General features: G+C 41.6%; 1 protein-coding gene across 1 annotated transcript; it reads right to left on the reverse strand.

Annotated features, from left to right (window-relative positions):
- Positions 1-3,136: 3,136 nt before the first annotated feature.
- Positions 3,137-51,344, reverse strand: pth1r (parathyroid hormone 1 receptor). Its single transcript, XM_062552512.1, has 13 exons — positions 51,270-51,344; positions 27,659-27,761; positions 18,538-18,648; positions 17,452-17,576; positions 12,390-12,484; positions 7,825-8,011; positions 7,575-7,728; positions 7,005-7,065; positions 6,624-6,690; positions 6,388-6,482; positions 6,147-6,288; positions 5,854-5,895; positions 3,137-3,499 (listed from the first exon to the last, which is right to left on the reverse strand). Exons 1-13 carry the CDS (start codon positions 51,342-51,344, stop codon positions 3,137-3,139), a joined length of 1,620 nt encoding a protein of 539 aa, XP_062408496.1.
- Between the last annotated feature and the right edge of the window lie 20,745 nt (positions 51,345-72,089).

Raw genomic sequence — 72,089 nt, forward strand, 5'->3', positions numbered from 1 at the left:
TGGCTATCTGTAAAATGTCCTGAACAATTCCACTCTTTTATCTGCAAGTTTTAGAGTTTAGAGCACAAAGTAAAGTGTAAGACATGAGACATTAGATGAACACGGTGCACAGAACACAGCAAAAGGTTTGGTTATGACCTTTGTATTTGGATATTGTTGTCCATGGCCTATTATAGCAGTTATATCGCCGTAACCTTTTGACTTTAGTCAAGCCATCTCTCTCTAGCCATCTTAGTACTGGCAGTAATTATGAACACTTCCAATGTTCCCTCTATGATCTCACATAATGCTGCAGTGGAATATATACTACCTCTGAGAATATCAACATTTTTCAATAAGCCACACAGAGAGAGAGAGAGAGAGAGAGAGAGAAATGGACATTTGTATAAATATCTTAAATATCGAAAAGTTTAAAGAACAAGGGAAATATTGTAAAGATGGTAAAGCAATGACAAAATAGGTTGAAGAAAACAAGATGCAGTAAAATGCCATTGATACTGAAATCAGGTTTCCAAAGAAGTACAGTGCCACACCCATCTGGTGCTGTCTCTTGCTTGATAATGGTTGTAGCACTATAAAAATTTCAAGAAACTGAATCAATAAATTGACCAGAAGCATGTTGAAGCACATCCCTGATTAAAAAAAAAGAAATACTGTCCCTTCATAGTTACATCACATTACATTATTTTTTTGCAGAACACTGATGCTCATTTAGCTCAAATCTAGCCTTTGTAAACATTGTGACTTCTGTGTACACATATATACTGAATATCTATACATACATACATAAGATAAGCAGCATAATACTGAACCATATTTAACAGTATGTGAGCTATAATACATCGTTTTAAAATTTATGAATAGTTTTAAATTATATTACATTAAATTATGACAAATTCTTCACACCAAACATCACAAGGGACTGTAATTTACACAATTCTGAACATGGAGAGATGTTTGCACACTGCATTTAAAAAGTGCAGCCTTGAGCTGCTTCATTAAGGCTCCTATGATTCATCTGGAACCTAAGCTTACATTTATGTTCCATTAGGAAAAAATCAATCAATTGTACAAAGTCTGTATTGAACATTTTTTGTACTATTTCCTACACTAATAGTGAAGGAATACCAAGACCCTTCACTTTCCATCATGTGTATTTAGAACGATTAAGAATATGTTTTGTTTTTTTTTTCAATCAAAATTTCTCCCACCCTATCGGTGTCAAAAAACACACTGCAATTCAATATGTCAGGCGCTGACATCTCTACACTGTAGACACTAAATCAGTTGGTCGTTGTAATTGGGGACTTGTAAAATAAGTACATTCATTTCAGCAACAGCTTAACCACCTGTGACAAATGACAAAAAAATACACACTGGGCCTCATGCAAGAGCCATTTATACAATCATACTTGATTTCAAGTGACAGGTGCTACTGTTTAACACACTGTCACCTTTAACACATACTGTACTGCACTGTGGTTCTCATATTCACAACTGTTTCCTCTAAAATCACCATCATTCAAAACTTTTAGTTACACACATACATTGCATGCCATCAATTGTAGAACTTGGAGGGGAGGACATTTTGGTTTTACTTTAGAAATTAAAAGGTGTGAGGTTAATATTTATTTAGCCTTTTCTTTTTCCCTTCTAAATTTCACTCAGCTTTGTCATGCCACGTTTCTGTTTATATTTTCCTGTCAGATTTGTGATGATTTCAGTGATACTACCATCAAGCGACAGTGTAAATGACCCTGGAAATATTTATCTATTGTTTGAATTTTGCACCTCAGTCAATTCCCACCTGAAACATTGTGATAGCAAATATGATCTTTCCCCACGTGCTGACAGGAACACAGAATATTCGGCTGCAACTTGTGAGATTCTTTGAGTGGAGTTTCAGTTTCCATAAACTGGACGAGACAGCTTAACATGGTATTTTTATAGCTTCAATTATTCTAATTTACAATTTCAATGAACATGCGTATATTTATAGATGTTCCAAGAACAATTTTTGGCAGCTTTCTTCAAGTCTCAAATGGTTTGCTGAATTTGAAATGCTACATGTGGATGAGTAGAGTTTACAAAAATAGGCAAAAAGAATAGGCAAAAGTCCTTGCATGAGACCCTTGGAATATGGCTGACACACATACAAAGATGCATTCACTTGAACAAAATAGTTGCCTTGGTGGAATGTGCAATCCCTGACAATACTGAATAACAAGTTGTTGTGTCAGCTTGCTTTTACACTGCTGAAATTATAAAGAAGAAAATGGTGACCTAATAAGGCAATGTAGAAATTAACTCTAGGAATATGTATCCTTGGTCAATATATCTACATGAGAAGAATGTATCAGACTGATTGTACTATAGCAAGTGTCCATATAATTAATAATACACAAATATGTTCTTATTGATAATGGAATATCTTCCAAAAGATAATGATGGCAATACAATTCAAGCCTTACGGTCAGTATGAACATAGTTAATCTCTTTTCACGACAGGCAACCAAAACAGGTAAATACCTCATTTAGCTAAGATGCATCTCTCTCATAGGGACTAAGACTGGTTCTCATTTCATGACATTTATATTCCAAATACCTGATACAAAATTACAGTAGATTCCCATTATGCGTATTTGAGTTCCGCTGTAGAGCAAGCAAGGCCATCACCTCACCTGACTGAGTGAGTGGGGATGGTCGTCCTCTGTGATGGAGCAAGACAGGGCTCGCAGTTCCTCTGAGGTCTTTCTAGTACCTCTCCTTTCATCTATATTCCCATATGCCAGGCTTTCAGAGTCCGACCCCGACATCCAGCTGTCACTACGCATTGTTTGTGACCTTTGAGGAACGCGCCCTCCATCCGAAACAGTCACAGAAGTCTGGGATCTCCAGGGGTGATACTAAGAACGTTCCACGTATAGCAATTTTGAGCTCTTGGCTTTGGTTTTTATACAAAGTATTTTGTGACTCACAGGATTTTCCGAAGCATGCCAGAAATACCGCAGGCATACTCCTGACAAAATGACCTTTGTGAATAAGACAAGTATCCTTCATTTATTTATTATTATTATTTTTTCTTAAAAAAAAGCTTCCTTCCTTCCTTCCTTGCGCACATGCTCAGTGCTGTCGGTCACATGACAGTCTCCCGCTCCTCCTCCACCACCGGCGGGGGTTTGTCCTCCATCGTGGGTCGGGTGCTGTTGGACGGCTCCTCCTCGGGGATGTGCAGCTCTTGCCCCGAAGACGGTATGGAGTTCTCCGAGACGGAACCGTTCTTCACGTAGCCAGGGAGGTTCCGGTGCCCGTTGACGGTGACCGGCCCAAGGCGCGTGGTGAGGTGCAGGGCCAAAGGGCCCCTGGCCGTCACGTTCGTGACGCTGGTGTGTGACACCATGGGTCCATAACTGTACGTATTGCTTCCACTCCTGGCTTTCCTTTTGAAGTCCAGGGCAAGTGTTCGCCTACTCCATGACTTCTTGATTTCAGCCTGGACCTGAGAGGATAGGAGAGAGTTTTAAAGCTTGATGTTCACACCCCAACAACAAATAACTATTATGCATTCAACTTCTTGGACTTTTTTATTTTACAGAATTTCAATTTAGCTTCAATATCTTTTTTTTCTAGGAGTGATAAAGTGGTACAATTATAGGGCTATTCTGCAAGGGTAAGCTACTAAGAGTAGTCATTTAAATAATAAAGTATTACTCAAACTGTGTATGAGGAAAAACGTGCTCATTACCAAGATATGTGAGAACACACATTTTGTGATTTGAAAATAAGCACAATATGTGGGTGCAACTGTTCTGAATTAAATTTTAATTGCTCTTTTTGCCGTTATTTATAGCCTATAGCTATATTAGTTTGGGTTGGTTCATTTGGCATTTCCTGCATTTTTGTGGTGCCTGGCCTTAATCATTAAGCATATTTTTATTTTAAAATTGTATGCTAATGCATAAGTGAACAGGTATTTTGCTTTTGGCTTAACATGTCAATACATCAATAAGGCAATCACCACCAAAATGGGCAAACAGGCCAACCATAAGTGAATCGCAGCATCTTCATAATGCAGCAATGCTTAAAAGATTGCGGGAGACCTGAAATTGCGTATCAGAAAACAGTCAAATAATGCAAAGCAAAACTAAAAATGTGAACGCTTCTATTTGGAATGCAGCGACAGAGGGTACATAATCAATAGCTTGTATTACTTTTTGTGTATTAGAAAATACACGGGCCATTTGGTACCTGCTCTCATTTCATCCCTCCAGCTTTCCAAGTTTGCTTGTCATTAGCATTCCACTCTCCTATCTAGCTTTAATACACTGCCCATATTGTCTGTTGCCCTCCTGTTCAATACAGTTGAGACAGCAACTGAATGGAGGGGCTCATCAGACATTTTATGTACATTGAAAATAGCATACTTTTTGATTATGCAGCACCGTGTTTAAAAGGTCTAATGTGTTCCGTCTCCGTTCTCTCACTGCTGCCTCACAGTAGTGTGTGTGCATGTGTGTGTGTGTGTGTGTGTGTGTGTCTGTGTCTGTCTGTGTGTTTGTGTGTGTGTTATTCACACAAGGACTGTCTCTGATGCGGGGCTGCTGAGGAACTGCTACTATCTTTCATCGTCTCCTTTCACAGGACCACTTCCGACACGCTCGCCTCTTGCATGAAAAATCTAGCCCACCCCACTCCTACGACTGTATCCTCTGGCTGCAGCGCGGCTCGAATCGCCCCCTGAGACGCATTCTCGTGCCACAGAGGCAGCGCGAAAGCTTTAACCACCGAATTTAAGATGGAGAGCTAACGCAGCCGCCATGTGTTCGCCACACATCTGGTGTGAATAAGGCGTCAGCTGACTGAGGCAGAACACTCCATCTATCTTCTGCCATTTCATCTGCATCAATATCGGTCAGCATCCGTATCAATATTGACACATATCCTCGTGTAATCCCTTAACTGCAGCTTGTGGACATGACTCACTCATCCATTCTGGCGTAAGATTTAGCCTACCACAGATGTTTTGACTGACTGGAATCAGGGCCGCCGTCTTGACCGATAGAGACACACTAGCGTTGAGGGCATGGCCTTCTCAAAAGACATCAGCCTTAAAAGCACTGTTAACCTTCAGTTTAGAGTAAGTTGGGCATGTCCACAGAGCCCTTCTGTCAGAGCGAGAGACAGCGGGAGTGGAACAGAAATGGACCCTAATGATTCAGCACACAGCACATTGTACATTTTAAATTCTATTACAACTAAATTGGTACTTTCTGTTAAATGGGTTGATTGCTTGACTGAATTTCCCTATTAAGTTTTCCATTCAAACTATGGCAAATACAACATACTTCAAATCACTGTCATGAAACTAATGTTTGGGGGTTTTCCCCATGTTAAAATTCCAGTGATTCACATTGTGCTTGTACGTTTCTGTAATGACTGGGAAAATATTTTGGTGAATTGTTGGTGGTTCCACTTCCACATGTTCCGAGTGTGTTCTTGAATAACAGAGTTAAGGATAAGCCGGATGGATGTTATCTTTTTCCCCAAGTGAATGGTGCCTTGGATTAATCTCTCACATAATATTTGCTACCCCAGCAAATCTGCTGATGACTTTTGTTTTGTGCTCTGTTGCTTCCACTGACCTGGGATCTGCAGAGGCAATTCTCTCCGCACACAAAGACAAATGTGTAGACCCTAATGACCCTACAGATGCGTTCACTCCATCTCATAGCCTGAGGCGTTGCTATCCACACACATACATACATACACATACATGAGCTTTCTGATACCACCTCACTAACACAGATCAGATCCACTGTGATGTTATTAAAATGCTATTGAAGAGATGCTCACCTCTCCATTGCAGAAGCAATATATTATTGCAACAAAGAATCCCTGTAAGAAAAGAAAAACACCTTTGTAAGTATCTCCTGAATGCACCTTTGCCAACAATTGAAGTAATTACTTTGACAAATCCCACACACACGCACACACGCATGCACAGACATGCACATGTACATGCACACGCACACGCACACGCACACGCACACGCACACGCACACACACACACACACACACACACACACACACACAGGAGGACGCAATGCGGATACGAAACAACAAGCTGATAAGGGCACAAGCATTACCTGGAATGAATTGACAAGCATCTCGTAGTGCATCTGTATCTGCCAGGGCACTCCTGATACCTCCGTGTAAGGCATCGCCATGAAGATGATGTAGTGAACTCCAAACAGAGGCATGAGAACCAGTGTGGATTTCAACAGCTTTCTGTGGGTAAAGCAACAGTTTTAAGACAAAAAACTTCTACATCTGCGGTTTATAGATTGTGTGACTGCAAAGAAAGATACAGTAGATGTACAATTTTACCTGTACTGCTGTCGGGTGTCACATCGTCCTGCATTCGTTTCTCTTAATTTTGTTGCCAGGACTCTGATTATGTTTAAAAACAACACAAAATTGATCTAGAAAAATAAAAGAAAGTTTAGGTTTGACTGCAAGTGTGAGTTAAGTGCAACCTAGACCTTACATTTAATTAAGAAAACCTAACTTAAATCATGTTTATAACCACAAGTAATTAAAGGCACTTTGTAGTTCTAACTTACCACAACAGCTGTTAATATAGGAATTTGTATAATCCATTTCACATTGCCTGCGCTTAAATCCCAACACCTGTTGGTTACAGATGAAAATAAATGTTTAATATGAGGAAACTCTCTTTTCATTAGGTTTCACCTAGATCTTAAGAACACTTAAAATTATTGCTTCTTTGGTGGTCATTTATTTTACTTCAGCTTGGCCAATAAGTCAGATCTCACTGACTCATTAGTTTGATCAATGCTATCGTATTTAAAACTGCCCTCTTAACGGATAACTCTATAAACCCTCTAATGAATGGCCTTAATGACCTATAAAGGCTTTAAATGAACCTATGTTTTACATATGACAGATTTTCAGTATTTGCTTTGCATGGCCCAGTGACTTACTCTGTATCTGCCAAAGTGGCTCTGACGCTCGCCCACACTGTCACAAACATGGCAGGGACACCTGAAAAGCAGCACAGCACTCATGACCCACTTCTGTCAGCTTGGCACTCACCCACAAGGCATAGGACAGCTCAAAGCAACACTCGTCCATATCATGTTTGTTATCTGCAGTATACCATATATAACACTATGAAGACGGATGCATACAATTCACAGATATAAAAAAATAATAAATATACAGTTTTTCAGATACAATATGTCTTTTGATGTATGTGGTGATATGGCAATACAGCATCCACATTGTATGCGCTGTGCATACAGAACAACTACACACAGTGTGTACAATGCAGGAACTGTAGGACCCAGGGTCGACGCTTAGAAGTTTAGAGTCTGGAGCCATCATTTCTTACAATAATATGGTTTGAGAAAGTCGAAAAACACAAACATTCTCAGCACACAAGAGACATAAACACAGCCCAATAACTCGCTAAAAACGTCAAAGGATAAACCACAGTAACCATTGTTCGATATATGGACTACAGCCAATGCAACAGTCTTCAAGAAACTTACCCCAGCCAATCAGAGTGAAACCCCAGAGGTACTTTCTGTCAGAGAAAAAGGTCATGAAGATGAGGCTGTGTAAGTAGAGGCCCTCCACCAGGATCCAGTAGTAATTTGTGGCCAGGAAGTACAAGAAGAGTGTCACAGCTACTTTACAGCCAATCTGTGTGAGCAAAAAAACAAAAACAGTTATCAGGAGGAGATCCTCAAAGGGGCACAGATAACAAGCCCAGGGAGTCTTCACGGCAGCTCTACTCACAAACTGGGTCTTGTTGCCTGGCGGTGCTTCCGTAATGGACTTCAGGTCCTCCACACTGACCCGCTCCATCTCCCCCAGAACGTCTCCGGAATACAGCGCCATGTCTTTCACGAAGATACTGATGGCTCTCAGCATGAAGGACACAAACAGGTGCATATGGATGTAGTTCCTGGTGCAATGCAATCGACTGCAGATGTGGAGAGAGAAGACAGGGGACAAAGTCAACTACAGTGTCATTTTTTTTATGTTATTTATTCCTACATTTAATTTAGAACTTAAAGGTATACTATGCAGGATTGGCGATTTCATCGCCGGTTTTGCTTTCACTTTTCGTTTTCACTCGTTTTATGCTTGCATATTTCTCTGCAGAGCTTCCCCTACAGCTTTAGCGTGTACTGTATATTTGACAAAACTCCTCAATTGGTCAGTCTGCCATGCCTTTTCATGAGACTTTACATGACACTTCCTGGAGTAGAGCATGGGTGCGTGCCCGAGGTCTCCTGAAGTTGCAAGTGTGGTTCTACCGCTACAGACCACAAGGGCGGCCGAAAAAAACACTGTTCGACCGGTAATGACTCATTTAATCATATATAACAGTATGGAACGAATTGATTAACTGAAAAACGTTGCATAGTTTACCTTTAAGTGTCAGGAAATAACATTTCCTCCCCTTAGAAGTTTGAACATTTTTGTCAAAATTAAGCTATTGGCAGTGACAAATTTCACAAGGTGATGTGAGGTGTTTCTTGAAGTTGTATGCATTTTTGGACATAGCTTGTTCCACCATCGAATTCTAAAACTTGCTATTGATATTTGATACTTGATATGTGAAGCTCAATATCACAGAACTACTGAATGGCAATAGAACCTTATAATTCCAAGGGGACGATTTTAACTGCAAACCAAACAAGTCTCATCACAGCATGATCGGCAACTGATCGGCGACTCTGTGTGAACTGAGGCTATTCCTCTGGAGGAGCACGTAGCGCCATTCTCACACGAGTCCACATGCCCTCTGCTCTGCTTTAAGAACAATACAGCTCCTAATTAAACCCACATGAGCAGCCTCTGACTGTAACACATTCTTCAGATTTAGGAGCTTGAAAAGCACAAATATTGAAATATAGGGCTCAGAGAGAGAGAAAGAAAGAGAGAGAGAGAGAGAAAGAGAGAGAGAGACAGAGAGAGAGAGAGAAAGAGAGAGAAAGAGTTGTAAAAACAAAATTGCAAGCATGTGTTGCCAAGAGCCAAAGGCATGTCAATTTCCTCCTCCAAGGCTTATTCTGTGCAGGGAGTGCTTGTTTTGTAAATAGCCTTTCTTATCGCCACTGAAGTTCTTACAAATGGACACACAACAGTCTAAATTTCCGGGCACTCCAGGCAAAATATGTTGACACAAAGAAGTCATTATCACAGCTGCACATATGTGAAGTAATTGCACGTCCATCTTTGCATTGAGAAGCTAGCAAACAAACAGAAAAACCCTGTTGCTTTATGAAATACAGACCGCAATGTGAAAAGTGACCACTTAGTCTAACACACTGGCATTTAGCAAATGGATGCACAAATCCACTCGCCCATTTGTCAACAGCCTCTGTGTGCTGTTTGTTTTGGGCTACAAGTTTTTCCTTCTGGATTGTCTTGGCAACAGGTGCTTATTCAAACACAAATGGGCCGGGGATAAAAGATGGTGAAAAGCTGTTTTTTTTTTTCTTTCTGTGATGTCCCCGTAAAGAAAGACATAGATGCTCATATGAATGTCAAGAGACTTCTGGTGTTTATTCGAATTGACCATAGCTCAGAGCACAGATAGCAGTCCTACATACTGTATCTCTTCAACAAGATATAGGGAAAACTATGACAGAATGGTGATAGTGCTGCTTTTTAAAAAAAAGGACATCATCCAGAGCTTTCCTATCGCGTGAACAGCAATGTCTTCGTCACATCATTGATCTGTCTGCTGAGAAAATAGCAATGAGAAAGAGTTTGAAGGCCTTTAATCCATCCCAGCCATAATGATTTAAACAAACACTGGGTGATACAGTGAAGGGATTATTTACGTTTGGAAATGTGCATGCCAGCTTTAGACTTAACTACCTCAAATTGGCCATCCACATGTGCAATCTCCTGCAATCAGCAGGTCTGTGTAGGCTTGCTGGCAGTTGATGGCTTTGATGCGAACCCCTATGCGCACGGGCTCATTAGTTTACCCAGCTATTTGACCATCAGGGGACATTGATTCGGATTCGACGTGTCAGAGGGCCAATACATGCATGCATGTGCGTCGTCGCTCCCTCGGCTCCCGGGGTCGCCCCCGGCCGCCCGCTCGCCCGCTCGCGCGCACGTCACGCGCCGCATGGCCAAACACTGCCGCTAATGTGTAAAAACTCCCTGGACATCCTTGGCCGACATCTCCGAGCCGCTGTTGCACCTGAGACTGCGAGCGCTTACATGTCGAACATGAGGCATGGCTAAAGTGGCCTGGAAAGGCCGTCGGAACATGGGGGGAAAGCCACGAGAGGCCTTATTAAACTCATTTCCCTCCGATGGGTTTCCTGGTGCCAGCTGAAGTGCCGCCTTAAAACGTCAGGCCGCGGCAGCGGCTGGACCCGAGTCAAGGCGAGTAAAGCGTTTGTCAACAAGTCTTTTTTAGCACGTCCTGACCCTCTATTTAAATAAGCCAGTTGAACAAATATCAGAGGACGTTCTCTGCATTAATTACCAAGGAAAATGAAACCATTCAGCTTGGTGCCAAACTCACCCAATCATACACATACGGCCAGAATCTTGAATTTCAGAGTGTCAATCCATAATGAAGAATATGGATTTTGGAGAATGTGGTAGCTTGTGCTTTTCTGGACAACAATTTAATGTCATAAAAAGAGAGACAGTTTTGTACTCGTCAGAGGCTTGTGGGAAATATATCTGAAACATATGATCGATTGATTGATTTTATCCATTCAATAAGTTATTTTGAAACAGGAGCTGAATAAATGAAACAACATACTGGGCATCAGACATCTGATGCAGAAAATGCCTTGGCTATTTTTTTTTTTTTAATTGGTCACAATACATGCCTCTTTCATTAATTTCATACATTCTATAATCTAACAAGTTTTATCAATGCCTGTGTGTGAACTATTGACTAAACACACACACACATACAAATAGATGAGGAACAATATCACATGCAGTCTTCTGACTACCAGACCAAATGTATCATTGAGCCTATTCCCTGCTGCTGCTATGAACAAGCACTCCACTGACACTGAATACATTTAATTCAATCCAACACGCCCTGATGCGGCCAGAGACATTAGGGGTTAGTACTGTAGCAAAGACAAAAACAACAGACAAAAGTGATGTATGGTACAAAAACAACACAGAAACAACATACAATACTGGTAAAACAAGGTTTTACATGAGGTTTCTGTTTTTAAAAAAAGCCATTATCAAGCCAATCAAATTTATAATATTATTTCTAAGGAAATATAATTCATGGCCAATTTTTATTTTAATTTAATTTGTCTCTCAAACTGCTTTGGAGCCAGGCTGACACTTTACTGAGAGAACTTGGGTAGGTAGGCACCATAGCTCTTCAAAGCCCACGCATCTCATGTCAAACCCCATCAAGTCAGTTTACTTGTTTCACTTTCAAAGCAGCGACATGAAACAGTGCGGAAAACAGGCATCTAAAGATACAATCAATATATTACATCAGTGGTTTTCTCAACCTGTGAACAACTGTACATAAAATAGATTGAAGTTGACTGAAGAGAAAGCGTTTATGCCGCATGTATCCCCATAATATACCGGCATGAAAGGAAGCGAAACATAAATGTCAACAAGAAGGAGCATGAATTACAATCTATCCTGAGGGTAGAACTTTCTAAAAGTCAAAGTGTAAAAGGCAACAGGCATGCATTGGACAGAAATATCCTTTTGACTTTGCCTCTTTACATGTTATGTGTTTGGTTGTGTGCCTGTTGGCATGCCAAAATAAGGCCGAATGGTTGTTAACTTGTTATCGACTACTTTTTTTCTGCTCAAATGTTTCATCACAATCTTCAAAATGATATGTTTGCATACACTATTCCCACATCCTCATATCACACTGCATACAAGTGAGGATTTGGCTAATTTTAACAGACCTATCATTGATCACCACCAGTGCAGACGCTATCTTATCATGTTCTTTTGTCATAATTGGAACAGGGACCACAACTGCTCTTATCTCTGACATATTTTTTTTCTGACACTAAAGTAAAACATCATGAGATAATATTTCCAGTGCTCTACATGCAATGCCTTAACAAAGTCTGTTAGTGTTTAAATTCTTCAGTTTCACACTGTCTTAACAGAGACATGTCATAAAAATCTGATGTTACTGTTGGTGAATTTTGATTCTTAATTTCTAACACAACAGTTCATCAGAAACATTGGATTTTGTGTTTATTTATCCGAAAAATCCCAGTTTGATTAATAATCCAGTGGAAAATCTTAATTAAAATACCCAGTCAGATTTAGATTAATTAGTCAAAGTCCAACAGAACTGGAGAACATACCGGAAATATCCCAGGATCACCACGGCCACCATTAGGGATCCCAGTGAGATTGAGTAGCCCACGGTGTAAATTAGGTAGAGTCGGTCAAACACCTCCTGTAGGTCAAGACAACAAAGACAGATAAGCATCACCAATGAAACGCTCTGAAACCATCACTTAATTGGCTGTGGTCAGCTTAAGGGTTTAACATGGACTTAGGTCCTCAATACTGCTGCAAAAAGTGCAATCAAATGCTCCAAAACAAACAACAAACACATAAACACAGAATTAGTTCAGAAGTTTGATTAGGAATTCGGTAATCTTTTCAAGCCTTTCGTGGTCAACTGGGAGAACACATCAAATACTGTCTCAGATGCTAGACGCGTGCGAATTGGAGGTTGACGTGTAAAATTCAATCTGTGGCGCTCTAGCACGGGAAACAGCCGGATTACGCCCATAAAAACTCTGTACACATCCACACAGTTTTAATTAGAGTTAGAATCTCAAACTTGCGCCGTGCTCCACAGAGAAACCTGAACGTTGCTTTGACAGCAAGCTGACACCCAGTGACTGAGGTGGTTTGAATAGCATTAGTTTCTTACGAAAACATTTTGCTTCAAGCGCCGAGGCCGAAGAAAAGAAACGAAAAAAAAATAAAATAAAATAAAAAAAAAAGTGGGGGAAAAATCAGGGTGGGGAATGCACCATTTCCAAAAGAGATTACTTCAAGTAACAGGCAGCCAGAGGACATTCTGTGCGGAGACCACACTAACCACGCTAGCTGGAGCAACGCTGTGTGCTGTAAGAGGCCCATCTCAGGCTGATGTAACCAGAACTCGGAGGGCTGTTATCATTTAGCCTGTGGTGCGGAGGCCCCGGCCAGCCCGGAGCTGTGGTGCGCACAGATTGCACTATAAAGATTTTCATTTGTGCGTATGAATTTTTCATCAATAGCTGCCATGGCTCGTGATGTGACGGGATCACATCAATGTAAATAGCCAGTGTCAGACTAAAGAGGCACAATATGTGAGATTTCTGCCCACTGGCTCTTGGTTTGGTCTGAATTTTTCGAAAAAAGGGAATGGAAATTGTGGGAGAAAAGAAGGGAAAGAACTTAAAGGAGAGGTCATACAATTTTACAAAATGTAGCAACTTGTTAAATGTTCTGCAAGTAAATTCTGGCTCATTGTTTCGGAATACATTTAACTATCATAACCATTCTCAAGCTATGTGGTGGAATCATCCCACTTTGAAGTTAGAAATACTTAAAAATGGGATGATTCAACCACATAGCAAAACTGGTTCATTTCACTAGTTCACCCATTGGAGCGCTTGATACTAAGCTGTGAATAAACATGTTTGGCTCGGTAGCTGGCCGTGGTCCTGGGATGCCAATAGCAGATATGACGTGCAGGCGTTGTCCACTGACACTCCTGTGGATAAGAGCCCATGTGAACTACTAGACTGTGTCCAATTGTCAAGGGCGCACACTGGATAGTACTGTTCCTTCCAGTAGCGTCTCAGTTAGCCCGCTCCTCAGTATGCGTCCCTACATTTGGACAGCACAAACTAGTTGGCGTCACGTGACTCAGGGAGGGGGTTGTGTTGCTTGACGATTTGCATGACGTGTGGAGACTGTCAATCATCCCTATGGGCTCCACCCAGCGATGTCCGAAAAGTGCAGTTATCCAGACTACCCAGTCCAATTTGTTTTCCAATGCCAGCACATACTGTAGGTGTTCACAGATACTGAATGAGCTTCAGACTAACATTGGCTAGCAGCCTACATATGGAGAACTTTTTTTTCTGTTCTCTGCTACCGGAATGCGCGGGTGCGAAGCAACGTTAGGTCACTCTGTGTGTATGGCACAAACCGATGGACAGGAGTACGCTCTAAGTTCTGTGTGCAGCCGTGAGATGGCCTGGTGGACTGATCGAGAGAGAGAGAGAGAGAGAGAGAGAGAGAGAGAGAGAGAGAGAGAGAGAGAGAAAGAAACAATCAGAGCCTAAACATCATAAACTATTTAATTAATCTGCATTTGACACCTGACAGTGATACCCTCAAAATAGTCGCCATTCCTCCTCACCTGTCTATCTCCATTTTTCTTTGCAGCATAATAATCAGTACGGACAAGCCATGTTGTTCCAGACTTTCCATTTAAAGAAAATCTTGTGAGTTCTACGAGCAAATTGATTCCCCTCCCTGTTGTCACACAGGGAAAAGGATTTCCATCCACTCATGTCAGGAGAACAGTTGCTCTGCCTCCCCTACTTAACCTCTGACAGAGAGAGGCTTTGATGAGGGCAGACTAGGAGCGCTTTGCCAGGCAGACGTCAGATGATGGAGCCAAACGTGCAGCGTGCACTTGCAGGTTGCCCAGACACCAGCAACTCCAAAAAGATCACTGCTTGGCTGACTCTCCGATTCTCTTTCTCCTCCCTAACAAAAATTCACTCTCCATAATTGTCGTGCTCTACACTAGAGTCAGCATGAGCTGTTTTGAAGAGCAAGACCGTGCAACTGTGGCTTAGCATGATATTGCTGATGCCCTTTTTCTTTAATTCAATTGTACAATCAAATGTGTGAGTAGTTCTAAAACATACTTAAGTCTTAATTGCATTCAGTTGGGCGGAGAGGTCATGTCTAGGTCAAGGCCAGTCTCTGGAGAAACTTGTTCCCAAATCTCATAATGTTCCACATGAACATGATTATCATTGTTTGAATAAATCCATTCCAAAGAATTATGATGATTGGCGATGAACTTTAATCCAGCCCAAATTCAGAATGAAAGCAGCCACAATTCATCACTAACTCATGCAGTCATTATGTCTCAGACTCTTGTTAAAATAATGATTTACTGCAACTAAACAATAAGACGTCTCTGGTCGGTTGAGGAGCGCTGGCTCCCTTTATTACTGAACAGAATTGCCCACCAAACATTCCCAGTATTCATGTGTTCAAATAAATAAGTATTTCCCAGACAAAACAAATGTTTCAATGTTTAGAAAAAAATATGCAAAAACATAACATTACGTCTGAAGAGAGTTTTAGAGATGTGTTTAGAGAAGTCTAAACACATCTATAAAAAAAACAAATATCAGCATGGATTTGTATCAGTGTATCAGTGTCAGTATCAGATCAAATTGTTGCTGTCTTTTTTGTATAGTGCAGTCTTTCTGTCCTTATAGGCTATGTAATCATGTGTTTCTAATTAATTCTCCTCAACTCAATCTATTATCTTCAACTCAATCAGAGATGTTTTAGCTGTTTTGTAAAACATGTGGGTCTATTATAAGAAATTCGCAAATGATGCTAATAAAAAAATAACAGCAGAGCTTAACTGTGAATGCTAATGCCACAACCCACAGCCTGGACGCTCTAACAGTGAGGGAAAAAAACAGACAGCTAAGTTTTGGTTTTAACAATCAAAAAATGCTGTCAGTCTGCTCCTCTGAATAGAACAGTCTCACTCTGGCCTATTTTGAAGAGAGGCCAAAATTTGCATTATGAAAATGACTGCTGAACTCCGCCTTCGCAAAAAAAAAAACAAAAAAAAAAACACTTATGAAGTGGTCAGCTAAAGCAGAGGCTTGTTAGCATGTCAAATGAACGCCCTCAGATGACTTGTTCGTCACACTGAGGAAAATGAACAGCCTATATGAAACTCACACCATTGAAGTTGAATTTATTTTTTGCCTACTGCACTGCACTGCACACATGTTTTCTAATACCACTTCAAGGAATTTGAAGAGAAGAGCGAAATCTGTATGATTTAAGCTTTGCTCGAATGAATGAAAAGGTTATGTGATTGTCCTGCATGCAGACAGTGAAATGAATGAGTTTCAGATTATCATCACCTTCTGGATTAGAATTAAAAATGTGTTTTTATGTACCACAGCATGACCAATTCTGTGAAGTGACTGATTTGATACACAATGCAACAGTTTCAAACACTGTTAAAATGCTTAAGTGTTCATAATGACATACAGTACTATCAAAAAAACAGTATGATTCCTACCATATTTTATTGTACCTCTGCTTCACATTATGCCTTTGCAAGTCTATCAGACATTTATGATTGGATGACCAAAGTGATTTCCGGGGAGCTTATCACATAATTCTAGGAATGGATTCTTTGTGCTTAATCATTCCAATGTGTCAAAGGCATGATGAAAAGCCTATTTAACCGAACAGAAGATAATGTGGGACATTCGCGGAAAGGCCTATGTATAAATTACATATTGCAGACTTCAAGGCAATAGGACTTCACAAAAAGATACCTACAGTAGATATATGTAGCAGTCCTATTCGACAGTCAAAAGTACTACTAACCACTCTGCGTAACATTTAAATCTGTCAACACTTAATTTTTTTTAATTTTAATTTTAACATTTAACATTTATACGACTGAAAACCAATGTCATCTTGTCAGAGAAACTAGACTTTGCTCCCATACTGTAATTTTCAGCAAATTTATCTGTGTGCCTCATGCCTGAGGATTGCTGGTAGAGCTGTGGTAACCTCACTGCCATTTTGGTTTCCATTTGAAGTGGGATCTTTGAGGGACATTATGGTGACATTCCACATCCAGAGCAGCTTTTTTCCACTGCGATGCGCTCCAAAGTCAATACAAGAACTAAGGGGGGGGGGGGGGGGGGGGGGGGGGAGCGGAACCAGTGTCAGGGCCTGACAAAAGAGTAAACACTCAATTAAAGTTCTCTATGGGCGGGGGTGAGGGTCAGGATCAGTCAGTCTTCCTACAGATTTGCGATTCTGGCAGAAACCGAATCCCTAGAGATGTACATCTTTGCCAGTGACGCACAAGACGCTGGTTCCTATCATCTCACACGCAGCCTATTCCATACATCCGTTGTGCACAATTCACTAAATCAGTTCACCACACTCAACATGCAATGATTATAGTAAATTCGCTTGACGCTCACAATTCATTCAATTCAACAGTAAAGAGTGCTGCTATATTACAGTAACATGAGTAAAAAAAGGTATGATTGATAAAAAATATGATCAAATCTCCTGAGCAAACTGATCACTGAAAGAAAATGAAAGAGTAAGAAATCTTACCCTCTCTTGGTTTTGGTTGTAATGGGAGAGGAATTTTGCACATTCGCTGTAATTAGCCCAGGTCTTATTGTTGGTGGTGGCCAGCTCCCATGTACCATTTAGGTCACAGCGGCGATATGCATAACCTGAAGAAAGAGAGAGATAGAGAAGGAAAGAGAGAGAGAGAGAGAGAGAGAGAGAGAGAGAGAAAGAGAGAGAGAGAGAGAGAGAAAGAGAAAGAGTGACCTCTGATGCCCACGCATCTAACTAGGGAATGCTCTCGTGTGCACAGTTACACCGATGCAATGTGCATCCAAAGACTGTAGGCTGGCCATCTCACACACATAAATGAATTTGAACCATGTGAAGGTCAAAGCCATGCTGCTGCTGAGTTATGCCCATGTGAGGTGACCATAACAAATGTACCTCGCTGTTCTTGGAATTATCATTTCCCAGCTTCAGCCGCAGAATGCGTGATGAGTGCAATTCAGTGGCATTGTTCATTAATCAATGGAGGTTCATACAGATAGCCTTTGGCAGTACACACACACACACACACACACACACACACACACACACACATATACAGTACACACACATTCAGCCATAAAGATAGCATTGACATTCATTTTTGATAACATTTTTGAAAAGCCACAATATACCGGAGAGTAATGCTTCTCATAAATAAAACAAGCTTTACCACTTTAGGTGAACATTTTGGAATCTCATAATGTTCCACATGAACATAGCTATTGTTATTTTTCCTCCCCGTGAAAAACATTGTTGTGAAAACAACACGGCCTCAATGAGAGACAATGGCAGAGATACATTGCATTGTCCTGGATGCATTGTCTCTATTGATTACATACAGTGTATTGATGGCCACCAAACACCAACATGAAACCATCTTTTTTGAGAGCTGAAAAGGTGTTGGATATGTCATTAATCAACCCAACCTAAAGTGCTGTTAAGAAACCAAAACATGACCTGTCCTACTTTACTGTGATCTTTAAATAGGTCTCTCTTGGGCCATTATGTCTGCAGCTGCAGGTTAGTCTATGAACAATGGCATTACAAGGACATCCAAGGACATGCCAGGTGAGTTACCTTTATGGTTGAAGTCGTAGACATACTCTGGGCAGGAAGTAGACACCAATCTCCCCGGAGGTCCCTCTGGCCAACACACAATTCCATCCCACTCTGGTAGACAGAAGCCCTCTAGGATTGGACAAGATTTGCATTTAGAACCGGCGTGTCTTGTGCAGCTCCTCAGGTCAATGTACCACATAACATTTACATTACAACACATTGCAGCACAAAGGAACGGGCCTCAGTGGGGCTCTTTGTTTCATTTCAAGCACATCGATACATACACATTATGTATACAGTACATTCTCAATGCAGGTGAACAGGCAAAAGATCAATGAATCTGTAGGGGTTCTGTCCATATATTCTTTTTTCAATCAGCCTTTGGCTTTCCAAAAAGAACAGAACAGAGAACATCACAAATAGAGGAGACCTAGGGCAGATCAGAGGTCTTGAAAGACAGTTCTTGGTGATATTTGGGCTTAACTTGGCTATTGTTTGCAATTATTTGAGTTGCCTAAAACAAGACAAATCAACATGATCTTATATCTATCCGATCATTAGATTTCAAATGTCTAGAGAACAGCTTGAGCCAACTAGGTCTCTCTAAGCGGTTGCACAAGTAATACATTTGTCTTATAATGACACGAAGGAAATATGAAAAGTCTGAGCCAAACAAAGGCTGAAGAGAAGAGGAAGGCTGAAACTGAAGAGAACAGCACTGTGATGATATGTACGTATGTCATGCCAAGGCAAAATAAATTACTTCCAGGGTATAAAAATACTGACGGTTTTTGAATGGCTTCATAGTCAATACAAAGTAACAGAAAAATGTGAGGTGCAACACTGCTTACTTTACACCTATGGCCAGTTCATTGATCAAGTGATGTTTCGGACACTTCATAGCCAAAATAAACAAAAAGCAGGATGTGCATACTGTAGCTTTAATATATGATAGCTTTAATATACTGTAACCTGACACCAAGTATTATACAGTAGAGCTTCCGGTGGCGCTGCTCTGCTAGTGACCCGGGTGTGAGTGCCTCCAGTATGTACAGTATCTGTTGTCCACAGCGAATGCACATTATAGCCAAAGACGAATTTCCCCTTAGAGGGACAATATAAGTTTGTCTTATCTAACATAGACCTCCTGAACCATATGTGACAGGCACACACATACATACACACACACACACACACACCTGTTGTGGCTCACGTCACAGTTGAATGTCTAAAATCAGACTGCTTCTCTCAATACCCGTATAATTAGCAGCCAATTCATACCAACTGTGTGGACTATCAGCTAAGAGACCTCTCTGCACCTCAGAGAAGCCTAGTGTAAGATGTAATTTCATAACACAGCAATGGGGCACTAAAAAACAGGAAACAGTATCCTTCTGCAGAAAGCATGAAACCATCAATACTTAAAGCTGCAATTTACAGACAATTTTCACTCAAGTGCTCCACAAAAGCCTCTTCAATGTATCATTTGGTCTCTGAAAGACACAACGGGTGAGGAATCCAGTCCTGCCACACAGGCATCTCCAAGTCTGGCTCAAAAAACAGAGGTAGAGAGACTATTGTAACCCTGTTAAAGGACCACAATGTCCATTTAACAATTCGAGTCTCTTTGTTTTCCGGACCTAATTTCTCCAGCAATCAAAATGGTAACATTCCATACAAACAACGAAGGCAACAAGAAAACACCATTGAAGTGTTTCTTCTTTCCAGATGGAAAAGCAAGTATCACAAAAACAGAGCTACAGGGTGGAATAAACGACAAAGCAAAACAAAGGCAATGTGTACAAACAACTCCAAATATCCTCACACTTCAGCAAATATTGTGGAAATATAATAATGCATTGTTTGGGGGCGTTAAACTGAACTTGTAACAAACCATGATAGACACAATTATCATTCCAAAAGGTTTCATAGTTCTATAAATACAATAGGGCTTAACACGTCTATTATATGCTTGCCTTTAACAGTTCCCATTGTATATTTACAGATAGCCTTGATGATGGGAGTGGGAGTCTTTTATCTCCTGAGATGCTGGCCAAGCCTGATTTCTGGCTTTGCCATGGCTGTTATTGAAACCAGCTGCCCCAGACTCGCCACAAATAACCAGTTAAGGATAAAACTTAACCATGCCGCCTCTGCTGTAGATCCATTATTTTCTCATGCCTATAATCACAGATTTCAAAGGGGAAATCAAAGGAGATGACGCTATTTTGTCTGTACGCAATCCAAATGTCCTGTCACTTCTGGGCTAATTAAAGAGTGTATACAAGCCGACAGGAGTAAGAAGTCGTTAAAGATGGCTCCTCCATGCAAATTTAACACAGCACTTTATTATGTTATTATTACAACAATAACCAGACTTTTTCAGAAATCTCCACTCGCCGTATACGGTAGACCACCTACTGTACTATGGCTCTCAAATTTAGCTCTAAACGTATATACTGCATGTCATTTCCTGTTAAATCCATGGCTCTCATTTAAATATAACCATGGCTGCAGCTTGGGTGGGGGTTGAGGGGGGGGCATGGCTATTGATGATGTCATTTGGGTTTTTAATAATGTTTTTCCTTGCCGTACTCACATTTGATTCAGAACTGCAGATGTCATAACACATATTGTGGGGCGTTTTGATATATGCAAGCTTTTATGGTGATTGCTGGTGTTATTTTACGGCCAGACCACAGAGTTTGAGCGCCGAGCTATTTTCACACACGGCAGAGTCTTGGGCCTGAAACCCACATCCCTCCACTGTCCGACCCATGCAAACCTCAGTGTCTCTCTCAATGGAAACCTTGTTTCAGGAAAGTAAGGGAGACTCGCTGCGCCCGACCAAGGCACAAACTCGAAATAATAATAAATAAGTGGACTTCACTGGCGCACGCGGCAGCAGGAGCAAGGCTCCCTGGCCTTGGCTGAGGTTTGGGCCACCACCCCCTCCAAATGACTAGAATAGCTAAAATCAACTCACAGCTATTTGCTAATTTCATACCGCACAGAGCAAACGATTTGAAATATCCATCATAGCTCGACCGCAGCTTGAGAGACACAAAACGCCAGGGGTGGCCTGACGCTGTAAAAGCACGAACAACAAAGGGATGAAGCCAAAGATATCAAAAAATTGCATCAAGCAGCACATTGTCCACAAAGACAGAGAGAAAGACAGAGAAGAGAGAGAGAGACAGTGTGTGTGTGTGTGAGAGAGAGAGAGACAGAGAGAGAGAGAGAGAGAGTGTGTTATAATCCTGTCCACCACAGGCTATTTCCCTGTACGCTTGTTCCATCAGAGGACAAATAGCCTAAGTCCCCAGGAAGCAAACACTATTAGCATGTGTTACAATTCATGATATTCACTTTCTCATGGGTGTGGGTCTTTGGCCCAAACACATCAACGTGAGGCAACCCTAGATCTAATTAACAGTGTTTAGCCTATCTATACAAATCTGTGCTGTTTTTCTTTTACACACAATAGGAAACAGTGAGCTGTAATAATTAGCAGTAAAGAGAAGGCGGTACAGACAGAGTTTCTCCTTTTAGGCCATGCTGTGACCTTACCAGTCTAATTATTAGCATGTGTGGTACATTTACAAGATGGTGCAGAATATTACTAAACCACGGGAAATACATTTCCTTGGGCTATCATTACATCACAGTAAACACCTGTGGAGAAAGAACAGGGCATCCAAGTAGAAGTGTGAAACTCCCATAATTGGCTGTGAAAAGAATGAAGCAGAATAAAACACTGAATCTCTGATGACTGCACTAGAATGAGAAAAAGCAATAATAGAAGTATACCAAAGAAACAAATAAGCAGGAGGATATGAATATGCGCCACACAAATAAGTAACAGCAAGTAATTTCCCTCAAGCTGCAAACTAAAGAAAGTCAAGAAAAGATTACAATATTAAAATTATAACTTTTAAGAGTAGGGTTATCTGAAAAACAACTTTCACTGTGTCAGATCTTAAACATCAGAATGTACAATATACGGCTATAATGCAAACGAGAACCTCTGTGTTGATGCAAAGAATCTTCTGTGCTTTTCCGTTTGTTTACACTACTCTCACAATTCATTTCAGAGAGCCTTTAAGCCGACAAAATGGCTGGTGGTTGGCTCTCCACTAAAAGCTCAGCGCCCATCTGTGAGAGCTCAGTTTGTGGTTCCTCTGTTCCCCCACTTTTATGGTGGAGGAAAAGCCTCCCTTATGTTCCTCAACATATGCTGTGATCGAGCAGACGTGTGCACCCTTCCAAAAGGGGGTCAGAAAACAGCCACTAGATAAAAGCCCAGTGCCATCGGGTCTCATGGGGCTTGGATGTGATGCACCCCCCCATCCTCTCATCCCCCACAGACCAGCTGGGAGGCACTGACTCAGGTAAAGACAGTGTGTTTTTCCCTCCAAATAGCTTCCATCAACCTGAGAGCATGTTTCAGAAAAGCAGCGCTCTAACGGCCTAATCTAACTGCTGCCTGTCCTTCCCTGCCCACCCAGGATATAAGTGCTTCCCTTTCGCTCCGCTCTACTCCAGCGGCCAACTGACCGGCGGCACGACCCCACCTGACCACGCCACGCCGCGCCTCTCCTCTCCTCTCCTCTCCTCTCCTCTCCTCTCCTCTCCTGCACTGCCCCCACACTGGCACGACCTCCCCACCTCGTCATCCCAACTCATAATTCTTTCATGGCCTAATTAACGGCACCAAGAGTCCGGGACAGTCTTCCACCAGGAGCAGCTGAGGCAATGAATGCACCCTGTGGTATCAGAAGAGTTGACGTCGGCCGCTACACTGTGTTTTATCTTCTGCTGCCAAAAATGCTTTTCCAAAACGAAACAACAGTATTTAATTGGTGGAAAGATGTGTGGTCCTCTACTTACTTTTTTGTACAGGAACCCTGCAAAAGCAGTTACCGTATGCACAACAATACCCTAGTAAAGTCCTTTATAGCAAACACAACCAATCAACACAATTAGACCAGTCAACTAGAGTTACATGTGCATCATTATACTCCATCTTGGAGCTTACTGAAGTCAAATCCAATGATTCACTTCCCTTCTATCCTTATTAACAAAACAATATTGGTCATGCTCACCCACTGTTATATCACAAATTGCAGGTGATATGTGAAGGAATGGCAAAATCCTGTCTGTGCATCATCAAGGTGTAAAAGTACCCTGCCAGAAGGTAAAATCAAATCCACAGGATGATATACTGTACAAGAGGAAATAAAGAGAACAGCAAGCCCAGACTAATGGTGTGGATGTGGACACACATGTTTAATATCGTGATCTTTTAAAAAAAAAAAATCTTCCCTTTTGAGCATTCATCTCAGGTAATTTCGCAGAGAAATGAATTTGATGGCAATTTAAGACGATGGACTGCATTTGTAAGATACGCAATGCGCAATGTAATGCGTTAGCATCAAGACGTGCATATTAATGCTAACTCATCAAACTAGGCAAAACATTTAGGCACTTTTATACCATGCAACACCCTACAGTACTACACACAGGCACCAGATGGTCAGGGAACAGACAAAGACATTCTCCAAAGACAAAGACATTGCTACATGAATTCATTTACATTGACGTAGTTTCCATGAAACTTCTAAAACTCGCACACAACAGTCAACCTCTGTCGTGTTTATCTAGATGTTAAATGAAACGCTACTAATTACTCAGCTGATTTCGGCCACATTGCGCGGTGTGGCGTGTGTATACTGCTCAATAAATGAGCAAATATTGGTATCATTGGGTGGTTTCCACAGCGCAGTGGCTGTACATAGCGTGCCTTGTGGACTCAAATTGGTCCCCATGAGATCATTTGGTCCGGGGGACAGAACAGGGCTATTTCTGATATTCAGATTTCAACATCTGCACGGCATCAATACCACTTCAATACCACCAATGGCATGTTTGGTAATGAATCTGGCTATGCACAAAACAAAACATTTCTTCAATTCCAAATGGATGCATTTTAACCAACACCACTAAGGTCACAGAGGGATGATTGACATTGGGTTTAGCTAGCTTAATTACAGTACTGCTCCGGCCCTGGGTACTGTTTCTTTTACAGTTTGGTGATAACACATGTGCTGGCAGGCTCTCTCTCTTCTTGGAGGCTGTTCCTGCATTTAACAGCTTGATTACTTTTTGTCACTGAAGTGTGGCATGGGGAAAAAAGTAAGGTGGTGAAGTGATTAAAACGTCTTGAAAATCAGAAGCTCCCCTTCAAACAAACAGCTGATGAATAAATGCTATGTGTAGTGACAGAGGCGCACACAAGTTCTGACTTCTCTCACGTGAGGCTCCATACGGGTTAGCAGCTTTTATTTAGACATTTTTCCACCCTTGACTTGAAATAGCCCAGCTTTGACCAGAGAGGGCAAGAAAAAAAAATACAAAAAAAAACACACGATGGCCACTCTCTGGAAAAGCAAGCTCAGATACCTGGAAAAGCAAAGTGCCTGTCTCTGTCGCAACACGAAAGTCACGTCAGGAGGCATTAGTGGTGACTGTGCTCAGACAAGGCCTCTGGACTGCCATCTTAAAAGAGCCTAATGTGTGAGGGGCAGCTCTGGCCAGCATTAGTGTCCACCGCCATTCAAATCAATACGGGTTGATGTAACGCACGCCGTGGCTTGATGTGCACCGCGCCGAGGAGCAGATGTGCTAACGCCTTAGTGCTCGTTTTAGACTCGGATGTCGTCGGGAGCCTAAAAAACAGGACAAGGTATGCACAAAGCGACCACACATGAATACAACCACACTCTGCCTGCTGCAGAGGCATAAAATGGCAGGTTGCGCTTTTCTGACTTTTGGCATGCGCATTTGTGTGAAGGTCTTGAGGGAGAGTCGGAGTCAGAAGTAAAATGACAGGAGGAGGAGGAGGAGAGCGAGAAGCAGTGGTTTGCAGTCAAAGTCCTCTGCCTTTTAAGGGAACACAATGTAGGAATTCCCCTTTGGTTAATTTTTTATATACTGAGTACCCAATTCATGTAGAAGAGATGAAATGGGTCATGCTCCTACCCACGACAACCAATTAACACATTGCAATTCCAGGAGTTTGGGCAACAAATTAACATATTGCAATACCAGGGCTTGCAGTGGCAGTCTCAGGCACTCCGATCTCTTCATTGCAAGTCTGTGTAGCATCAAAAAGAGTCTTAGATGTGTAAAACAACATCACACACAGTGGGCTCAGTACTCTTAAGTCTGTTCATGTCTTGCCATCACTTCTCCACTTCATCCACTTCCGTATTGTACATGCAAACGCCGACTAAAATGGTGAGAAATCAGAATGTAGAATGACTGGCATCGATCGACTCTCTGTCTGATGACACTTTATTAGCATACGATATCTATTTCCCGATCGCTAAAACATGTGGCTCCTTTTCATGTCAGTCTTGGTGTCACATTTCATGACAGATTACATGCATGTGCTGTCACGACGGAATGATGTAAAAGCATGTAAAGCACATTCAGTGTGAAATGAAAAGACACAGCAGGCGCTTTTCTGTGGACTATTTGCGCTGAGCTCTCCAACATACACATATCTGCTCATCTGTCACTTTACAGGGTGAGGGGCCCTCCTCGTCTTTCTGTAGGGAGCGCAACCTAAAGCCATTGATCCAAAACAGGGAAAAAAGAGACTTTGCATCAGAGAAGAGGAGTTTGGGAAGTGGAGGATGCGGGAAAGGAAGGGTATTGAGGACAGCTTATGATGTGTGAGAGGCAGTCATCAAGTTTGCATTTCCTTGCATTTTCTTGGTACCCTCTGGTTTCTGAAACAAACAGCACTAATGGTTTGTTTTAGAGCTGTCAACGTTTTCCCTCAGATGAGCGAGGAATCGGTTCAATTTAATTGGAATGGAATAAACCAAAGTTAAAGAGAAAATAATAACAGAGTCAAGACTGTACAATAACCCACAAAACACGGGGTTTCAAAACAATTTGAAACAACTGTGGGTGAAAAAATGTCTGCAGTGGAGGGAAACAGAATAACCTTAAAAAGGCCCCCAATTCTTTCACTGCCAGATGGACCTTCAACTGTGTGTTTAAATATAATTGTTTGAGAACAAAATTTAGAATCAAACATTAAATATAACAGCTTAATCTCAATGTGCAACTGCACATTATTTAGCCAGAGTATGAAATTCAATACTGAAAAAACATGGTACAAAGTAAGTTGCTGTTTTTTCTGCCTTTAAAAAATCCAGTGACAATAACATCCTTAGCATATTCCTCACCAAAGGCATTCATTTAATCAATACTGTGGATCTATTGTTGATCTGTGTGCGTGTGTACGTATGTGTGAGAAATTATGTGTGCGTAATAAGCTTCTCTCCCTCTCTCTCTCTCCCTCTCCCTCTCTCTCTCTCTCTCTCTCTCTCTCTCTCTCTCTCTCTCTCTCTCTGTCTCTCTAGCTCATCTGTGTAGATGTCTGTAAGAGTAGTTGAGTGTTCACTTGTGTTTCTGCCATTTGATTTTAGAGAACACGGTGCATGTGCATGAGTGTGCAGAGAGCCAACACATATCTTTCCTGATTCTGACCTGACATCTGCTAATAAAAGAACGAAGCAAACATGACATCCTTCAGTGTCTCCAGCCTCTTGTCCTCCCCCGACAGCCACGAGCACCAGACCAAAGCAACCAATCGATCCTCCATAGCTGAAATTCCTCCACCTCAATCAATGTCATTTTGTCCTCGGCTGAAGTCTATGAGACATGGCACGGGGCATCACCTCTGCTGCCTTCCTACATACAGTACCTACATATTGCTTTGGGACCACTAGCGCTTTTCCAACGAGGAGCGATAAGACTCCAGGAGCTGAATCCGACGTGTGGCTTGGATGGCCAGTCGTCTTGCGTGATGCTATTTGCATGTGGGCATTCTTAAATGTGTCATATAGTCCATGGCCTTGTATCACAACACAGCCAGACAATAGGTTCGGCTGTGAGTCGTGACATGTATTGTCTTATTGGCAACGTAAACGTCAATGGTAACGTTAAGAAAAAAAATGATGTAAGTAGAAAACAGGAGAGGATAAGCAAACATCTCTTTCCTCCCTTCATCGAGTACAAAGGCACCACATGCAAGTCATTTCATATTGACTTCAGCACTGACCAGCAATCTTGTGCTTTGACTTGATGGCTCGTTCACATTTTCTCTTCGCGTTGAACAACAGATAGATCTGCTCCTCCTTGGTGAGGACATCATCAGCATCCACCTACATGGAGAGAGAGAGAGAGAGAGAGAGAGAAAGAGAGAGAGAGGGAGAAACCATGTCAGACTAATTTGAGGCCGCTATTCTCTATTGCAGTTCAGCAGTCATTGAAAACATGGTGGCGTCAATCAAATCAAAGTCAATCAAAGGGATGGCTTCAACATGGATGCAATGGCACCAAATTGCTATTGACAAACATGCCTGTTGTCGAAAACAGTGTCTGACATGTATTTTCCCATCCTGTTACAGCACTAGGCATGATGCACTTGTTTACATGATCAAATGAAAAACACCTTGCTTCAAACCAATTGCCTGTCTTTGCATAGACAGTCATTTAAAAAGCACTTGATAAATCGAGATAAACGTATTACACAATCACATTGCTTCAAACCCCATTACTTATCTTCAGAAGACAGTCAAGACAGGTATTTGAAATCCTTTATTCATTCCCACAGCTCTCGAAGAATATAAGCTGTGAAATGACTTGAGCTACCTAATGGAAACCATGCTCTCTCCAGTCGGAGTGATTTATGTAAACTGTTAAGTTGGTAACAAATTTATATTCCTGTCAGACGGGGGATTTTTAAGGACTGTGTGGTCAGGTGCCGCTCTTGGGCAAACAGTATCACTTGCAGTCTTTGTTGATAGTCACAGTTGGGGTTTCTGTGATCTGAGAAACTCAGCAGGCAGGATTCATTCAACACTGATTCATCTGACCTGCGTCCAAAAAAACAAGGGGGGAAATAAGCCATTTCACAAGACTAATCAGCATTCGCTTTGACAGCAGCGGAGACGCTTCTCCATATCCTAACTCGATTGTGGACGTGTATGTCATGCCCGCCTGAAGGTAAATAGTACTTGTTTTGTCCAGAGTGATAGGAGGGAACAAAGTTATCTATCTCCCTGTGATGATAACTCATCTTATTGTGGACACCCTCAGGAGAACAGACCACCTGCTTCTAACTTGTCAAGTGCGTAGCAATTTCAAATGTCAACTGGACACTGGCATCCAATGCGACGCCGCCGCAGCCTTCCCCGCGCCTCTACTCTGGCACTCTCTTTATCCTTCAGCCTGCCTGTTAAAAATCAATATTTTGTAACTGAACACTAGCAGCCATTCCACGGATCTGTCAGCAACAAGTATCAAGTTCTACTCATTTAAGTTAGGTCACATGTCTGTTTGATGAAATGTAAATAGGATAGTTTGCTCCACCACACCAAAATGAACGCAATGAATAGCCTCCCTTTTATTTTACTGCTCGAACGGCCGAGTGACTCTCCACTGGACTGTGCAGGGCCGTGTTTGTATATGATAATGAGAACAGAGTTTCATAGCGGAATTTATAATTCATAATTTCCACCGTTTTTTAAAAGGGGAGCGCTGTGCTGATAAACATTAAATGGTCAGCTTTTGCATCGGTCCCAAGAATATCAACCTGTATCAGTCACGGAAAAAGGAAAAATAGTTCACGACGGCAGTCACCAGTTATTTGCTCAGTCGGACGGCGTCCAAGATACAGAGGAAAGATAGGAACAAGATAAGGCTTTCTTTCTTTAATCACATAACCATGCATTGGCTCTGTCCTTGCAGAGTAAACAAAACTGCTTCGATATCTTCCTACATGACATATAACGTTCCATTGTCTGCGAATACGCCTCATAAATACACATAAACTAGTCCCTATGATGACCTGATGTGGAGGCCCCAGCTCCCCAACATCAAGAAATACCAGTGACACCGGTGATGTCATGAGTAGTCCAGGTCACCTTGTATGATGTAAGATGTAAGACAAATGCTATCTTCAACTCTGAGCGCATTACATCATGAGGGTAATGAAACTCAAATTGTTATGCTTAATGTTCAACAGCTGAAGTACTGAGCACAAGAAAAAAAGCGGCACTCTCGCCTGACTGTGTCCAATCCTCCCACCATACTGCCGTGATACCATGCCGATCCAAAAGCCATTGTGGCTCTGCATGCTTCAAAGGCTGACCACAGCGGTGTCCACAACAAGTCGATCTGACTTCATTCCAGATTGTGCCATCACAGTTCAGCAGAGGTGTGATGTCAAGCGAGTGTCAACGAGTTGTCAAACACGCTTACGCCTCTGGGCCAAGTGCTACCCAGGAGAACTCCGTGGTGCCGCGCAGCAGAGTGGGAAACCATGTCTGGCCTTAAGGTCAGTCAGTCTATGGCAACACTGTGCCCTGTGGCACCAGTACACCAGCCAGGCACCCCTTAACAAAGTGGGGTTCTCTTCCAGGAAGGAAGATCCTGGTTAAACTGGTTTAATTAAAGCCTTAGGGAAAACTATCGGACATGGCGCTCATCTCCCTCACCAAAGAGCGTGTGGTCTCGAGTGAATTTCTAACGACTGATGAGCAATTAGATGACTCATTGCTTGTCTCTTCGGGAGCCTGGACTTCTTCCTCACCCTGCTGGGCTCCTGAAGGAAACGCATGTGCCTTCATTACTTTCATTATTCATGAGCAGATTCAGCCACACATGTCCACCCGGCAATCACCAAAAAAAGCCCTAACTGAATTGGCACCCAATTAGTGCTGGAGAGCATGGCCTGACGTCAGAGGACTTGGACACTTTGTCTCCTTCCTGGCAGTATATTTCTGAAGCATAATATTGAACTTACAAATATATAACTGCCAAAGGACCACAGCACCTGAAACCATAATACTTCATCCTTCAATATTTTCTCTGCTTTCAGGTTTGAAATAAGGAAGCACATTCTGTGCCGTGAAAGGAGGCACAGAGGGAAGACATTTATGGCTACGCAGAGTAAGGAACCACAGGTGGAACAACATTTCACCACAAGCAAACAGGGACAGATACAACTGGTTTGCTGTCTTGGCTACACCAAGATAGAATATTCCAAAAGCTAGTCCAAAGAGAGAGTATAAATCTTGTCACGTTACTGACAAGTGTAACAGTCTGCATATCAATTTACGAGAGGAGCACACAACCTGATGTGACAACATCTCACCACTTACTCCCACTCTCTTTTTCATTCTCTCTATCTCTCACACACACACAACACCCCACACTCACGCACACACACACACACACACACACACACACACACACACACACACACACACACACACACACACACACACACACACACACACACACACACACACACACACACACACACACACACACACACACAGTTACTGTATGTATTGAATATTTCAAAGCAATGGCACTGTATAATTTGCGGTATTTATTCCCATTTCTACATTCGATTGAATTGAATTTATAACACGGTGTCAGAGCATTCACTGGAGAGAGTGAAAGCCTGGCGGTTCTGTGGTCAACATTCGGAGTACGCCAGGGCACTCTGGGTGTGAGAAATGTCTTCACTTCACTTTGAGTCGCCCGCTGTGAGGGAACAGGCAGGGGGAAATATCTCCACTTCCAAAACAACAAGTCGTCGGAGAGAATTAACACCCTAATCTTTCAGCTAAGCGTTGTCACCTGCGGTTACCGTCCGATGACTTCAAAGAGCCGCCCACGCGTTCTCCTCAGAAGGCCGAGGCAGGAAGTGACCCCTAAGGTCAGTTCCCTCTCTCTCTCTCAAGCGGAGCTGAAGACATGTCACTAACTTTTGGAGCTGGTCGATCAGAAGAAGATGTTGTCTGCGAGGGGTGCTGGTGTGGTGAACAGGCAGAGCATGTGGAGCCATGGTCTGCCCACTCACTGCGCCACCATGGAGCACAAGCGTGACTTGTGTCTTGCGTCGGCTCCGTGAAATACCTGGACTTAATCTCATCAGATTCTTATCATCTTGGAGAGATGCCAGGGATGCCTAGAGCATTTAATGAATATTAAATTAAGACAGAGCACAATGCCCCACTGCCTTGGGTTGAGAAACAAGCCACAGCCTGTGAGGACGCACGCTTGTCCACAACATAGGCATCTGTCCTGAATCATCTCTGACTTCCATGGCTGGCAGCTAGTGAGGTAAAACGATAGTCTCCCCTTCCATCTAGATATGAAGTGTAATTTGGGATTGAGCTGTCCCAAGATGAGGATCATGGGTAATTAGCCTGCACCTCACAATTATTTTAGAAATGTATTCCTTCTCCACTGGCTGAAGTCCCAGCCACCAGAGTAAACACAGCTTCCAGTGGGTTCGGTGTGCATATTCTTCTTTATGGCATTTCGTTAAAAAATACAGTGTCTTTTTTGTTGAAACTGTCTGGCAGGAGACCAGGAGCAAAATGAGTAAAATACACAGAATATAAATATATGTACAAGTTTTTGGCCATCGCCGATTTGGCAAACTTGAATGAATATTATGTCTCTGCTTGTCCTAAACAGGAGTGTCTTGAGAATTGACATGAAATCCCTCTTTTCGAGGAAATACCTCAACCAATATTGAACTAGCTGTTTTTGACCAACAGCGAGAGGGTGGTGTACAGATTTCATTTGCACTGATACAGGTCTTACAGAGCTATTCTGCTTTTCCGTCTGTAAATAGGCAGACCTCAATTAAAAATGTATGAAACCATTTTACTCTCCACAGCTAAGCTTGAGGCCATGGCCATGCACTACTGTGCAACAATAAGGTATATTACTGGAAATATCCAAAACAACATCCTTCAAAGATCTTTTTTTCATGAAGCACTCTGATTTTCATTCCCACATTCATAGGTTATCTCCATTTTTTAAGTATGTATTCTTCTCCAGCAGGAGAAGAATACATACTTAATCCAAACATTCAGTACACAGCCTCTTCAGATTAAATATGAACCTGGCAATTTCCCAGTTTCAACTCTGTGCTGTTTCACAGAGTTCACGCATACCTTTTGAAACTTTTTCCCTCACAGTTTTTTTTTTTTTTTTTTTTTTTTAAAGCATGTGTGAACACAGTGGAAGAGCACTTGAGTTAGATAAATAAACCATGATTTGTAAAAGTACACATATGCCTCAACAGACAATCAAAAATAATTTCACCATCAGCATAGCCAGACAAGTTCCTCCGTTATCATTACGAGAATTTGTCTTGACTCACAAAAGACCTTAGAATCTAACCTCCTTGACCAAACCAAAATCACAGTGCACATTTTTTGTAAACTAATATCCGTGACCTGCCTTGTTTCAGTGACAGTTTCTCCTCTGCTTCGCCCACTGTGAGAGAGAAGCAGCAGATACATGTGGTTCACAGTGGATTACCACCTTTCTGTGGTCACCATCAGCAGTTCTTGTCTTGCAGTGCTCTGCACAATACGACCACTCTGGAACAGTTGTGGTGGACCACACCATTTCCTGAGATATTATTTACAGGCTCTGTGTCTGTTGTTGAAAGTATTAAGTTCCTCTCTGCACATAAACAACAACAAAAAAAACCCTCTACTCCAAGCGGATTATACTTGAATTCAGAAAGCTGAAGATTAGTGAGTCATTTAATACATGACACAAGTCCTCAATGACTGTGTCAAAAATGCAAAGAATAACGGTTGGTCAAGCCCTCTGCCGTTTGCCCTGTCTACTCTGAACAGCGTAATTACATTTGAGAGGTGCCGCAGGTAGTTCCTTTTGTCTGCCAGTGTTCTCACAAACCTCGCTTTGTGCTGTCAGCTTTACATTTCAGATGCGGTGGCTTTTGAACACGCCGAGAGAAGTTTATACTCCTTTTCAGCAAATTCTGCATGCCTCTTGTGGCCGTTGGGTCATTCAGGGATACAGCCACCACGCATTAAATCACTTTTATTGCAGGGAAAAAATATTCATCGACATTGAAGTGTCACATCCTTTCGTGAACTGGATTTCCTCTAAATGTTCCTCTGTATTGGAAGCTTAGAGTGTTGCAGGGTACCTGTGAAAAAGTGCCCTTGGCTTGCATGTATATACTATAGTAAATTAGGAGTTTCTTTAGGTTAACCGCACGGAGTGAGACTTTCCTTTACATATCACACTTCATCACGAGGATGATAAATAATACACAATTTGCATTTCTGACTGTAAGGTCACTGTATCTTCTGAATGGCGATTAATTCATAATGAATTTATTTTCTTCTATTTGCTGGTCATTTGCCCTTCTTTGCACCACCATGGTCTAACATTTCCTTCCTTGATGTTGGCCTGTTTTCAACATGCTATCCCTGGGGTTTGCTCCCCTGTTTTTTTTCTCCTTTTCAAAAAACGAAGGGATCTTGTAAATTATGGCTCCACTGAATCTTGTTTTTAATGGCATGCCCGCAATCTGGAAAAAAACATGAATATGTTACTTCTGACATATTACACCGCATGAATGTTTTAGCGGACCGGGTTCCTGGATATTATAAACTCTATGAGTCAGTGCCACTCCTCTTCAACTGTGCAATTTGCATTTGATGATAAAAACCACAAACCACAAGACTGGTTGTCCCTTGGAAATGCTCGCGAAACCACACTCTTGACTTAGAGCTGCATTCAGCTCCTAATTATACCCTGTCCAGGCCAGATAGGGCTAAAGAACAGCAGTTTGTTTCGTATGGAAACATTGTGTGTTGCCTTAGTAAGCACACATGCCATGGGACCAAAAGTGGCCTCTCCCAGTGTTGTTCCCTCTAATTGAGGAGAGCGCATTTATTTCTCATGTTATATAAAGACTTGACTATAGAGCATATGCTCTTTTTCTTGCCCGCCGCAGCCGAGCCAAAGAGGCATTTTCATTTTCACAGAGAGATTAAAAACTGCTAATGATTATATAATCATAAGGCCACACCCATCCTTTCATAATATCTTAATGGACCTGGTGTGGGGGGGGGGGGGGGGGCACACACACAGTTTTAAATACCAGCATGACATATTAACATGCATTTGTAAAATGTATGAAGCAGGTCAGCCTCTAAGGCCTGGGTGATAATCTAGAGCCCCACTGGGGATTACATATACATTTTGAAAGTGTTGCTTAAGAGCTTTCTATTTTGAGATGTTGCAGATGTTCAGCTCTCAGCTCGTGTTATTGTAATGGAGCCCGAAGCCCCGAAAAGTTGGCTTAAAAGCATCAGCCCTGTATCATCATCATCATCTAACTCAGTGGCACATGGGAATTGTTTATTGTTGTTCATGTGAGCCGGAGAAAACTAGCAATAATCCGCTGCTATAAAAATATCCTCAAATGTGACCTTACCACGTGATATCCCCAGCAGACACTGCGCACCAGAGATAAGACGTGGTGATGCAAAGGGCCTGTTCGCTTGAACTCAACGCACTGCAATAGTGTCATTATGGGATAAAACCGTTCCTGTGATGCCTCACAGAGAACAAAAACCCCAAACTCTGTCTTTTGATTTCACAAGCAGCCATTTGGAGCTTTAGCTTTCAGCGCCCTGTGTGTGTGCAACATTGCGTGGCCCACATGAAATGGAGTTCCGAGGCAATTACCAGGGATCCTTCAAACAGCACCGTTGACCTCTATGGCATCACTGACAAAAAAGCAGATAGGTGTGCGAGGTTAGCCTTTTCCCCATCTCCACCTACTTCAGGTAGTCTCTAATGGACTCATGACATATTTAAGATGCTCCATCAGAGTTTGCGAGGAAAACACAATGCTGGTAAGAGGTGGAAAATGTCTGAAAGCTCTCTCCTCTAAGACGTCACATGACAAGTACCATAAATGAATGATGACTGGACACACTTCTCTGTCCTCAAGGAACCGCCTGCACACACACAGTGAAAGAAACCCAGGCAGGTAAAGGTGAGCTCAGTGAATATCAGGTCTGTGCCAACCGTCAACACACAATTTCTAAAACAGCATCTAACGTTTCACTCTCATCCTTTCGAGCAGATTCTGACATCATTCACAGGCCAACATAATTATTCCTGGTAAAGACATACTATTAATGTCTTGACATTAAAGCTGGGAACAGACCTCCTGTTTTTCTTTCTTTCTTTTTTTTTTTTCAACAGCACTCGCTGAGAACAAAATTTAGTAGACCAAACCTACAGACGGAGTCTGGTATGACTGGGAATTAGTTATGAGCACAAACATAACTATTAAGCTGTACGGTGCTTAATGGCTTAATTACAACCATGGCGACCATAGAACAGACCAGGAATGAAACTTCAGTTTGACTTAATCTGAATTGCATCAACGGCCGAAAGAATCGCAAAGAATTCAAGTCTGTCACCCAAACACACATAACGAGTCCTGCCACGACTGAACACCACAACTTCACCATTGACTCCCATGATGCACACAGACACTCCATCCTTTAAGAATCTACTGTAGCTTTACAATCGTGATGTCTGTTCCAGATGTCTGTTAGTCCACATCAATCATAACTAATCATTCCTAAATATGTTTATGTATATTGTGTTTATTAGCCATGCTACTGTATTACCCATGATTATTTTGTCATCATTAATTTAATCGTCTTTTTAAGAGAGCTCATTACTTGCCAGAGAGAGAGAGAGAGAGCGAGAGAGAGAGAGAGAGAGAGAGAGAAAATAAAGATAGTCCTCTTGCAAATGTGTGCATTTGTATTTGTTAGTCCTAGCCTCTGATACTGAATGGGACACAGCTTCTTCCAGCAGGAGAAAAACTCTCATATCTGTATCTGTGCTAAAGCTTCATTTGGTCAACCCTGCTGCACATCTAAAGGACATCAGGACAAGACTAAGTTAGAGTTAAGGAAAAAAAAAAAAAAAACATTTTGCATGCCAGACTTTTTCCCCCCTTTCTCATTAAATTGTAATTTGACCAGTGTGTTTTTCCCCACATTTCTTCTGAATAAGACAATGAACCTTGGACTCCTTAAAATAGCCGGTTCAGAGACAGCACGCTACACCGTGACCTCTGAACACAGCCATATGCGACTGACTTCATCTCCACCCACTACTGATGTCAAAACTCTCAAGCACACAATAAAGCCTAAAGCAAGTTACTCAACCTTGTCCAATGTAACGCTAGTATATTTCTGGCACTTAAGTTGAGACTTGTTTGGCATATTCAGCTAAGTAGTCCATTTACGGGTTTCTTTTATAGGAGGGGGTTAGGTATTTAGTAAAAGAAACCAGAGACCTTTTAAAATGCTATTTTACTTTCCCATGGGAATATCAAATCATGGACTCAAAATAATAACAAATACATCTGGTGGCACTGCTGCTTCAACATCCATCCACCTCATTAGGTTTTAGGATTTGAAGAACATATGTGCACACAAGTGTATACTAATTACAGTACATCTGAAAGATGTAGATATACAGAAACAGTAATGTTATGCCATTGATAACAATCAGACTCACCCCACCCTGTTGCACTTGTTTGGAAATCTCCATTGGGAATTAAAACTACTTAAGATTCGACTTATCTTTTGTTATTTTTTTGTTGTTAACCTAAATGACATATTTGAGTTTTTTACTTACTTACACAACAGGTCTCCTACTCTAATAACTTTAATGCTGTTCATCACTTTTAAGTCACTTTGGATACACGCAACTGCTTAATGAATGTAATGTAATTGTTAATGCAAGCGGTGTGGAGGTTTGTACCAGAGCATGTGTACCGGAGCATGTATTAGGGCCTGTGTAACCTAGTGTGTAATGCCAATCATGACTTCTCTCATTCCCAAACTATACTCCCAGCTCACAATGTGAAAATACAAAAATGCAATGTCACAATGTCAACAATGTCAACAATGTCGCCCATCAGCAAGCCCTCCGGGACACTCAGTGTTCTTTTTTTCACCACAGCGTGTCGCGAACACAAGGCCCACCAGTAGCCTGCACAACAACACAGCGCCGTCGTCACCACGCGAGGCATCTGTGTGTGTGTGTGTGTGTGTGTGTGTGTACGCGCCGCTGATTACGGCTGCTTAAACGATGAGGCCAGCCGGCCCACGAGGAGATAATCAGGAGTCGCTTAATTACTGGAGGTGTCTTTCGTCCTCTGAAGCCCCTGCCCCTCTGATTAGCTCGTTAAAAGGTCCATTGTGAGCGGACCTTGATGAAAGGGTCAAACGGGGTTGTGGCTGTTAACTAGGTCAGTTTTTTCCCCCTCCAAGAGCCTAAAAGTGTCCCCAAATGAGGTGTCTTCAGAATCAGCATTAGCATGTTGGCACACCAATCAGTTGGCAGTTTGTCTTGACCTCTGCAGGCTCTGTCTAGTCACACTCCGTAGCCTCAAAATGAGGTTTTTACAGGGGATGTGAAAATCATTATATGTGAAATATTAAAGAGGGTGCAATAGATCAGGACAAAAAAAAATCAAACACTCAGATAGATATAGAAGGGCTTAAAATAAGCCCGAGATCCATCTTTCCTATGTTACACACTATTACAGAGGTTGGCCTCCTTGATTTATGCCATCATGTTCCACTTGCACAGGCCATGGTTCACTGCTGATCTAAGGAAACACAACGATTTCTCCACCCCATCAGTTACACAGTTAATTTGCATATGAAGCAGTTTCCCAATGGCATTTCTATAAGGGGGGGGGGGGGGGGACAAAAATAGAGTGTGACTTATCTAGCCTCAAGGAAAAGGTACACTGTCTTCTGACACATGCTCGAATGAAGTCAGACCTTTAATGGGATTTTATTACCTACATTTTGAAACAAACAATATTATGCATAGGCTTCTAACCAGGTCTAAAGGCCCAAAAGATTCATAAAAGGTCCATTTTGGCAACAATAGATGTTTACATATTACTCATTATTTATCATAAGAGTTGATAGCTGCATGTTTAAATGATGAAAAAAACATGACTTTAACATGATGAACAAGATCCACCTCACTCTCATGGTCAAAACACAATGTGCTTTCACAAACCGCCCTATTTCCATTCAGTTTCACAGTTTGCATGATTTCCTCCAACATTTTCAATATGGATGCACCGTTGCAGATTTGGCAAATTTTCTGATGTTAAACTTCAGTGAAGGCAGTGATGGTAGTCCACACAAAGTGGAACCATTTCAGATTGATTCCTCGTGTAACCATATTGAAATTCCACAGACATAGCGCCCATCATAGCAAAGCTGACAGAGTTTTTTTTTTTTTTTTTCCCAGGCCTGTACGGTGGGGTGCATTAACAATGAGGCTGAGGGGGCAGAGTGGCAAGGGACAGGGGGTAGGAGGCTGAGACAGGGGGGCAGAGGGGCTGAAGTCCTATAGCATCCACAGGCTGGAAGGGCCCTGGCTGACAGATGAAGCAAGTATAGTTCAATTTGCAACCCATTCAGTGTTCATGTGCTGGGGTGTGACAAGTAGCCCAAGGCTTCAAGAAGCCTACTGGGATCAGGCCAATACCACATACTGTATTGTGCAGGCTACTTGGTGTCATGACAGATAACATTCTACAAATACCGCACATATAAAACATTAAAATCTGATTTCTATGCTGTCTGATTTCTAAGTGCATGTTAAAAAGATAATTCTCTCAGAATTTGTGTTCAATACTCCCATAATTCTCTTTTTAAATCAATGGAATGATATATGAGCCATTCTACCGACCCTCTGACTATCCAATCATTCTGTCAGACAAATGAAAATACAGGGCTGTCAAAACATTGTCAGCAAAGCCTTCCATAATCTAAAAGGAAAGTAGTGCCTGACAGATGTCGGCAGTCTGGGAGTTTTTCATTATTAATAAAAAATTAAACCAGGTTGGCAGACTGTGAAATGTGCTGCATAAGTTAACTTATTCGAGCCACTAAATCAGTCGGTTTCAATACAATCATCCATAGCACCATCAGGACGAGCATGGAGACTGTGCAAACTCTACTGAAACAACCATCGACTAACTAAACCCTGCAAACAGTCGTGGAGGTCCAGGAGAGGATGCCTAATGGCTGCACTGAAACTGAAGCACACTGCTTTCGAGGCCCTGTTTGAATAAAAGTAATCCTAACTAAGATTAACTAAGATCATCTGCCAATAAGTGAGACACTTGACAGAGTAACCAGTTTCTGTCATCTGGTTACACGGAATAGCTTAGGTTATTGCTGTACCAAGGTGTGCGTGAGTGCGTGCATGCGTGTATGAGGGTTCTGAACTTCCGAATAATGTCACGTAATAATAAATGTGATTTTAAATGTTGTTGCACCTTTCTCTTAAATGCTACGTCTGGCAGCAGTGACATCCTCTATGTGTTACTGATGGTAAACTCATCTGTTTGTCCAACCACTGGCTGTGGGTGTTCATTAAACAGCAATGACCTGCATGGAAATTTGTATCCAGACAGATGGTTATGTATAAAAACATTGACCATTACGGATGCCAAATAATTAGTGGTGTTACATTCATATTTCATCACATTGATCATTCACCATTGCATCAACTGAAAACATAATTGGTGTCCTTATGGCAATTTAAAAGCACGCTTGCCTGAGAGTCCACTCATAAGAAACAGAAAAACTCGTGGTGCACTAAACTGATGTATCTCATGCTGACAGACTGTTTAGTAAGAAGCTGATGCAGACTGTTCCGCAGTTGATCACTACTACCAGTAAACACTATGAAAATGGATACCACAAACTTGCAAATATTTTAGTAGCCTGTAACAATACTGAGACAGGGCCAGTAATACAAGCTTCATTACTAAACAAAAATGTTGTATTTCCCACATACTGGAACCTGCCCAGAAAGTGTGTGCTATCGCGGTCATATCTCGACAGCATAATATCATGCCGCCAACTGCCCTCACACAAAACAGTGGCCTCTAACACCCCGCCTGAGAGCACCTATACATTTTAATAGTGTGCGCTGCTTATGGCCTTTCAACATAGGGCTTTCTACAGATAGACCATACTGTAAATGCCACTGAAGTCCTTTAAGCCCGGTGTTTATCTTTTCTTGAGATGTCTGAGGGCTCTGGGGTGGAGTGAGAGCAGAGTCCATGTCAATAGGCGACCATGAGCAGGAATGTGAACGCTAAGCAGTTGATAGCATGCGTCTACAGTGCATGGACCCTGCATACATTAATGTTCAGGCATGAGGGCTCGAGCCGCTCTGGATAAATGAGGCCCAGTGTTTTCCTACAACGTCACTGAGGTGGTGTTCACAGTCAATGACTCACTCACTGAACTCTCCCGCTTTCACTGGGGAGCGTGTGAAGAGAGAGCACACAGCCAGGAGACCGTTATCACAGGACTATGGAAAAGAAACCGGATCAGTGAAAAAAAAAAAAAAAAAGATTCTCACAGATTCTCACCTGTCTTTGTTTAGCTTAAATGGCCATTTGTATTTGGCAAATCCATCTCAATGTTTTAGGAAAATCTGCCACTTAGTAAACCAACACCAGTTTTTTTTTCGTGTTGGTAATGACCATCCGTGTAGTTAATTCAGTGTTACAAAGTCATTTTAGCTCGGCAGCAAAGTTGTTGTTGCTGTTATTTGGATTTGAATTGGCCAGTAGTTTGCCCCTACAGAGGATTTCTTACTCTCGCTGGAAAATCTTGAGCTGTGAACTGCATACTTACAAACCCATAAGCCCTAGAGGTTTGCAATGAAACTAATAAAGGTCCTTTTAAGAAGTCCTCCCCGCTCACTGCAATAAGACCTCTGCCAAAAGTTCAGTCCAGCACAAACGCAAAGCTATATCACCAGTCGCCAAACACATAACATAACACAGAATTCCTAACTCCGGCATTGATAGGAGGACCCTATGGCAGGAATTATCATAGTTTTTTTGTTTTTAATTACAAAGCTTGATTTTTTTTAAAAAAACAGAACACAGAAGACATCTTTTAGTGATGTGAGTCTGCCTCCCTGATACACTATGATCCTAAAATGTACACATTGGGGGAGGGAATTACGCAGCCCAAGGTCCATGCACAGGGAGGCTATATAGCCGAGAACTTTCACATGTCAACGCAATTTAGTCAGGCTGGGAGTTAAAGGAATGCAGGGCTTCTTGGAATTTGTGGCCCACAAGATTGATCGGCAACACTTAGGAGAGCAGACAAGGCAACAAGGACTTATCTGCAGACACAGATTACCAAAAAAAAGAGCTGTCTGCTGGTACTCCTTCGTACGGAGACACTACAAAGACCCAAGAGTGTTTTTTTCTGAAGTACTATATCCCCTTGGCAGCAGTCATGTGTTCTATTCCAAGGGACCAATTACTAGCGTTCAAATAGCGTTTGGTATATAAAAAACACACATTCTCTGACAAAATCTTAGCTTTAACATAAACCACATAAACCACACCGACATTTAAATTGAATCAGAAATTCTCTACAAGGGAATAACAAGCAAGGAATAATTCATCATTCACCAATTAAAAAAAGATGCAATATGAATTCTATCACATGTAGACAATTACACCCATTAAGAATCTATAGTCATCAGATTAATAGTGTAGTCACGTCGTGCATAAATAGGTATACATACATACCAGGGGTGTCACAGTGTACCAGTAGTAATGATAACCGTGATGTTAAAAAGTAAGTCATATATGCCCATGATATAGATGAGCCAATTGCATTTCACTATCAATGAAGCAGTTTGCAATTTGTCTATTTTGTAGACTGCACCTCACTACACCTGTATTTTGAGTATTAGTCATTTGCCAGAAAAAGAGAGATAATACAGATAAATACATTTAAAGATTTGATTGATTAACCATGGCAATCATGTAGTGAATTAAGAGATGTCACTTATGGCATCGGTCCTACATAAAGTACATACATACATACAGTACATACATACACATTTAATAGTCCATATGGCACAAAGATAACTCCCATATCTCCCATAACTCCCAATCCCTATAACTAAACTGAGGCTGAATTGAAGCAGGTGGAGGTCCCTTAAAGGCTTCTGACAACTCCCGAATCTTTTTTCAGAAATGACGGTCATGAGAGATAACCTTGCTCCCAACAGGCGTGTGAACATCCCATTGAACCTTCAACTGGAGAAAAGCACGATTGTGACGTTTCGACAAATCCAAAGGAAATCACATTGAGTCCACAAGCCAGTGCTTTTTATAGTGTCTACATGCAGCGGACACATGTCAACTTTATCTCACACCACCTACCGCCCCCGACGGCCACTTTCAAAGTGTTCAATGGGCAACAGTCACACAGACGGCCTCTCGGCTTTGTGGGGCTTTCATGTCTTTGTGTACTTGTCTTTATTTTGATCTTGCTTTATCGCCTCCTGAGCTCTTTCTGCTCTGACCATTAGCTTACTTGAAGTCCAGCTTCCTGAGCGTTGACATCGCTGTCAACAAGCACCTGAAGAGGAGTGCCTCAGTTGTACTCAAACCTGTGCTCACCGGAAACCTTTCCCTCCTTATTTTGTGCAGCCACTGTATGTAGACTGGCAGGTAGAAGGTAGAAGGTAGAAGGTAGACAGTAAAATTGTTTTTATAACGACTTGAAGCCGAGCAGAGTGAGCCGCCCACAGACATTAGGACTCACGTACACGGTATTTCTTGTATTTCAGTTCAACTGAAGCACTCATCCTCAGGTGCTTGTTAACAGTCATGTCATGCCATCACATGCCACACGGAGAGAATTTGATGGAAAGAAAGACAGGAGGTATAGAGGTAGCTCTGATGGAATGACTTTTGTGTTGTACATGCCATCAATATCTTCATATTACACAAGTTTGTCTAAATGTCATGCAGAGTGACATGTCAGTGCTATCTCATTCAGAGACTCTTTTTTCCACACCTGTAGCTAATTACAAACGTCATAGTTTCAGAATAAAATAATACCAATTTGTTAGCAAGAACATTTTGCATTAAAAAAAAAAAAACCTGTTGCTTTCTGGTGTCACATATTTAGCCTGTTGTAAAGACTGGCATTGAATTACTCACACTGTCAGTAGTCTTTGGGTGGAAAAATGTGGGAAAAAAGCCCAAAGGTCACAGTCAAGTAAACAACATTTTCCTGAGTCAAACACAGCCATGGTATAGCCTTACCACGCCAGTGAAACTGAAGCCTCTACTATTAACAGGCCAACCAGGACTCTGAGTCATGAACTTTCTCAAAAGCCTACGATAAGTCAACAACCGTCCAGCCACTAGCCAGATAAATGAGCCTGCCAGATATACATTGCTTTGCTGTCACCCGGTATCGCTGGAAAGATGCAGTCAAAGGTGTCTGTTTGATAATGCAGTTATCTATAAATAATGAGAATGACCCAAGTAGAACAGGGTTAAATACCTCCTCCACTGTAAAAAAAAACGTACATTTTGAATCTGAATTGTGTAAATATTATGTGAGGATGTACAAAGACAAAAAATAATAACTGAGGTAATATTATATGCCAATATCAATACCAATCATCATTCACGCATGTATGCATTGGCTGTTGAATCTGGTTTGACCATAAGTAAGCATTTTGTTGAACTACAAACTGAAGTTTAGGAAATATGAGCAAATAAAGCCAATATTAGGAATACATGAGAAATTCCCTACTTGAAATTCCTTACTATTTACATCACAATATACTGGCTAAGGAAATGCTACTCAATGCTTTCTCACTGTTGTTCACCAAGTGGTGCAGCACATGCGTACACATAAACCACATGAAGGTGCTGTCCTTTTCTTAAACACTAACTCCTGTGCCTAGTCATTATCCGGAGCCAACATAGTCCAACATCGCACCAACAACAGCCATGAATAGGAATTTCAAAGAAATGAAATTACCCCCTATTTGATGTCAAACCTTCCCCTTAATTAACATTTGTATACATGTTGTCCATGAACAACATAATTGCATGATTCTTTAGTTTATTTGCAAAAGTATTTTGTAATTGATTAACACCTCTACTACCCTAAGATGTCTAACTCCCACCTATTGTACACCTCTTTACCAGATGCATGTCCTTGTCTTGTCCTTGCTTCATACAGAGACACATTAGGGCTGTATTCTCCCAAGTTCTTTTTTGCACACCTATTAGTGACTAGTTCAGTTATTCTTCTTAAGATGGATTCTTGAGAAAGAAGTGATTTATTTCACACAACACTGCTTGTTTATTTTAGCTGTCGAGAAAACGTGAAACAAGGACATTAATCCTGCAAATGCCATTAAAATCAATGGAAATCATTTATACAGACTTTGTTTTGGCAAATGAAAGCAAGGTAAGAACTGTATTACCATACCATACCTAAGCCAACATTCAATCCAGAATGATGGTAGAAGAACCTGCCATGTAATGAGCAGGGCCATCCCTCTCTATTTCCAAGAGGCAAGAAGATGCACTTCCCTCCTCTTCCTCATTCTTCTTCTACCTATTAGTCGTTTGACACTCATCAAGTCTCTTCTCTTATCCTCTATAGTATTGACTGATGTAGCCTAGTAGTAATTCCTCCCTGAGGTCTACTCACACTGTAGCTTGAATGTTATTCATCATTCAGTAAATCTCTTTGGATAAAAAACATCAACTAAATGAATAAATATATGGAAATGTTGTATTGCAAACAATCTCAGAATAAAACACTTATTAAAAGTAAAAAAGACATTACAGATCTGCTGTAAAGTCTGAAAAGATTGCTATAAAATGATGCTAAAATGCATGTTTGAATTGAAAGCTATGGAGGCCATTGGTAAATGAAGTGGATGATTGCTTTATGGTCAAAATGATGCCACTGCATCTCGTCATGCAATTGTTTTCAGATTTATGGCAAAAACAATCATTCACCAAATTCACCAAAATCCAGTAGAGCTATTATTCCGAAGGTTAAAAGTGCCCATATAAACCCACCTAGAGGGACACCTAGAGGGGCAGCCGCGGCCTACTGGTTAGGGCTTCGGCCTTGTAACCTGAGGGTTGCCGGTTTGATCCCCGACCAGTCCACGGCTGAAGTGTCCTTGAGCAAGGCACCTAACCCCTCACTGCTCCCCGAGCACCGCTGGTTGGGCAGGCAGCTCACTGCTCTGGGTTGTGTGATTGTCACTGTGTGTTCACTGTGTTCTGTGTGTTCACTAATTCGGTTAAATTGGGTTAAATGCAGAGAACTGAATTTCCCTCACGGGATCAAAAAAGTATATTTTCTTCTTATTCACCTACTGTCTCAGCGCTCCAAGAGCCTAACTATTTCTATGTCTGAGCACCTCTTTAGTCTGCTTGCCCCTTGCAAGAGAAGCGGCAGACGCAGTCAAGTTGCATCATTCCATAAAGCAACAATTGTGAAACGATTAGAAAAAAAGTGTGTTTGTATGAACACTGGCTTACCATAGACCTAAACAGACCTGTGAGTATAGCTGAAAAGCGTATGCGTCAAGGGCATTGCATATACACACATTTGTCCACATTTTGCAATTGCTGCACCAGAAGTGCAAAACTGCATTCATGGTTCGCAATTTAAGTCATGGGCAGAATGTGCATAGACTGAGAATAAATACAGCACGCTTTTTTTCAAGTAAATAAATGCAATATAGTAATGTCAGCTAAAGTAATAATAAGTGCCAGAAACCATGTTACCATGTAATCACTCTCAAAAAGTTTGCTGCTTTGATGAGTTGCAGATATCATGTAATGAAAATCCTATAATTTCGCATGACTGCAGGACCCTTTACTTTTCTCTGTCACAGGAATGTGTTTTCTGTGTCTGCAGTTTGCACGAGTGTAGAAAGAATGGACATTGGTCACAAGTAGAAGTACAAAATCATTACTGCTTGAGCACTATCATGATGGTGATTGCCAGCTGACACACAGCTTTTCTGAAGTGCCAGCAGTGTTACGGGGCATAAATTCACAATTCTGATTGCGTGTAATCATGACAATTGAAATGTGGTGAAAAAACACACTATGCATGTGTGCACTCCCACAACACACACACACACACACATAGACACAAACCCATAGACCCCCCATACACACCCATAACACATGCACATAAACGAGCGTGTGCACGCGCGCACACACACACACATAAGAAAAGCAAATCAGGAGAATTTGTGCTAAGGGTCAAAGCTGTCATGGTAACAACAGAGAGCCATTCACAGCAGGTATGTTTGAATCTATGAGGAGTCAATAAAACAAACTGCGATCCAATACTGGATTACAGGCAGATGGTCATAGCAGGGAATGTGCAAATTGAACTGGCTTAATCACAACACTACTAATTAGTGCTGTGAATGAACTGAATCTCAAGAAGTAGGCATTCTGACGGAACCTCGGAACGGCTATCTCTCTGCCACATCATACAAAAAAAGAATATTTTCATCAATGGTGAAGGACTAAAACACAATCAGATAGCAAAGCAATAAAACAAAGATACCAGACTTCATTCTTGACCACTTACGTTTTAGGGCAACTCAGTGAAAATAAACACATGGACTACTTAAAATGAATTAAAAATGACACAGGTGAAATTAAAAAAGAGTCTGGTCATTTTTCTCTGAGCCCGTTGGTACAGTAGTTTGTAGGTGCACTCACTCAATCCAGCTGTCGTCAAATTCAGACTTTTGCTGTTACAGCCAGCTACAGTAGCTCAATAGTTTTACAACATAACTGAACAAATGCAACCACTTGAAGCCCAGCTTTATGTCAATATGAGAATATGACATGTTGTCAAGAACACATGGGCTCTGAGAATCTAACTTGCACTTATTATACGGCTCTTCACAATGCAAGTAGAACGCTCCATTCACTTGAATGGGATTTCCCAACGTTCTACCGGTCATTAAGCCTGGCCATGCCAACTTCTGTTGTCTAAATTATCACCTACTCCCATGACAGAGCACATGAGTTTAGCAGCACAGGCAAGATTTCTTGAATTTCCCCTTGGGGATCAATAAAGTATCCATCTATCTATCTATCTATCTATCTATCTATCTATCTATCTATCTATCTATCAGATCAAGATTAACTAAAGGGGCAGTGCATTTTATCGCATATTTGGGAGTGCTGAAAATGAAAAACATAATGAAATTGAGGTAAATCTACAATCTCAACTGAAATAGTGTTAAACAATTGCTCACATTGAAATGCTGAGCAATTAATGGACGCTATTGTCAGAAAACAAATGCAACCCAATGGCAAGTAGGTCTAGCTTGCGATTTACCTAAACATGGCCATAAATGGCCGCTCTCATTCTTATGTACAATTCAAGAGCGCCTGCCAGTGCAGAAACAACATTGACTATGGACCACCACACAAATGGGCAGAGGAGGATGTATTGTGTACCAAAGTGCTACACATTTCTCAGTGTAAAAGTAAAAAAGTGTAATATGAGTGAGGTAGAACACTTAAATGATTTATAGTTACATGTATTCACTTAACAGACGCTTTTATGTCAAGTATATTACAAAGGCTATTCTCTCCAGAGCAACTCGGGGGTAAATGCCTTGCTCAAGGGCACAATGGTGGAAGATAGGAATTGAACCCACAACTTTTCGGGGTGCCACATGCTAGCCTAGCTCCTTGCACTATGCTACCACTGCCTCATTCACAGTGCAAGTGTAATGGCATCACTTGAACACCGCTATTAGCCAGCTAATATTATGCTTTATGGAACAACAGCCATAGATGCCACATGTACATGCCAACTAGCAGGTTAACTTAATATCTCATTTACAAATTAGCTAGGAAGAAAACACTAATGTTAGCACATCAAGAGCTGGGTGGCATTAGCCCTTAAGTTAGCTCATTTTAATCCATCATCAACCTTCTTAAGGGTCTATGGAGTTAATGGAGATCCATGAGTTTTGCATTACTCTTCCTAAGTCAAGCCTGTCTTTTCCTCTAGCCCACTGTAAACACAAGAATATTGAGGCAATTTGTTACTGCTTGCCAAACTACCATTAATGATACGTTTGTGTTCTTCTTAAAGTCCTCATTAAAATGAGAGGTCAGAATATGACAAAGCAGTTAAGCCACTGATATGTGCTTGAAAGTTATCAGCTAATTGTTTTCTCAGTCAAATCCTATGGCATAGCTGAAACAAGTACATCTACATTGATTCAGTAGACACTTTTGTTAAACCTTCATGTAAAAATCCCTTGTCTACATTCTTTCATTTTTGCCTAACATACACTAAAATTGTAGGTTGCAGAAATGTATCTATTTTAGCTGTTCTCTTAAATGTAGTTGTGTTCTAGAGAAGCATCTCTGTCCTGCCTTGCTTTGCTTGCTTGCTTGATTTTTAAGTCACCTTACTAAATCGCCTTGTCCACCCTTTGCAAACAATACCTCAATAGCTTCTGAATGCTTTGTCGCATTTCACGTATACGCAATATGGGCAGAAACAAAAATGGTCGTTTAATTCAACAACAGCAGCGTGCATTACAATTACAGAACCAAGTCTTGCCATTTTTACAATACTAATGTTTTCAGTTTCAGATAATATGACACATAAATAGCAACTCTTATTTTGCAAACATTTCATTGAATTGACATTCATTTCATAGATGTAACTTGGTGTTTCTCTGGAGGTGTAAGGACACATGCACATGTTTATCTGGGATAGATAGGTAGGTGGCATGTGTTTAAATGTGATATGTGGCGTGTGTTTAAAGAGAAAAAAACACTTTTCCAAGTGACTACACTCATTAGCCTAATTGCTCACTTAATTGTGGCAGGAACAATCTCTGGCGTGTCAAGGAAGAATAATGAAATTCAAACACTGGGGCACAGTGGACTGTACTTATTGTTTCAATTTCTAAATGTAAATGAGCTTAAAAGTAAATGATTACACTGACTCAAAACCTTTAGACTGTAACGTTATTCTGTTATGAAAGGAAATTGAGAGCAGAATGATCCATAAGGATGTAAATGACAGACTGAGTCATTAGACCGAAACTCTGTTCACACAGAAGTTGAATGTCGCCCTGAGAGAGGGACTAGTGACTCACTCGGCCCAAATCACCATTGTTCCCTTCTGCTCACGGCAGAGAAATCGGAATTATTACACTATGCACTGTGTATTACGAATGCAAAAATACTTTCCCTGTGGCAACATATAAAGCTCTGTAGACAGGGTGCGATGGCAATAACACAGGACAATATGACGCTGACAATACAGTCCTTCAGTGAATGGGGGGGATTCATGCTACAGTGTGCTGCCACCCAACAGATAAATGAAGCACAACTGGTTCAGTGTTCATCAGGGTACATGCTCCTCTTGAATAGCAATGGTTTACTCATTACAAAAAAAGTGCTGCATGGCTCAGTTTGCTGAGATGCTTAAATATTCATTAGTTGTGCACATTTGAGAAGATGTTGTGCATGTGTTCAAAGTCATTACGAAGTCGGGGGGAGAATTCAGGGAGAATTTTGGCCTTTCAGCTGACATGCTGGGAGATCTACAAATCATCAGTATGCACATATACAACTTTCTCTTCTAGTACAGACATTACTCTACACAGACTGAAAGATGGGGAAAATGTATGATCGACCATTTGTTTGGGTAATGTATGTGGTTCTTGTTGTTCATGATATATTGGGGGGGGGGGGGGGGGGGGGACACTGACTTGCAACTGAAGGGCAAATGTCACTCTAGGGATCAGATAGTAAGGTCAGGACCCCATCAGTGAAGTATTACTGAAATATTCACACAATCAATAAACCATAATATGTACCATGCTGGGGGTACTAGTGTGGTTGATTTAAGCATAACAGAACAGATAAGGGTGAAAAACAACACAGTGTGACACCAAGAAGAGAAGCCCCAAGCCTGTCAGTCCAGAAGTGCAACAAAATCAAAATAACATTCCTCCTCTCAGAGAAAAAGAGAAGATCCTATTTGCGCAAGTTGGCAAAACTCAGTTTAGATAGGCTACCTCAGTGTCAGGTTTGGTCACAGATACTAGCCTCTGCTTTGCCTTTATCATTCACACATCCATCAACCAAGAGTGAAACATCACTGTGACACATCCTTGATTTTCATCATGCATGATGCTCTGTGTTTACATCCCCTCACTGCCATCTGATCAAGGTCAAACACCATAAACATTCTATTACATCCCCATGAGCAAAGGGACCTTACCAATATTGTACTACTACCAGCGTTGCAATGCAAAACTGTTCATCTAATTAATTAATTCATCTAATTCAAGTCCTAACCATTTCAGGAACCAGACTGAGAACAAAGTCAGACCTTCACATATTCCAGATAACTAGCATATGGCCTTCCGTAGTAATAATCAAAGGATGCACTAATCTATGATCTTAATAAATGGAACTAGGTCAGCTTTTCCAAGGCACTCATTCAAACCATCATCAAGTAATATCACTATCAGTGATGATGTGCCTGGTTACCTGAATGGCCTGGGTAAATGTCCATTGTGTGAGTTTTAAACTCATTCAAACACAACCCAGCACCAGACCGAACAATGTGCTGATTGCCCACAGGCAATATAGCCTAATATATGGTAGCCTACATTGATCAATGCACTGCGCAACAATAGACCACTACAAAAGGTTTCTGTAGGACTGATGGAAAAAAAGACCTAGCATGAATCACCACAGGATTGTCACCTTGATAGCCAAAGGTTAATATAGTGGTTAAATGTTCTTAAATCCATGGATGTCTCCTTCATGTATATTCCATGCATTTCATTTTACAGTCGCTAAGTTCTCATCTGAGGGGAAATTGATCGGAACTTACCAAACCGTAGACAACAGTAAGCACGGAGCCACAGAGGAGAATTCCCAAGCTGTGGACCAGCCGCGTGGATCCCATCCCTCCGCTCATCCAAAGAACGTCCCGGAGTCCAGTCCACTCAAGAAAGAAACTTCACGTAGATGGATGGTCGCTTTAACGGGGTTTCGCTTACGTGTTTGTCCACTTGAACATTGCCTACGAGTCCGTCCTTTTCCACCATCTGCTTCCCTGTAACATCATTGATGGTGACTTTTAGAATAACAAATATCTCTTGGCGCTGTCTCTCTACAGAGTTGTAGCCTAAGTCTAGCACGTTCGAGCTGAACTCGAACTCACAGTCTGTCGCTCTCTCTCGTTTTATTTCTCTGCATCTGTCTGCTTTTTCAGAAATTACATCCACATGTCTGAACTATTTATGTCTCTCGTCCTGCGGTAGGAAGTTCAAATGATTCTTTGTGAAACCAGGACTTTATTTTTAGGTCTTTTACATTTTCCCTTAGCTTAACTAGAAAAAAATGACATAATAAAGCTGAGCTCTTTAAGCTCAACCCCAAATGTTCTCTTTCAAGGCAGATCAAACACTATTTGGTTAGTGCCCTAAAACGTATAGACAGACAGCTTCTCAACAGGAGTAACATCCACAATATCATTTTGTTAAGGGTTGTGTTTTGTAGTCTACAAGATTAGACCCCATAAATCAATGACCCAAATCACCTAATTGGCTTATACATAACAACACAATTAGCCGGTATCAGTGGTAATTTATGTTGCCTTTATGTTGTTTGTAATTTCCTTTCTGTTTTGCCTGATTATGTACTATTAGGCTACACTGTAACATTACAGTCGATGCGTTCTCATTCACAAATATTCCACACATTTTCAGCAGACACTTTGACTTCTTAGCTTTACCTTTTTAACTGAGAATTGTTTGTTTTTCATTGGATTCTAGCTGACTGGAACGAGAGCTCAACATAACACGATTACCTCTGCTATACTCAAAACTGTTAGTAAGTTTAACCTCATGGCTCCTCGCACGTATCCTACCACTTTTAAAAACACACACTACAGTGAGGATAGCTTAACACACGTAAAAATCGATAACTATGCAAAGAATCGCACTTACTCTGTTAATGCGACAAAGAACCGCTTTTCTATTGCTGCACAGACAGTTATGTCAAGTCGTCATGTCTAAGGAGTAAGAGTACAGTCACGATCAAATTAACATTTAAAGTTTAGCGTTGTACTCATTTTCAAAACGCCTCCAGATGTGCACGTCAGTAGCCGTGGCACCACTTCTGCTTTTTAGAGGTTTCGCTGTAGCGGATGAAAAGGGGCATGTACTGTGGACCGTGAAAAACGCTGATTGGATAACCGTCTCTTGCGTTTGCTTAAACCACGACTCAAACAGACACGTTTCCCACCCCTTTCACACAATCTCCACATTCACTACTTACAGTATTTCTGTCATTACTTACAATCTGGCAGCATATTTGGTGCGATTAAATACTGACTTCTCGCATTGCTGGAAACGGTTATTTAGTGAGTGAAACAGGTTGAAAAAGAAAAGAAAGTAATTTGGTCTGCTCACTGAATTGTGATACACGTTTATCAAACCAGTATTGTAAGTACTGGACAAATGTTTTAAGGTAGGTTATTCTCTCCACTCTTCAATTGTGTTATGATAAAACTTGAAGGGCATTGTCTAGGCTACTTCTGAAAATTCAAGTATGCTTGCCTTGGTTGGGAAACAAATTGAGGTCAACTGGCAGGAGGGGAGATATAGGCCATGTAAACAAATATCCCCCACAAACAACAAAAAATGTTATCTGAAATACAGAGAATTGCAAAAGTGTTCCAATCCCCTGGAAATCATCACCAATTTATTGTTTTAAAAATATATCTATTTGCTTTTCCTAGTATTTTCATTGTAAGCATGCATTTTTTTGGTGTATTGAAGGCTAAACAAGTGGCTTGTCTGCTAAAATAAATAATAATTAATTAAAAACTAAAATATCCTGTTTGTATAATATCAAACCCCCATACATTACATTTACAAAGTGGCTTACAAAGGGAATAACATTCAAGCTACAATATAGAAGAGACCTTAGGTGACAATAAATACTGCAACAATAAATACTGCTATTCAGAGAAGACCTTGGGTAACAAATTCTATAACAAGAAATACTTCTACCAGATGAGAATGCAGAAGTTTCAGAACTAGTGAAGTGTATCGCAGTGTATGGAAGGAGGGAAGCCGTAAAGGTGAAAAGTGTTGGACAGTCAGAAGTGTTAGAAGAGGTTCTTTCAAAATAGTTGGGTCTTCAACAGATTCATGAAGACAGAGAGGGACACTCCTGCTCTGGTAGTGTTTGGCAAGTTCCATTATGAAAATAGTCTGGATTGCCATGTGTGTAGGGGCAGCCACGCCAGACAACATTTTAGAACTAGATCAGTTGTCATGAAGTTGCATCTGGAATTTTTTATTGGCTGGCTGTTCCTATACTGACATTAACTTATAATAAGTATTTCCACTGGTAAATAAGCTCAACCAGAGCTGAGTTTCCCAAAAGCATCATACGCCTATATAGTTAGTGAAGTCCCTCTTTTGAATTTCCTACAATTCTCTGAAAACTTCCAGAAACTTTACAATGTTATGAAAGCACTTGCAGATTTTGCCTGTGTCCCGGAGCAGTCATGGATGGCTAACAGTGTCTTAACAAAAGCTGAGGTCACCTGCAGGACATACAGGGAAATTCACAACCAATAATACATTAATTACGTTTACATCCTCATTCTTTGTTCCCCAGCTTTTATCTGAGGGGGGAAAAAAAAACTATATTTCATAAGCACGTGATTAAAACAGATTTGGCAATTGTTTTAAAACAAGACTGGAAAAATAGTCTCTGATTCTATTCGTCTAAGTTTATCTTGTATTAAATTAAAAAGATGAGAGCATATGGCCTATAGCGTGGAAGAGTTGTGCTGTGGCAGAATCAATTACAGAGATTTGAAGATGAGGAAAAGATTGAGTAAGATAGTGAGGAGATGAGTTGGAAATGACGGGATACAAGAAGCCACAGTACCACATCTGGGTACACGTGCCCACAAGGGAACTGGGTTTGAGTCATTTTTAAATCCCATCCCATCTTTCTCTCACACTTGCTGGTTTCCTGTCCCTCTCCTTCACTGCCCTGTCTTATCAATGGCATAAAAAGCCCAGAAATATATAACAAATAAAAAATACACTAAAAGAGCAGCTGAGTTGTGACGTCACCCAATATCACCAATATTTCAGCACTGTTTACGTGGACAGCACTCCCTGTGTACTAGTTTAGAGCAGTGTGTGTATTCATCAGATTCAGTCACATGTAGCCTCATTCATCGCTATCAGAATGGGGCTAGGTCAGTTATTTCTAAACTTATGTTTGATGGAAATTTAGCTTAATTTTCAAATACCTACCATTGTGACAGTTATGATAATGGGGTGAAAATGACAGATTCCCTCCCCATTGTGTGCTGCTGAGTCTAGTAATTAAATTATAGCATATACAGTAATCACAATATAATTGCATATTTGCAGCACTTTGCAGCACCTTCGACAGGGAGGAGGGAGGCGGGCATGCAAGCAGGGAGGTTGAAACCCATGGGGTGCTAGCATCTGGTGCTAGCGCCCCTCAGACTCATTAATACGGCCTTGTTGTGAAAGAAGGTAGAAAGGTAGGTAGTGTGAACACAAAATAGCATCTTAATCAAGGAGTTTGAACCACATTAGTTTTAGCTCTGATGTTCCCCAGTTACTCTGAATCCAGACTCTGAACTGCAAATCTATATTCCTTCCTACAGTTTCCCTCATGATAACCCTGAGGATCTCATGCATGTATGTGAGTAAGGTGTCTGGAGGGAGGTTTACGTGCTTACTGCACGTCTTTTGTGTCAGCTTTCTACATTAAAGAGTAACTTCACCCCATAACTCCACCCACTTCACATTTCTGAAAAAGGCTTTCAAAATGGGCAGGACGTTCTGAAATTTGGAAGGGAGTGCAGCCCTGCTGCAGCCAATCAACCATGGTGATTTCGTGTCAATCTGGGAATGAGTGCATGGCTTACCACAGGTAGGCTAATCAGGGCAGCAGGTGTTGGGGCGTTTCATTCCTAATTTGTAACGACCCAGTGACGTAGTGTTGGACGAGAAGTGCAGGACAACGTCAGCATTCCAATAGTATTTTGGACCAACATGCCATGGCATGTTTCAACCTGTTGAGGGCGTGGAGAGCAATATGTCCAATACAAAATCATACGAAATGTTACTTTTGTCGAGAAACACCCTTTAAGCGTAAAATCAGTGTTTACCTTTTAAATCCCAGAAGATACCTGCCTTCAAATCTAATTAGCTTGTTTTCAAAATGTTTTACAGGGTATGGTCTTTTGGGACACATAAGCAAATGCCATTTCTGTCTGCTGTGTTTATTTACACTTTAATAGATGGACACACAAACTGGCCTTTTCAGGAGATAGCGTTGGACCTTCAAAGTGATTTTTTTTTTTATGTTAACCCTGTGAATTCTGAACTAATAGCATGGAGTACCTCACCCAAATACTGTTGCATTTTCTTGAACTCATCCCCTGATCAAAGAACACTTGAAACCCTCTATATGCTCATATAACCCCTGGGTATTTCAGAGCAAGCCTTTTACGGTTTCAGAAATATTTGTCCATGTAAATCAGCAGAACAACTTAAGAGTCAAACATTAGCCTGTGGCAAAGCCACAAGAAACGATGCATTCTTCACCATTGATTCATTCTTCTCCATTGATTCATTCTTCATTTTTGAACAGGGATCAGCAGAGATGATTCATCTAAGTATCCAAGTAACACATCTTGAGCATTTTGGTGGAGGCTATGTGATCCTTCCCTCAAACACATGTTTTTGTTGTTGTTATTATTGTTTTAATCTCACCTCCTGAGACTTGTCAGTGTAAGCTAGCCAAACCTAATACTACGGTATGTGTTTATCATGGTTATATAATGCATCCATTTGTCTCCCCCAGACATTTGACATGATTACCAGGGTTTCACGTCGGTAAGAATGTATGGAATACTCACATTTCCCTACTGTTGTTCAGCCTGGTTCTTGTCCAAAGGCAAATAATTGTGCATCCAAAAGAAACTATGCCGCCTTTTTTTTGTGCGTGTCTTCTGAGGTTCCTCTCAGCATGTCCTGTGGGACGCATATGTCCTGTGGGATTCTCACCGAATCTTGAAAGAAAACATTATCAGGGATTATATGAAAGTCCTCTCTAATGTGGATTTCAAAGGTATTTTTTTCTCCCTCCAAATACTGTGAGCCATGGATGCCAGAAGAAGGGGATATTTATCATACAGGAAGGATATGAAATAATATGTGATGGATACACTCTGACTCTGACAGTTGATTTCAGGGGCTAAAAAAAACAAAATATTGCACTTTTTTTTCATTAAAGAAAGGCCGGTGGAAGAGAAGGATTAGTGGACCTATCTTCCCGAGAGTCAGGCCCCTAATTTAGTCTCTAGGCGCATCCAGTTAGTGACCTTACTCTTATTTGACCTGCTATGATTTTTCAAATATATGAATTAAACCCTTTGTTGATCTTATCAAAAATGTACATGGTGGCCCGGCCGGCTATGGTGGCATGATGTTGATTTCTTTTCCATTTGATTATAAGACCCAAATTGTACTTCCGACCAGTTCAAACTGACCCATGATAGTAGAATGTGTAATCAACCCAGGGAGCATCAGGATCATAGAGCTACTGAAATGAATTATAGTCGTCATTATCATCAATTTCTGCATCAAGAAGCCTCAACTACCACTTCACCATCACAGCATGGCCAGACAACATCCTTTGAAGGTTTCTCATAACTCCTATCATGATAAAACCAAACCACAGCAAAAAATAGCCAGTCATTCATCACTGCATGAAGAAAGAGTGCAGTCATGATTCAGCCAGTCCAAAAGGCTATGAAAGATATCCAGCACATCTTGCGAGTTGCGACATAGCTATAGTCATACGAACACTGGGTTTCGTTAAGCACATAGATAAGCACAGCACATATGGAAGCGTTCAGCACTTACGCTGATTCAATTAACCAACATGAGTCATGAGTGGAATGGGAGGTGGCGGTAGGCATTACAGGAGTAAAATAGTCAGAGAAACAGTTTAGTGCAGCTCTGAGATACCTGGTGAGGGTGAAAGGTCAAAATGTTCCCCTCAAATGCACCACAGTGCATTCGCCAGGAGAACCCACTGGACTTACACAACATGCTTTGAAGCAGCACGGTGAAGTTGGATATGACATCATTGGCTTGTGAGCTTGTAGGCTGTTATTTAAAGCTTTGTGGACAAATAAAATGAACAATGATTAATAGGCCTACCCCACCGCTCCCTCGTTAAAACCCAAACCCATTCATCCTCAATTCATTCACTCAGGATGCGCTAGCTCAACAAATTGGTCATGGTCATGACCTCTTGTCTTTCATTCTCTCTCTGAAAATAAGCTGATCTTGTGGGAGGTATGGGTTGACTTCCATGGCCAACATCAAGCACAGAAGGCTGCCGATGCCTTTGCTCAGGCTGAGCCGCCCGCCCCACAACTGAACATTGGGTCATGGCTTGCCAGTGACTCACGTCACTTGAGATATCCGCCTGCCATCTGCCAATATCACAGTACACCTTCGGCAAAGCTCCCGCTAAGCAGAGAGAAAACATGACTACAGCAGAGGTACAAACACAGATGAGAGAGCGTCCCATATAATGCCAAGACTAAGCCTCTTTAAGTCACAGGGGCTGTTCCTTTAGACTTGCCAATAACGAGGCAGAGGAATGAGGCAGACCCACACAGCAGATAGCCCTCTGCGGTTTAGAGGCGTACCGTGAAATGAAAACTTCACTATGTCTAATCATTAAATCCTTATATATCCCCCAATTCATATTGAGTTTTGATTGCCAGAGGAATGAAATATATTAAGCTGGTTTGCTCTGCTTGATGTTTGCTGACTTGTTTCACATTTACCCATATCAACACAGATTTGTATCAGATTCAGGTGCTTTTTTACAGTCTCATCTGAGCCCAGTTTTTTGAAAATACAGGTGCTGTTGAAAAATGAAAAATTGATTGTGCCAAGTACTCAGTGGTTTGAAATAGTCTACATCTCTATCACTACATAAGATAAAATAGATAAAAAGAGATCAAATATTTGAATCTGCCATACAAGGTAGACAGACCGCCATGGCTGTTGTTAGAGTCCTTCTTACACTTCTATTGTAAGATGTTTGTCCATATCAATTACAATAGCATGAAATTCTCATAGACACACTTACTTTAAACCCAAAATGAGATATGGAGTACACATTGAATCATTTGAAAATTATAAATATTACTTGCAAACATCAGAAAACCACACAGTAAAGTAAACAAGCATTTGAAAAAAAAAAAAAAGGGACAATTATGTTAATGTAACATCGGATCTCTTCAACCGCAAATAACAAATCCCTCTTCAAGTGGCTGCGCTTACTTCTGGAGGGTTGGGGGGGGTGGTGGGAGGAGGAGGGCTGGGGTTGCGGCTGAGGAGGGGGGATATGGGGGGGGGGGGGGTCACGGATGTCAGCTGCCTGGTACACATCTACTTCTCACTGCTGTGAGGTGCCTTCTCAGCATGTGATCAATGATCACCGGGATGGAAACTTAAAGAGGGGCCCAGGTTCATGCCCGTGGCTTCACAGCTATGATGCAACCGACATTTCTTCTTCCTTTGACCTGGAAAGGAGCAGAATAAAGCAACGCACTAATGCAGTCCGTTAATGTGGAAGAACGTATGTGTGAGATTAATTGATGCGAGCGTGGTGGTGGAGCAGTGAGAATGTCATCGCTTGAAGATCGGTCGGTCTGGGTTTTATTCCCAAGCCCCCTGTTGTGAGGCCATGTCACTTTGGATAAAAGTGTCCATTAAATGCACCAAGAACTAAAATTTAACTTTGATGCCTGCATTTTTGGAATTGTGAAACCTTTTGTGAAACATGTTGTGCATTTCTGATGACTACAGAACTGCTGAGCTAAAATCTGTGCTGTGCTTAGAAAATGGCCCCTGTGCACCTGGGCAATGCGGCAGAGCGGATGTTTGTAATGCTACGTACAGTATCACTGCGCCTCGCTGCAGTGTGCAGCAGGAGGAGGTGTGGTCATTTGACCTGCCAGGGGGGCGAGTGGGGCCGAGGGTCTCTGTGTCTCATCAGCCTGTGGTACAGAAGAGGGGGACCTGAGGAGCACACCACATGATAAAACCCTCACAAAACACTCGGCTGTGAAATGGGCTGAATGGGGTTTGCAAGGTCGGAGCCACTTGAAACAACTACAGCGGAGAATGATCAATAAGCTTTTCAAACTTCTAGATGCCCCCCCCCCCCCCCTCACACACACACACACACACACACAGACACACACACAGACACACACACAAACACACGCACACACACACACACACACATACGCACACCTGTGAACATAATTTCTTCTGTCTGTATCGTGATATCGTATGCCTTCTAGAAAATGTAATCTTTTGGAGAGAGGCATAGCGCATATAGGCATTTTTGGCATAGCGACTCTTACAGCCAAAGGTAGATTCAGCAAGGGAAAAAGTGTTTACTTTAATACACGTATTTACTGTAAGCCATTTTACCGGCATGCACAGGGCATACAGGGAATTGGGAGGGGAAAAGGTTACAACAAAATGCCTGAACAGCTGTTTTCTTTGCTGCAGTACCAAATATTTCCAAACGAGGTAACATAGATTTGCCGGTTGGATAACTGTCTGGAAGACTGATAAGCACTTAATTGCAACGGGCTGCATATATACGCACAGAGAGGGACAAAGATTATAACTATTAAAGGCCATTATCAGGTCCCCACAGACAGCCCTCCAGGGACACTTAGAACGGCTAGTGAAAGGATCTTTCTATGGGCTCCACCTTACTTCACTGCAGTTTCCAGTATTCCAGTATTGAAGTATTTTATGGGGTGCATAACTGCTTTAATTCGCCCATCACACAGAATCAAAAAACCCTCACTCATAGAAACACGAAATTAGATATGGTTGCTGTTTTTTTGATACTGTATGTGTGTGTTCTGTAATGTCAAAGAAATGTCATAGCTAAAGCAAAAGAGCACACAGACAAAGAAAATTGTGTTTGGAAAAAAGACAGAATTAATTGAAGTGTCCATGGTAAGCCTCATGCGTAATCAAATTTCATGCTTCTGATGAGTCACAAATGACACAGGGTGGCTCTGTGAGTGGTCACATGTGGTTCTGGACTCAGCGCACCCCCCTCTGTGCAATCAAACAAGAGACAGGGGTCAGGTTAACAACTCACAGATTGCGGTCCATTTCTTAAGGGAAAGGGAAGGCCGTGTCAGGTCCATGCAATGATTTCAGTGTCACATCGAGCATTGTGTCCACGCTCTTGGCATTTCTAAAGCTATGTAAGAAAAGCATGTACTGTATTTGTAAACTGAATATGTGAACTGATATGTATGCAATAGCTACCAAAGGGGGTTCCCTTGAAGTAAGGTGGATTAGAAATCTTGTAATTGTAATTCCAATGATGGGTACTCCAACTTGGGTACAAAGCTCAGGGATGCACAGTATATAATATGAAATACATCATCTCCTTTAAGTGGTCATATATACTATACTGTATCCATGAATATCGCCATCCGACACCCAGGATTGTCATTCACTGGGTTTTACAGATGTTTAGTTTGTTTGTTCAATCTTAAACAAAGTGTCTGACTGAGGTCTGCAGACAGAAGAGCTGAATATGAGGCGAGGGCACCAGGGTCTGATGAGGGCACCAGGGTCTGATTTGCAGCAGGCTACAATCATGGCACAGCGGGTTCAGCAGGGTGATGAGGTCCTAGAAAGACCTGTCCATTTATGTCATGACAAAAAAGTAGATGAATATATTCCATTTCCCTTCATGGTGGTTTTGAGGTGGATTTTCCCCCCTAATTTTTTGAGAGTTCACCATACTTTTCATCATATTTTGAGAGTTTGCCATTTGGGCATTTTGATTTATTTATTTCTAATTTTTTAAGTTTTTGAAGTTGGAAAAGAAACTAGATGTATCTGTAGCAATTAAGTATTAAATCCACAAAGAGTCAAATAGTAACGCACAGGCAAGCCAATCATACGGCAGAGTACAAAGCTTTATTCCCAACACCGGAGACAGGTTAACAAAGACAAGAATAGTGAGCATGAGAGCAACAGATCTATTCTATCTGTCTATAGACGCACTGTAAAGTCTCACCTTTATGTATGGGACTAAAACAGGGTATTTTTGGATTACAACATAATAATGAAACAAATGATAAGTAAGTAAGTAAGTAAGTAAGTAAGTAAGTTAGTAAGCAAGCTCTTTATTTGTCATTGTAACAAGTACGACTAAATTAACACCAGCCTGTCCAACAGAGAGGGGGGGGGGGGGGGGGGGACAGAACAGGATGGTAGGCAGAGAAAAAATACAGCATAACATGAGGAGAGGGAGGAGAGAAAACAGGCAACCCTCAGACTGCTCCTGTGGAGAGAACAGGACAAGTTGTCATCACTTCAAATACCTAAAGGAGGTTGACCCCAGAGATACTGTATTTGATAAAAGCCAAAATAACTGAGATCATCCTTTTAATGTCTAAATTTCTTTAGGTGTATTAGCCAGTTTGACAACAGTACCCCAGTAGTCATTTAGCAGCTAACCACTGGAACAGCAAATTACTTCCCCACATATCACATATACATAATACAACCGCTACATGCTATTGCATACTATTTAAAGAAGATAAATCTGCTTCTCAACTTGTCTCCTTCCCCTGTTCCTGCCCCTTCTTAATAAGCATAAGTCTTACATCCTCTATGGTTGCTCAATGTCGTTGAAACTCAAATTCTTGCTTATGTCAATTCCACAAAATGTTTACATTTTGTACAAAAATATGTGTTCTCTAAGCCACACCTACTGTGTCCATATATTCTCACAGGTCACACACTCGTAAATACTACTTCAATGAACAAATTGGCTGTACATTTGGCAAATATCGCTTATCAGCCTGTAGAACTTTATGAGAATTTGTGAAACTTTAATCAGCAATTTCCTTTAAACTTTATACATAGTCAGAGTACTGATGAAGGAATAGATTAAATAGATGATTAAATAAATATATTTATTTATTTATTTGCCCATCTCTGGTAACGGCCACCAAAATGCAGCCCCTTTGAAAACCGTCAACCCAATCATTATCAACAAATATGTGGCAATGTGTCAGCAACTGGCCGTAGCTGAGGGTTAAAGTGAAGAGTCACCATTTCCCCTGTGTTCCCAGCCATCCAGTGTGCAGTGAGGAGGATAGTTATGAGATTTAAATGAATAGTCTCTCCGCTGCACGCCTACGTACTTATGACCTCATTTTTAAGTCCCACAGCTCTGACTGGTAATGCCGTCTCGTCTGGGTTATGCTTCAGTGAGTAGCTTTGCATCTCAATGCCCGGCTCTTCCTTTGGCACCAACAGTCAGCCAGTGTCTGTTCAACTCCCCCCCCCAGACATCCCTTCGCACGGCTCCTTCACTGTGGTGCAGTATGCGTCTGAGGGTTTTGGCCGTCCATCAGAGGAGGCGAAAAGGAAGGGTAGTATTTTTGCATCACTCACATGACCAAGTTTGTGACATGATAGCGTTCATCATAAGTGCTACGGTGACAAAGCAATTCACAACAATGATTCATGGACACAATTATTTCAATGTGTCTAATGATGGGATATCATAATGGTCATGGCATGTTGTGGTCTTCTCTCATCTTTTATTGAAGCTATGCATGTCTAATGATTTGTTATGGTAAAGTGGTATAATGGTGTAAACTGTTCTATGGTGTGCAAAGTGTTCTATGGTGTAAAGTGGTGTATGATGTAAAGTGTTCTATGGTGTTAAGTGTTATATGGTGTAAAGAGTTATAGTGGAGCAAAGTGTTATATGGTGTAAAGTGGTCTGGTGTAAAGTGTTATGGTTAAGTGTTATGGTTGTGTACATGGTATAGAGTGTCATGGTGGTGTAGCCTATAGTGTTATATGGTGTAAAGAGTTATAGTCGAGTAAAGTGTTACATGGTGTTATAGTGACAAGACATGAGGTCACTGGTGGCCATGTACAGTATAGTCAGTGGAATTGTTAAGTCAAAGCCATCATGGTTTCAGACAAACTGGCTGGCTTGACAGATCAATGCCAATTCACTAAACACAGTGCATGTGATCAGCATATGGGTGGGTATTTTGAACATATTTATACGTATATAAATTTCTCTGCCAGACACGGTTTTGCCCTATTTAAATTCCCTCATTCTGTTATGAATAGAGTAAAAATGACAACACATTTGCTAAAGCCTACTGAAAGAAGATGGAAACTGAATGAGGATTAATGACGTGAATGTGAAATTATGTAAATAAAATTATTCTCTTTTGACACTCAATTGAGATCAAATGTTCGTGAGGACATGGGAATGTTCTTCTGCGAGCACCCATTTGTCAGATGTGTTACATCCCTTGTCGTGACGGCAACCTGAAATGAGGGAAATGGAAAAGCAGGTCAAAGAAATCAGTTGACACAGTTGACACAGGGGCAATCTTCAGCTGCCGCATCTCCTGAACGAATTAACATACATTTCAGTAATACTGTAGCTGCAGTTTCTTTATCATGTGCACACACCGACACCGACACCCACCCACACACACACACACACACACACAGACACACACACACACACACACACACACACACACACACACACACACACACACACACACACACACACACACACACACACACACACACACACAAATAAACACAAACACACACACACACACACACACACACAAAGTGATGAATCCTATCTAAAATTGCATTACAGATTTTTGTTCTAGGTGCTATGTTGACCAAGTGTGGAGAGGTTTGGATGGGCCAGTAGGTGACACTCTTTCCACCTGAAATGACACAGCAGTAAATTTAGCACACCGCCATAAAGCCTCAGCTCCCCAATGGCCCTGGGATCTCATGCGAGTTTACTGAGTGTATCACACTTACACAGCTCCAGTCTGAAGTGTGGAACTTGCCACAATGGAAGGGAATGGTGTCACCCTATTAGCAGTGAGGACCAACCAAGCTGTTTTGGTCCAGACAGAAATCTTAAATAACAGACCCTGAACGATGGTTTGTTCTGGTCAAGCATCTCAAAGTGCTGTTTTTCACATTTCAATTAGCCAGGTAAAATCTTATTGACACATGTTTGAGTGAAACTCATTTGTAATTTCCAGTTATAATCATGCAGCAATTACGGCGGAGCATCAACAAAGTCTGGGCTGTATCATGGCTTATTCACAGTAGAAAACAGTGCATCTCCTTCTTAATAAACAACAGGGAAACCATGATATGAGCCTCTATCCAGACTTAGTGTACCATGGATAAATCACCACTCATAGAATGTATGTGACAAACTGATTAAGCTGGAGCTATGCTGATATGAATAGGTTAATAGTCTCCCAGTGAACCAGAAGTAGTTTTCTGGATTTTGTTAAATGTTTTCATTGACTCAAGTTTGAATGAGACAACAGTAATGCTTTCAGAGTACAAAAAAGGATGGGGTGAGTAGATGTATGCTTTGATTTTGCTGCATGCACAGATGCTGCTGTGTAATTAACAAAGAATAGAAAGACTCAGTAGACACAAGAAGAGCAAGACTTTATCAAATGGTCTCACGTCTCTTTTACGTAGAATTCCTTACATTCATTTTGCTCAGTAATTGCTCTGTTTACTGTAATGTTGGAGGAAAGTATTCAGGGAACAATTTACACAATGAAAGAATGGGTATTGACTGCCTGTTGTTCGTCATTTTACTAAATGTGTCCTTGACGTGTGTCTCTCTCGGCTTTTCCGAGAAAATCAAGTGCTTCCTTAAATCATACGTAACCCATGCAATAAGAAACCTTGCATCATAACCAAACTAGTGCATGCTATCTTAAAAGGACAACTCGGGTCTAACAACAACGTAGGGACACTTTTTGGATGATAATGACCTTGCTGAAAAAAACAGCAAGAAACCAGCTTAGGCTGTTAGCTGGTTTTAGCTGGTTTAAGCTGGTCTTTGCTGGTTTTCTTCCAGCTATTGCTGGTCTTTGCTGGTGTAGCTGGTTAGGCCACAGCTAGACATGCTGGCGTGACCATCTGAGGAAGCTGGTCGTGCTGATGTGACCAGTCTGTTGTTTGGGATACAACTGGTTTCAGATGGTCATGCTGGTGACCAGCCTGTCAAGCTTGACAAAGATGGTCAAGCTGGTTTTCTAGAATGACCAACATAAGCTGGCATAGCCAGTAAAAACCAGCAATGTAGACCAGCAACACCAACTAAAATGACCAGCTTAAGGTGGTACGACAATCAAAACCAGCTGAATAAGCTAGGTAAACCAGCTGAAGGTATGTTTTCGCGAGAGTTTTGCTGGTCTAGCTGGTTAACCATCATAGGGTGGTCAAATAAGCTGGTTAACAAGCTGGTCAACCAGCAAACCACCTTTAGCTGGTCAGGCTGTTTTTTTCAGCAGGGGAGTGTAAACATTCCTTGGGGACCTCTCTTGGGGGAATCACTGCCATTTTGAGTAAGACTGCAATATGCATAACCAAATAGCATTAAAGCATAACCTTAAGGAGCATCTTCATTACATTAGTCATAAGTAAGTAAATCATAGTCATAAGTAAGTACGTTAGTAAATCACTCTTTTGACTTGTCTAAAAATCATTACACATCTATGCATTGTAAGTGCAACAAAAAGGTATAAAATATACAGTCAGTTATATACCTTCCTATTATTTCAGCCTCAGACAAGTCCATACAAGTTGATTACCAAACTCTCCAACAGTAGCCTACCTTGTGCTGCATTTGGTAATCGACTTGTATAGGCTTCTTCTAGCCTGGTCCCCAAACCCTCTGGACCTACTCCATTCAGAATCAATTTCAGGCAGGAGGCGTGAACTCTGTTGAAGTTTGAAACAATTGGGCCTGATGTTACACAATCGCTAACGTTTGGTTGTGACAGACTACAACGTGCATATGCTCGACGTCATTGTTAACACCCGCCTCCCCCCGTTCACTGATTGGTCCGGATGGAATGCAGCGGAATCTTACGGAGGGCTATGCCAGGCTAGGCTTCTTCTAACAAGATATCTGTGATCAGATGAAGAATGTAGGGACCCTCTACAAGCCTCATTAACGATACACTTGACTACGTTTCACAATGCTTCTCTTCGGCAAAGAGTCTGGCCTAGATCCATTGCCAACCATTTTCTTCCTGGTGGATGGACACTTGTCTGAAGTTTAAAATCATTGGAGTTCCTTTTAACCAATAACAACGGGTGTTTCATCATACAATGAAGTTTCTCTGAACCATGCCCCTAAGCTTGCATCTTATCTTTGATTCCAATGGGAAAGACAGCTAACAGTCACATTTCATCTAGTTATTGATTCACAGGGCATTCAGTCAAAAGTTATGAAAAAAATATGTTACTGACTCATCCCAAAACTATACTTTGCCAACATAATTTGCTTCTAATACCCCAGTGTAGAGGACAAATTTAGCTCATAGCTAAGACTTAAAGTTAGCATAGCCTGCAATGCAATCCTTTAGCTAACTAACTAGCTAACGTTAATTGTGGAACTTTGGTATAACCAAAGATCGTTGATTGCTCAGCTTTAACCCTCTTTGGTACACAGCCAATAAGGAATATGCTCATTTTTCAAGTGATAGACATAAGGTATGACTAATGTTTAGTTGACGTATTACATAGAAACACAGGCAGGTTGACTGTGACTTTGTTCATGGCACTCCTGCTGCTAAAACTAAATTGGAAAGAGCTAAAAATAGAAATGTGACGGTCGTCTAAATCCAATGTACACACAGATAACACTCACACCAACTTTATTTTGTGCCTTTAATTCACATTTGCTCAAAGATTTCAAGTTCATGTTTATCTGGGATAGATAGGTAGATGGCATGTGTTTAAATGTAATATGTGGCGCGTGTTTAAAGAGAATAAAACACTTTTTCAAGTGACTTCACTAATTAGCCTAATTGCTCACTTAATTGTGGCAGGAACAATCACTGCCATGTCAAGAAAGAATAATGAAATTTAAACACTGGGGCACAGTGGAGATTTGAACTTCATAAGTATAAAAGTACAAAGATTTACACTTGTTAACAATATCCTAAATTGTTCTTAGACCAGAGTTCTCGCATAAATCCTTACAACAGCTGGTTGCAGTATTTCTAAATGTAAGGAAACTTGACGGACAACCATGAAGCCAGACAGGGTTAAATCACTGTGAGGGTTGTTGAATGGTCAAGGTCACCCTACTTTCCTCTGCTTGAAACAATGTGAGGAATGTGACGCTCTTGTAGGCTACCCTAACCTACAGTAGTTAGGATAAAGTGAAAGAGTTGCAATAAAAAAACTCATAACGTATATTTTGTGTTCAGTGATGGCACAGTGTTTTTAAGGCAGTGAATTCTGTATATTTTTGTCACTCACTTAACTATATAATTCTGACAATATTTTAATATACCTCAGAAGTCATATACAACATAACCTTTTCAGTTCTGACGAACAACTACCTCACTCTCCCAGCTAGATTTTTTTTGTTTGGCTATAGGACTTCTTAGCAATAGAATTAAACGATAATGTCTCATTTGGCACAAATCTTGACAGCTTCACGAGTAAGAATTGAGTTGTAATTAGACACAAAGCCCTGCAGGATTCAGAGTTCAATTAGGTGGCCACCCACTTGATCCAGCCAGTGTAAATTGTCCACTGAGTCCCAGTCTCTCAGCTGTGTTTGGCTGTGAAGGTCACTTGAAAGGGCTAACAACAATTGGCATTGTAAATCAGCCCCACTGCCCCGCCTTGCACATAGCAAGTGAACAACAGGCGGGCTCCAAAATAGCAAACTGGGCAGGTTGTGCATGGTTTACGAGCCTCCCTTTCGGGAGCTCACGGCACAGATATTTCTGATGGAGTATTCAATGCCAATCACCTGATATAGTCTTTGTACAGTGCATTTGTTATGCAAGGCCTGAGCCATATATACCCTGGCTGCCTGGCACTTATGTTTTTTTTCCATTTGTTTCTTGATAGGGTAACCGTGGGTGTGATATTCTGGGGGAAGATTACAAGTCTTTTGTCCTTGCCACAGACCCTGGGGGAGTAACACCTCAAACGGTATCTTACTGGCCGTTAGATCCCCTCATGTGAGTGACATGTAATGGTGTCTCATTTTGTTCACAATGACTGAGGAAATTGACTCAGACATTAGAAACAGACTGCAGCAAAAACTCCAGGGTTTGGAGAGGACTCTACCTGGTAGATCTGAATGTATAATTATTGCGGCCCCCATCTTTCATTGTGATTTGTATGAAACATTCTTCAACTGAGAGAATTACGGCCTCAGATTCCCAGCATAATCACCACTCCACACGGTCATCGCGCCAGCTCTGCGCTGATAGCTATTCATCTATTTAATTCTCATGCTTTATCATTTAGGGGCATGAAACACTCTGGGTCATTCTACTTTCACAGACTGCAAGGTTTTCACCAGCTGCTGGAGTTAGTAATTAAAAGAATACTGTGCTGATCCACTGATGATGAAGTTTGCTCAGATCAGGGTAATTCTGTAGGCTTCAAAAAGGCCTCAGTTACATTGACTGTAAGGTGATCAGTGACATCGCATCACCCACTTTGTCCTATAGAGGCTGTGATGAACGCTTACGCTAGAGCTCAGCACACGGACGGATGATGTCCGCCAGCTCAACTCGACTGATACAGAGTTGCATCGCAGCCCTTTACAAGGTGCAATAGGGATGATCCCAAAGCCAGGTTGATATGCCGCCAACCCCATGGGAGAGAATCACTCTCACCCAGAGAGCGAGCATCCTGCCTGCACCCAGGGATTATCCACCCTGGGCACCTGTCGCTGGTGCCTTGGCCTCTGTTTGTCTCTCTCGTGTTGGTTGGTGGTCGCTAAGGTGTTGTTGCCCGCTAGTGAAACAAGTGTGTGGTGTTCCTCAGGGGTGGGGGGCTCGGGGGGGGGCTCAGTGTGGCCCGTCTCCAGGACTCATGCGTGAGGATCATGCCCCTCCTGACGGGAGCTGGGGCCTCTATCCTCACTTGATCCATGGATGTTCGCACAAGGAGTAGTGGCACACAGACAGACAGCAGACAGCAACGTGTTCGCCGTGCAGGTGTCACTGTGGACTGGATGGCTAAAGGAGATGGCAGTAACCCATCCCACTGAATTACAAGGCATCCACATCAGGCTTCTAGACGGGTGTTTTCGTGGCAGCAACAGCCGTATTCAGCTGCAGCTGTGTTTGTGTCGGCCACTTTCATGACTGATACCACCGTGCCCACCTTTCGTGTCTGGGTCCAAAATGAACTCTCGTGGCTACTCCCTGCCACTCTCCACTGCCAGACCATCAGATGCGCAGATGCGCAGGGTACCTCCAGCCGTGTCCCTTCTGCAGCTGCAAACATCACTTCATCACTTGGCACTGTAATCTCAAGAGTGACCACTGGAGCTGGATGACACAGAGACGACCGACGTCTCCTTCTCTGTCAACACTGGCCACAGAGGGACGTTACGCTAAACGGCAAACGCAGTGAAGAGAGACTCTGGCCCAAAGCATCCATGTGGCGATCATAGCAGATCAATAGAAAAGAAAAAAGTCAGTCAAAAGTACTGGTACTGAAATGGCTGCACCTCAATTTTGCTGCAGTGTGGTGTTGCAAGCCTGACATAGTGCTGCTGAAAGTGATACCATAGTAATGGGACACCCGGCCTGGATAAAGTTCATAGCCCAGGTCACAGCCTAGGGTGGCGCCGGGTCAGCCAACAACTTTCTTTAGTGACCCGAGCAGTGACCTACGGACCCAAGCAGGTCATAGTATGTGACATGGCCGCCACCACACTCTCCATCAAACTCTTCAAGACGTCTGTGAACCGCTTCAGTGCAGCACCGAGAGGCCTGATTTTGATGAATGTGTTCGCCGGCTTGGACCCTATTGGGAGTACGCCTGTAGCGTCTTGTTTATGAGAGCTGTGTTACGTCTCGTTATATTTCACATATAAGGAAGACAGCCAGTGAAAGCATAACTTGATGTGTTATTCAATCTCAACAACACTTGTCATAACACAGCCGTATGTAGACAAAATTTATTTCACTGGACATCTGACAAAAATAGCATACATAAATTATTACCATACTGTGTGTCAGCCGTCATACCTTACACATCTTATAATTTATCAAATGGTTGGTTTTGTTTTTGCTGGGTGCTTTGGGTTTTGGTACTGCTGGGTAGACCTACGTTGGATTTGGGTATCGATGCATGTCATCCAGAGTTTTTCCCGCGTGTCTACATGAATCTAAAAGTTATGGATTTTACATGGAAGGAAGGTACTGACATTATTAATTAGACTGATTCCAAGTTCCTTTTTGCTCAGGACTGCTAAAGGGCTGTCATTTACTATCAGTCATTTCCAAGGGCCGTACCATGAAATTCAATCTGAGGGAGTTTGCAAAGAAAATGCAGCTGTGGGAAACATGTATGAATTGCACCTGTTACTCTTGACAAAACACTAAACTATGGCCCAATTCCTCATGCCATCAGGAGTAGCCTCCTCATGGCCTGCTTGGTGTGAAGCATATTCTTAGCCATACAAGACCATTGTTTTCTCAGTCAATTACCTCTTCTGTCTTATTGTTTTTCTGTCAATGTGAAAACACAGATGTCTATTTTTAAATCAATAGCCCTCTTCAATCTGTGCAATAAATCGATCATGTGTAGGCCTAATGGAAATGAATCAATTTCTCCCGTTCAAAACGCTCTTTTACGCTATTTTTCTTTTTTAGGTTGCATCCATCTACAACGCATGCATCATCAGCAGTCCGAGTGTGGAGGACTCAGAGTTCATGAAAGTTTATTAATTAATTATGAACATACCTCCGAGATTAATCCAACAATGACCAGCACAAGCCAAAGTTTCTACAACAGGTGGCCCCAGCAATACAAAGATATGGATTAAGCATGCCACTGTGCTTCACCAAGTGATAATGTATTGATGAGGAAAGTGTTTTATGAAGGCAATTAGTGGGTGTGCAGCATGAGCCTCAGGGAGACTATCTCCTCTGCTACAGAGTACACACACGAGCCGCAGGAAACCTGCACAGAGAATATTAATGTGGAAGCTTGAGCGTTGAAAAGGTATAGCAAAGCTAATCAACTTTTTTTTCCATTCAGTAGCTATCATTAGTCATAACGCTGCTTATATAATATAAAGTCATGTGATAATGATATATACAGTAATGAAAACACTAGTCCTGAATCAATTGAAAAGTCTGGACGTTTGCCCTTCATACAGTATCCCTTAAACCTCTGAGCTCTCGCGGGGAGAGCTGCTGGATCAGACAGACAGGATGGAGTACCTTGTGGTTTTAATGGGTATGATTGTCATGTCTGGTAGGTGCTGAATGATTGAGTTTGCCAGTGACCCTGGCACTGGATTTCTACCCATATTAGCCGCCCATCCCGACACTGTGTTCCTCCTGAGTGTGCCGGGGAGCCTCGGTCTCAAATAGACACAAAGAGCATGCCCTTTTATAGGCCTCCCATTGTTGCTGGCAGGGCAGAGGCTGCCCGGGTGGTGCGGGGGTGGGTGG

The sequence above is a fragment of the Sardina pilchardus genome, chromosome 2 (assembly GCF_963854185.1).
Source record: "Sardina pilchardus chromosome 2, fSarPil1.1, whole genome shotgun sequence".
NCBI classification, from domain to species: Eukaryota; Metazoa; Chordata; class Actinopteri; order Clupeiformes; family Clupeidae; genus Sardina; species Sardina pilchardus.

Bases quoted from the DNA above. Each gene is read 5' to 3' on its own strand.
- pth1r (XM_062552512.1), bottom strand. From the start codon at position 51,344: ATGGGATCCACGCGGCTGGTCCACAGCTTGGGAATTCTCCTCTGTGGC. The intron at 18,649-27,658 runs GTCAGTGCTGAA...GTCCAATCCTAG, and splicing joins GTCAAAGCACAAGATTGCTG to AGGGCTTCTGTCTACCAGAG. The intron at 8,012-12,389 runs GTATGTTCTCCA...CCACATCTGCAG, and splicing joins GTGATCCTGGGATATTTCCG to TCGATTGCATTGCACCAGGA.